The 65330-nt window shown below is 38.6% G+C and overlaps 3 protein-coding genes and 1 pseudogene across 4 annotated transcripts; 1 reads left to right on the top strand and 3 right to left on the bottom strand.

Annotated features, from left to right (window-relative positions):
* Positions 1–28430: 28430 nt before the first annotated feature.
* LOC109242597 (protein LITTLE ZIPPER 1-like) lies at positions 28431–30367 on the top strand. Its single transcript, XM_019409435.1, has 2 exons — positions 28431–28878; positions 29737–30367. Exons 1-2 carry the CDS (start codon positions 28784–28786, stop codon positions 29969–29971), a joined length of 330 nt encoding a protein of 109 aa, XP_019264980.1. The 5' UTR covers positions 28431–28783; the 3' UTR covers positions 29972–30367.
* A 53-nt stretch (positions 30368–30420) lies between these two features.
* On the bottom strand, positions 30421–35192 carry LOC109242595. 2 transcript variants are annotated; one of them, XM_019409434.1, is made up of 5 exons: positions 34843–35192; positions 33368–33446; positions 31532–31600; positions 30790–30847; positions 30421–30683 (listed from the first exon to the last, which is right to left on the bottom strand). In XM_019409434.1, the coding sequence occupies exons 1-4, from the start codon at positions 35175–35177 to the stop codon at positions 30827–30829; spliced, it is 504 nt and encodes a 167-aa protein (XP_019264979.1). In that variant the 5' UTR covers positions 35178–35192; the 3' UTR covers positions 30421–30683; positions 30790–30826. The 2 variants fall into 2 exon arrangements, with proteins under 2 accessions (XP_019264979.1, XP_019264978.1); XM_019409433.1 differs by having other exon boundaries at positions 30421–30847.
* Positions 35193–40373: 5181 nt separating this feature from the next.
* Positions 40374–44475, bottom strand: LOC109242594 (annotated as a pseudogene).
* Positions 44476–45077: 602 nt separating this feature from the next.
* LOC109242593 (crooked neck-like protein 1) lies at positions 45078–48526 on the bottom strand. The gene is made up of 4 exons (XM_019409432.1): positions 46430–48526; positions 45603–45650; positions 45310–45495; positions 45078–45163 (listed from the first exon to the last, which is right to left on the bottom strand). Exons 1-3 carry the CDS (start codon positions 48502–48504, stop codon positions 45393–45395), a joined length of 2226 nt encoding a protein of 741 aa, XP_019264977.1. The 5' UTR covers positions 48505–48526; the 3' UTR covers positions 45078–45163; positions 45310–45392.
* Between the last annotated feature and the right edge of the window lie 16804 nt (positions 48527–65330).

The raw sequence follows: 65330 nt of genomic DNA, 5'->3' as shown, positions 1-65330 counted from the left end.
ATTAGTTCCACTCAAAAGCCAAACCAACCACCCCACACTTTAACTTTTACAAAGTTCATAAATAATTCAAGTGCTCATGAGAGGTTACAATGGTTCAAATAGATGGTTAATTCCAACAAATGGGTAAGACTTGTAATGTGGTTGCCAAGAAACAGGATTATAGGCTCAAAGAGGTTAACTAAGATACATAACAATTAGGTGGGTAAAATATACATATCTGGCTCAACAAGAAAACGCCTATATCACTTCCAAGACTGAACAACATTACTATTTCGCTTTATAAACACACGGGGCAAGTTCTAGGCATCAAATGCACTGCACAGAATAACATCTAAACCTCACACACACATGGCACATAACTCACTCAGGATTGGATTCATCAAGACACTCTAGTCAAAGCAGTTAAGCAAAGTTAAAATCATACAATTTAAGGTACTTTTACAAGAGTCAAAAACTGAGCCTAAGCGTCACAACCAAAGTACTCACTGTTCTCAAGGCATAACCAAGTCAAGAGATATTGCTTCAATTCAAAGCACAACACAATGGCTCTTATTCCTTTAAAAAAAACTAACTACACCCGGTTCAAATAAAACCTTGGAAAAGAACCGTGGTTTAAAGAAAAACCAAGGGGTAAATACTACACTACCTAAAACAAAACAAAAAATCTTTTTGGTATTTTCTTTAGACTTACTTCCCTCAAGAAAACTGTGTAGAAGATCCGTCATCAGGAAAAGTCCAATCTTTTAAAAAAAAATTATTTAATTAAACGAACACAGCTAAAGTAGCATGAAGCGTCACCCGGATAATCTCCTCACCCCACACTTAAAATTGTTCATTGTCCCCAATGCACACCCATACATACAAGAGGGTAAAAGAAACTCCCTAGTAGGCCAAAGGCCGAAGCACTAGCAGTTCATGGGGTACTCAGACTTCTCCCAAGCTTGGTCCTTCGTGTGGGTACCTCACACTTAGTTCTAACCATTTGGTTTGCTGATGCATCCTTCCAATACCTTTGCTTTCTATGCTCCTAGAAAATAAAAAAATGACATTACAAAAATAATACAATTAAAATAATAAAATAAATAAATAAAAGAAAGCAATAAAGCTGGGTTGCCTCCCAACAAGCGCTTGATTTAACGTCGCGACACGACGTGAATCAATTTCTGCCTCCACTTTGAACTTATGAATCGGATCCCAAGTTTTGATTCTGCTCTATGATCATGCTCCTGGGGTGGTGGAACGGATCTGGCTGGCCCAATAAAATAATGTAGTATTTTGCACTTCTTGGCCTTTATATGAGGTGTGTAATCCCGACTTTCTGGCAAGAAGAATTCCAGAATGTAAGCACTTTGTTCCTCATTCCTTGACTCCTCAAATGGCTCGGACGACTCTATTCCCATATCATCATCTAAACACAATGTGGAAAAATGCTTGGAGTGAGGACCCATGCGCTCAACTACATGAACATTGGGACTATCTACATTCTCAACACTAATGACAATAGAGTCAACTACATATGTATCCTCAATATCCTTGGTTGACTCTAGTATCTCTTCTACAACATCGACATCCTCAAAATCTAGTGCGATTGATTGTTGGTGTTCTACTCTAGCCTCCTCCTCTAGCTCATCAGTTTCTGTATCTAATTCGCTCTTCTTGGATAGTCCAAAAATGGAAGAATGGGACGAATTTGGACTTTATTCTGCTGCCCAGGGGTTTGTTCTTCGCATTCGCGACCCCTCTCTCGCGTTCGCGATGAACAAATTCCTCATCAGCGATTTCCAAACTCATTCCAGACAGCCTTTAGTATAATTTTCGTAACCTTTTGCACACAACTCCAAATGACAAATAGTTTGATGTTCTGAAAACTAGACACCAACGGCTATAATTTCATAGGTTGCCCATTTCCTGAATCATTATATATTGCGAGATATAAGCTTCCAAAGTCAGCCCTATGCAGCAGAGATTTTGGAACTCTCCCCGGACAGCCTGTAGTGTAACTACCATACCTTTTCGTATACAAATCGAAATGCCAATTAATTTACTTTTCTGAAAACTAGATACAAAGGGCTACAACTTTGATGTTTGGATCATCTCCAATTTCCTTATAGATTGTGAGATATGAGCCTCTGAAGTCAGACCTGTGCAACCGAGATTTCCTTCTTCGTGAACGCGAAGAACAAAATTCCAGAAGCCAAATTCTTCTTCGTGAACGCGATTGCTCTCTCGCGAACGCGAAGAGAAAAACTCTGCAACACTGAACTGAAGAAATCTGCAACTTTCAAAACAAGAATTTGATCCGTTTAACCACCCGAAACTCACCCGAGGCCCTCGGGACCTCATCCAAACATGCTAACATATCCCATATCATCATTCAAACTTGTTACAACCTTCGGAACGCTCAAAACAACATCAAAACACCAAGATCACATCGGATTCAAGCCTAAGAATTCCAAATACTTTCAAATTCCGCTTTCGATCAAAAAGTCTATCAAACCTCGTTCGAATAACCTGAAATTTTGCACAGACGTCACAAATGACACAACGAACCTACCTCAACTTCCGGAAATCCATTCCGACCCCTACATCAAAATCTCACCTATCAACCGGAAAATGCCAAAATTCTCTATTTCGCCAATTCAAGCCTAAATCTACCACGGACCTCCAAATTACATTCCGATCGCGCCCTAAGTCCCAAATTACCTAACGGAGCTAACCAATTCATAAAAATCCAAATCCGAGATCAAATACTAAAAAGTCAAGACTGAGTCAAACCTTTCAAATTCAGAGCTTCAAGCTGAGATCATCCTTCCATATCTATTCCGATTAAGCTGAAACCAAAATCGACGATTTACATAATTCACAATACATAATACGGGGCTAGTCATTCCCAAAAACTGGCGAGCAAAGTGCAAAAGCTCAAAACGACCGGTCAGGTCGTTACAACTCCACAGTGGCACCTAGTAAGTATCAAGCCTAACCTCGGTAGAGTAGTGACGAGGCCAGGTCAAGATACCTACCGGATATGTAAACCTGTGCAGGATATGACATAAAGCTAACAAGGAAGGAATATCAATGTAAGGACAATAGAAAGAAGAATTAAAATTACAATCAACAGTGAAGATAAGGGGAACACGAATGGCAACTAGAAATAATCAAATAATTAAGCAACAACATAGTCGTGTTATGGATGAAGTATGAATATATTCAAGTAGGAAAAACAATGACAACTCAACCAATCAAATCATTCCTAATACACGAATTTCAAGAATCCCACTTCTCGTAATCTCAATTCATAAATCACAACTTTCAAACCTCTAACACACAAGGTAGCTGGTGCCCATATTTTTTCCCATATCACCTCGCACGACAAAGTCCACGTGCTACCAGGTACACAGTATCCGTGTCAAATGCTATAAATAATATTCGTGGGATCTGTTCATATATAATAAAGTAAATTTGCAGTTTCTGAACCAAATAGGAAATCAATGAGAAAATGAGCTTTTTGGAAAACATTTGGGCGAAGAGAATAACATTTTCAAACAAAATAAGGCATCGGATAAACTACTGATTTGAATATAGAATTTAATAAATTAAAATATAATAGAAATTCTTTTTTAAGTAAAGTAGAAACACCAGATAGAGTAAGGAGATTAAGTTGTGAAATTGCTTAAACTGAAATATAACGACTATTAAAATAGTAAGGTACCGAATGAAACAACGAGTGCTAACTTAAGAGTCACATAAGGTAAACATGTTATTAATTCTTTTATTTAAAACCGTTATGTTACTAACAACAGGATATGAGAAAATGACTCAACGTAGTAAATTCATCTTTGAAATCAATTCACCAAAATAATAGTAATAGAAAATAAAAACAAGAGATGACGGCGAGGCAGAAAATTAATGAAAAATAACTCAATCCTAAAAAAAGACTAAAAACCAGAACTACCAAATCCTCAGAGTCTCGTACGAAAGAACCGAAGAAAACACAATACAACAAGGAATACAAAATACATAAACTGTTGCGGTGCGCAACCCAGTCCCACCGTACAACACTATCCATCCTTATTCCACCATGTAATTATCAATAATTTTAATAAGTAAATATATATTACGGTGCGCAACCCGATCTCACCATATAATCAGAGTCAAATTCATAATTCACCTTTAGTTCACCATATCAATCTACCCACATTTCACCTGTTGCGGCGTTCAACTCGATCCCATCGTATCAATATAAATTCTCCCTTATTTCACATGTTGCGGCGTGTAATCCGATCCACAATAATTTAAATCAACAACAACAATTCAATAACTCAATTTACAGGAATTTTTACAATCATGGGTAAGAGTACACGACAATAAAAGAACCACGTAAGTCAAAGGAATACGACAAACTTATAAAAATGACAAGACAAGTGAGGCACGTCATAACTAAGATGTACAATCGCAACAATTATGATAGGTAGTAGATAAGCACAAAGTCATAGAAGGAACTCAAAAATTAAGAGGTCACAATATAACGCAAATAGCACAATCATCTCAAACCTAAGGGGTAGTTTCTCCCACACAAGGTTAGGCAAGATACTTACCTTTACGAAGTTAGGTCGATACTCTAAAATGACATTCTCGCGTGAAACGACCTCCGGACGGCTCAAATCTAGCCAAAATAACTAAAATATATAGGAAATAATTCCGGATAATAAAACGTCGGCTTTTAATATTACACTAAAAAGTCAACCCAAAAGTCAAATCACAAAATCCGAACACCCATTCTGATACGAGTCCAACCATATCAAAATTAGCAATTTCCGATATCAATCGCCCTTCAAATCTTCATTTTTCATTTTTGAAAGATTTTACAATTTTTTCAAATTTTCGCTTTGATTCTCTCTATTATGATGTTAAAACTCAAATATAATCATGAAGTATGTATAGAAATTGAACAAGGGCACTTACCCAATGATTGTAGATGAAATTTCTCTCTCAACATCTCCCACTCTCGGACCTAGGGTTCAAAATATCAGAAAGTGAAGCAAAACCTAAATTACACAGCTGAAAACAAGTTGCAGATATCGCATTTGCGATCCAGGGTTCGCAATTGCGAACAAGAACAGGGCTGGAAAGTATCGCAATTGCGATAAGATGCTCGCAATTGCGAACTTGAACAGTGCAGAAGTCGCAATTGTGATAAAATATTCGCAATTGCGAGCCTTGGATATACACCAGAAACCAGCAATCTTTCCCGACACGGAAACGAGCTAAACTCTCATACGATATCCAAATTCAACAATTCTTTTTGCTATGGCTTCGTAATTACAATGCTGTCTAATCCAGTATTAAAAACTAGATTTTGAGTTCATTTGCTTAATGTGGTACTCCCTCCGGTCCAAAATAAGTGATTTTTTGGCCTTTTTCTTGTGGTCCAAAATAAGTAATTTTTCCAGATTTCAAGAATGAATTAATTATTTTTTTTTCCTACATTGTCCTTGAAGTAAATGGTGTTGGAATATGTGTTAGAAGTGTTTATGTGAGATAGTAAAGGTTAGTATGGTCAATTTCATTGCTAATTAATGCTAAAAGGTGGATTTCTTAATTTGTGTGAAAACATCCAAAAAATCACTTATTTTGGACCGGAGGGAGTACCGTTTAAGCATGAAGAAACGATGTCAAAACATAAAAAAAACATGCACAACACAACCTAAATCAATTCGAAACTCACCCAAACCCCTCGGGACCCCGTACGAACATACCAGTAAGTCCCAAAATATAATACGGACCTACTCAAGGCCTCTAATCCCGAAACATAACATCAAAACCATGAATTTCACCCCAATAGAACTTATGAATTTTTAAATCTTCCAACTTCTAAAACACGTGCCGAAACCTATCAAATCAATTCCGATTGACCTTAAATTTTGCACACAAGTCATAAATGATATAACGAGCCTATTCCAATTTTTGAAATCGAAATCCGAACCCGTCATCATCAAAGTCAACTCTTGATCAAACTTATAAATATTTCAAAACTTCAACTTTCTGATTTTCGCCAAAATGGTTCAAATCAACCTACGGACCTCCAAAATTCAAATCCGGACGCATGCCTAAGTCTGAAATCACCATACGAAGCTACTGGAATTATCGAAATACCATTCCAAAGTAGTCTACACAAAAGTCAAATCTCCGGTCAACTCTTCTCACTTAAGCTTCCAACAACAACGGCCCAGCATAATCTCACTTAAGCTTCCAAAACAAGAATTGTTCTTCAAAATTGACCCAAAATTGTCCAAAACACAAAGTCGACCACACACGCAAGTCATAATACATTATACGAAGATGCTCGAGGTCCTAAGCCACCGAACGAGATGCTAATTCCCAAAACGACCGGTCGGGTTGTTACAATAAGTGATTGTTTTTTCAAGAATAATTGGTACTTGGTATATATAGACATCATTATACACAATTTGACTACATGGATGAATGTTGTTTTAGGTTAGCGGGTTTACCTGAATTCAATACATTTGATGTGGAGTATAAACGTATATGTAAAAATTCACTTCTGTGATAAATAGTAGATATGAACACATTACTTTTTAACTTGACTAATCCTTAAAGCTATATTTTATACTCCCCCATCCCAAAAAAGTGGTACTTTTTCGTGAATCAATTTAACTAATCTTTAAAGCTAAATTGAATTAGATAAAATATAAATATTCAAAAACCGACGCAAAGTGTTATTAGTTGTAATCTTTTTCATATCAATATGATAAAAAAAAATACATTCTATAATATTGATCAAATTTTACATAATTTGAATGTCAAAAACATAAAACAACAGATAATTTGGGACAGAGGGAGAAAAACATAGGGTAACATGATTGTTTATGCATATGATGTTATTGAGGTATATATAACTCTAGTTTTGACAGAGGAAGTCACCCTTTTCTCGTTTTTAATAAATGTAATCTTGATTTTCTTTTTTAAACTTTTGGTTTTTGAAGTACACTTGAGAATGGAGCAGAACATGGCAAAAGCAAAATTCATTTCCTGGTTGACTATAACAGATACATATCTCACTCCCTTTGGACAATAAATTGGTCCATTTTCTCATCATATGGACATTGCCGTAGTGTGTAGTTGGCAGTGGTAAAAGATAGAATAAGTGAAGGCTTTAGTGGCTATATATGCTACTATTCAAAATATCATTATTTGATTACTTATGCATTTTGTCTTCAGTTTGAGCTTTCTATGGTAATGGCTAATGGGTGCCAAAAGTATACTTCCATGTTATGCTCATTATTCAACTTGTTTCTATCCCATTACTAATTAATATTTTTGGCATGAAAAATAATTATATGCACTAGATATTTAACTCAACTAAATAATTTAACCATAAAAAGGAGCAGTCCGATGCTCGAAGCATCCCGCATTCATGTAGGATCCGAAAAGGAACACACCTAAAAAGGAGTGTAATGTAGACAGCCCACCGTCGCAAGCGTTAGTGGTTGGTTTTATGGCTTGAACCGTAGGCGGACCTATGTTGGAAATAGAGGGATCATCAGCACACAGAAAGTTCGGCAAAAATTAAATGTACATATATGTATACGTCTTTACAAAATAGTGATAGTAGTTGCACCCTTTATACAAAGCAAATTTTAGCTGAATGCAAAATGCACCTGTAACTAGGGCTGTTCATTCGGATCGGATATCCGAAATCCAAACCGATCCATTCAGTTTCGGATTTCAGATTTTGGATTGGATCGGATTTCGGATTGTGTTTATTAAAATCACGGATTGTGTTTATTAAAATTTCGGATCGGATTCGGATTGGTATATTTTAATTCGATCTGATCCGATCCGAAATTCGAAATTATTAGGGCATGAATAAATAATACACTTTAATTTCGGATAATCAGTACTTCCATTACAATTGCTAGCTAGATTTAGCTATATTGACACCATAGTACTCTCATAATTGCATAAACATGAATTTTTCTTAATGTATTGCCTCTTTTACAAAGAAAATATACATATTAGTTTGCAACTTTGAGGCACAATAATACGATCCGAAATCCGATCCGATCCAAACTTTAAAATCCGATCTGATATAATTCGGATCGGATTCAGATTGCATTTTCTAGAATCCGAAATCTGAATCCGAAATGTGCTAAAACCGAACCGATCCGATCCTTGCGCAACCCTACCTGTAACCTTCAAATCCTAGGTTCGTGTCACGATCCCCGTTCACCCTCCATGAACATGTCGTGATGGCACCTAGTTCCTACAACTAGGTAAGCCTAACAAAATGCGTATAACTTGCGGAAACAATTAACTAAATTAAGCAAAACTAGCAGAAAAACGGTAAATGAGTGTCACCTGGCATATACAACTCAAAAGAAATGTGGAAGTCTAAAATCTCAACCCAAAACCTGGAAACTCACGGGAACCACAGGCTAACAGAAGCATAGTACGCTGCTCTAACTCCAGAATATCTAAACAACTGAGAGAAAAGGAATAAACTAAGTACTAAAGCTGGAACAGAATAGAGACTCCTGGTCTGCGGACGCGGCAGATATACCTCGAAGTCTCCGTGTATCGCCTCGCCTCAAGGATAGTGCGCCTGAGTGGAGGTACCTGGATCTGCACATGAAAAACATGCGCAGGAAGGGCATGAGTACACCACAGCGGTACTCAGTAAGTGCCAAGCGTAACCTCGGTTGGGTAGTGACGAGGAAGGTCAGGGCTCTACTGAGATAAACATGATATATGATAGGATAAGGAAAACAGTATAGATAAAGTCTACAGCGAGAATCTAAACAGGATAAATAAGGGAAACAGTAATAGGAAGCAGAAACAAACAATATAAGGAATACTGCTCACAACAGGAAGTAATAGCCGGGGATCTCTTGGTATCCCGAGGGTCTCTTGGCACCCTCATCATATACACTAGGGATCTCTTGGTATCCCGAGGATCTCTTGGTATCCTCATCATATACACGAGGGATCTCTTGGTATCCCGAGGGTCTCTTGGTACCCTCATCATATACACTAGGGATCTCTTGGTATCCCGAGGATCTCTTGGTATCCTCAAATCTTACGTTTACATGTGCCAGGGATCTCTTGGTATCCCGCACCTCAGTTCAGAACATAACAAGTACAGGGGGATCTCCCGGGATGCCGTCCCGTAGTCCAACTATCAATGTGCAGGGGGGATCTATCGGGAATCTAACCCGCAGTCCCAAAGTAAATATGCAGGGGGATCTATAGGGAATCTAACCCGTAGTCCCAAGGAAAATATGCAGGGGGATCTATCGGGAATCGAACCCGCAGTCCCAAAGTAAACAAACAAGGGGGGGAGCTACCGGAATCCCACATCCGTAGTCCCAATGTAAATACGTAGCCACAACAAGAAGATATTCAGAACTAGAGTACAAGAAAATACAAGGCAACAAGTAGTTCTAGCCTAACATGCTTCACGTAGTACAATCAGGGCAACTTAAGCAAATAGGCAATTTAGGTCAGCTAAGCATGCTTTTCTAAACTAACACATGCTATAATTGCAAGTAGAATAAAGCAGGTAAGAAAGAAACTCAATCTAAATATTTAAAGTAAAACTGGATTTTTCAACAATTAGCTCAAGTACGCGCTTGTCACGTCACATACAAGGCATTCAATTACCAATATCATATCCTAAGGGGATAGGTCCCCCACACAAGGTTAGACAAGCCACTTACCTCGAACCGGCTCAATATCAAGTAGAAACCACGCCCTTGCCACGAGTATCCGACTCCAAATGGTCCAAATCTATTTAATTTAATTACACATTGTAAATAACATCGCAAACAACTAGTTTTGCTATTTAATTCAAAACTACAGCGTGAAATTAGGTGAAATGACCAAAATGCCCTTCAGGTCAATGCCTCGGAATCGAATAATTTTCACATTTTCAGAACCCTTGTACTCTCACGAGTCTAACCATATAAAAATCTCCCAAATCGGAGGTCAAATGCTCACTCAAAACTCAATGGTTTAGCCTATGAAGTCTTACCCAATTTCTTCCAATTTTGATCCCAAATTCGAATTTTAATGATGGATTTAACTACAAAATGATGAAATGTAACTAGAAGGGATTAAAGAAATGTTACCCAATAGTCTTCTCTTCAAAACCCTCTGAAAATTGCCCTTACCCGAGCTCAATTTGGTTTTTCTAACTTATGAAATCAAACCCTCGAATTTTTTATATCAGAACAGGCATTTCCGCTTCTGCGGACAAGAGACCGCATCTGCGGTACCGCTTATGCGGAACAGATGCCGCTTCTGCGGCTATTAACTAAAATCCAGGGGTCCGCTTCTACGGTCTTAAACCGCACCTGCGGTGGCCGCTTCTGCGAAACACTTACCACTTCTGCGGTTTCTCACAAATGACCCAGGGCCGCATCTGCGATAGAAGTCTCGCAGGTGCGTAACCGCATCTGCCGTTAAATCTTCCGCACCTGCGGAAAAGCTGAGGGAGCCCAAATTCCGCTCCTGCGATGGGATGGCCGCTTATGCGGCTCCGCTTCTGCGGTTCCCAAGTCGCAGAAGCGAAAATACCAGAAGAGAAGAATCAGCTGCTGCAACACTTCAAAATTTTTCTCCGTTAGCCACCCAAAATCATCCCGAGGCCCCCGAGACCTCAACCAAAAGACACAATGACACCTAATACCTCATTCAAACTTGTACCAATCCTTAAACCACCTAAAACAACGCCGAAAACTCGAATTAAACAAGGATTTGAGCCTAAGAACTTCAAATTCCACAAAAATACATTTTCGATCAAAAACCCAACCAAAACACGTCCGAATGACCTAAAATTTTGCACGCACATCCCAAATGACACGACGGAGCTACTACAACTTCCGGAATTCCATTCCGGCCCTTGGATCAAAATTTTACTATCGGACCGGAAACTTCAAAAATTCAACCTTCGGCATTTCAAGCCTAAATGAGCTACGGACTTCCAAAATACATTCCGAACACGCTCCCAACCCCGAAATCACCTAACGGAGCTAACGGAACCATCGGATTTCCATTCCGAGGTCGTCTTCACACTGTTCCGACTACGAGTCACTTTTCAACACTTAAGCTCTCATTTAGGGACTAAGTGTCCCAAAACTCTCCGAAACTCAACACCGAACGTCCCGGCAAAATAAAATAGCAGAAATGAACTTAGGGGAAGCAGTTAATAGGGGATCGGGGCATAAATTCTTAAGACGACTGGCCGGGTCGTCACATCCTCCTACACTTAAACATTCGATCGTCCTCGAACGAGCATAGAGAACATACCTGAACTAACTCTGTGCCCAATAGCCTGGCCTCACCCGGCTCAAACCAACCCGCCGGAGATCTACACCTCCTACCATATAAAGCTTCATACGGCGCCATCTGAATGTTGGACTAATAACTGTTGTTGCAAGCAAACTCCGCCAATGGCAAGAAATGATCCCAAGACCCTCCAAACTCAATCACACACGCACAGAGCATATCCTCAAGAATCTGAATAGTGCGCTCGGACTGTCCGTCCGTCTGGGGGTTAAATGTTGTGCTCAACTCCACCCGAGTGCCTAACTCCTACTGCACGGCTCTCCAGAACCGCGATGTAAACTGAGTATATAAACTGGAATACCATGCAGATGGACGATCTCCCGGATATAAATCTCCGCCAACCGCTCCGATGAATAAGTGGTACACACAGGAATGAAATGAGCAGACTTGCTCAGCCGATCCACAATGACCCAAATGGCATCAAACTTCTTCAAGGTCCGTGGGAGTCCAGATACAAAGTCCATGGTGATGCGCTCCCATTTCCACTCCGGAATCTCTATCTGCTGAAGCAACCCACCCGGGCGCTGGTGCTCATACTTCACCTGCTGGCATTTGAGGCATCTAGACACATAACCAAACTATATCTTTCTTCATCCGCCTCCACCAATAGTGCCACCTCAAGTCCTGATACATCTTCGCGGCACCCGGATGGATGGAATACCGCGAACTATGGGCCTCTGCTAGAATCAACTCTCGAAGACCCATCTCCGATGGTCACATCTCTGGCATCTCCATGCTGAACCTTGTCTTTAAGGACAAGCAAATGAGGGTCTTCATACTGCTGCTCCCGAATACGATCAAATAAGGAAGACCGGGAAACCACACAAGCTAGAACCCGACTCGGCTCCGAAAGATCCAATCTCACAAACTGGCTGGCTAAGGCCCGAACATCCATCGCCATAGGCCTCCCTGAAGCTGGTAGTTATGCCTCCTCTGGCGCAACTTTAGATCCTTTTGCTTGAACAAGTGCTGCAAACTCCGGTGGTCAGTATAGATCTCACAAGGCACACCGTACAAATAGTGACGCCAGATCTTCAAGGCATGAACAATAGCAGCTAACTCAAGGTCGTGGACAGGGTAGTTCTTCTCATATATCTTCAGCTATCTGGACGCATAGGCAATCACTCTACCGTCCTGCATCAACACCACTCGAAGGCCAACCCGTGAGGCATCACAATAAACTGTATAGGACCTCGAACCAGTAGGCAATATCAAAATGAGGGCTGTAGTCAAAGCTGTCTTGAGCTTCTGAAAGCTCGCCTCACACTCCTCCGTCCACTAAAATGGGGCACCCTTCTGGGTCAATCTAGTCATAGGGCTGCAATCCATGAAAACCCCTCCACAAAACGACGGTAATAGCCCGCCAAACCAAGGAAACTGCGAATCTCTATAGCTGAGGACGGCCTGGGCCAACTTCTGCACGACCTCTATCTTCCTCGGGCCCACCCGAATGCCCTCACTCGAAACCACGTGGCCTAAGAATTCCACAGAACTCAACCAAAACTCACATTTTGAGAACTTTACATATAACTTCTTCTCTCTCAGGGTCTGAAGCACGGTCCTCAGGTGCTGCTCATGATCTTCCCGACTCCGGGAATACACCGGAATATCATCAATAAAAGCAATAACAAACGAGTCGAGATATGGCCTGAACACACAGTGCATCAAATGCATGAAAGCTGTTGGGGCATTGGTCAGCCCCAATGACATAACAGGGGACTCGTAATGACCATACCGAGTCCTGAAGGCAGTCTTCGGGATATCTGGCTCCCGAATCTTCAACTGATGATAACCTGAGCGCAAGTCAAACTTAGAAAACACCTGTGCGCCCTAAAGCTGGTCAAATAGATCATCAATACGAGGCAAAGGATAACGGTTCTTCACTGTAACCTTGTTCAACTGACGGTAATCAATACACATACGCATAGAACCATCCTTTTTCTTCACAAACATGACAGGAGCACCCCACGGTGAAACACTGGGTCGAATGAAACCCTTACCAAGCAATTCCTGCAACTGATCCTTCAACTCCTTCAACTCAGGAGGAGCCATACGATACGGAGGAATGGAAATGGGCTGAGTGCCCGGCAACAAATCAATGCCAAAATCAATGTCTCTATCGGGCGGCATGCCCGGAAGATCAGCTGGAAACACATCGTGATAATCCCGTACCACTGGGACTGAATCCACAGAAAGGGGTATCAACACTGACATTTCTCACATAAGCTAAAATACACAGCACAGCCTTTCTCAACCATACGCTGAGCTTTAAGGAAAAAGATAACTCTACTGGGAGTGTGATCTAAGGCACCCCTCCACTCAACACGCGGTATACCTAGCATGGCCAGCGTCACGGTCTTGGCGTGACAATCAAGAATAGCATAATGGGCGACAACCGGTCCATACCCAAAATAATATCAAAATCAACCTTAGTGAATAACAATAAATCTGCTCTGGTCTCAAAACCACGAATAGAAACCAAACATGACCAATAAACGCGGTCCACAACAAGAGAATCCCCCACAGGAGTAGAAACATAAACAAGAAGACTCAAGGGAATCCCGAGGTACCCCCAAATGCGGAGCAAAATAAGAAGACACATAAAAATAAGCGGAGCCTAGATCGAATAAAATCGGTACACCTCTGTAACAAACCATGACAATACCTGTGATGACAGAATCGGAGGCAACAGTCTCGGTACGGGCAGGTGGGGTAGCAACTGGGGCTGTAACCATAGCTTGAGGACTCTGCGGGGCACGCTGTGGCTGAGAAGTCTGTGGAGGTGCACTCCTCCCAAGCCTAGGGCAATCCCTCACTACGTGGCGTGTGTCACCACACTCAAAAAAACCTAGCGGCCGACGTGGCGGTGGAAACTGTGCAGTACGGGTACTCCAAGACCCCTAAACACCTGAATACTCTGTATGAAATCTGGGATGCAGACTGAGCTGGCTGACCCACAAAACCTCTACCGTCACCACCCGCTGAACTGGGACCACAGGCTGTGTCGCCATGATGTCTGGAACATGACCAATGGGAACCTGCTGCTCTGAGTGGAGGTACCTGGATCTGCACATGAAAAACATGCGCAGGAAGGGCATGAGTACACCACAGCGGTACTCAGTAAGTGCCAAGCCTAACCTCGGTTGGGTAGTGACGAGGAAGGTCAGGGCTCTACTGAGATAAACATGATATATGATAGGATAAGGAAAACAGTATAGATAAGGTCTACAGCGAGAATCTAAACAGGATAAATAAGGGAAACAGTAATAGGAAGCAGAAACAAATAATATAAGGAATACTGCTCACAACAGGAAGTAATAGCCGGGGATCTCTTGGTATCCCGAGGGTCTCTTGGTACCCTCATCATATACACTAGGGTTCTCTTGGTATCCCGAGGATCTCTTGGTATCCTCATATACACTAGGGATCTCTTGGTATCCCGAGGATCTCTTGGTATCCTCAAATCTTACGTTTACATGTGCCAGGGATCTCTTGGTATCCCGCACCTCAGTTCAGAACATAACATGTACAGGGGGATCTCCCGTGATGCCGTCCCGTAGTCCAACTATCAATGATCGGGAATTAGTGGGGATCTATCGGGAATCTAACCTGCAGTCCCAAGATAAATATGCAGGGGGATCTATCGGGAATCGAACCTGCAGTCCCAAAGTAAACAAACAAGGGGGTAAGCTACCGGAATCCCACATCCGTAGTCCCAATGTAAATACGCAGCCACAACAAGAAGATATTCAGAACTAGAGTACAAGAAAATACAAGGCAACAAGTAGTTCTAGCCTAACATGCTTCACGTAGTAAAATCAGGGCAACTTAAGCAAATAAGCAATTTAGGTCAGCTAAGCATGCTTTTCTAAACTAACACAGGCTATAATTGCAAGTAGAATAAAGCAGGTAAGAAAGAAACTCAGTCTAAATATTTAAAGTAAAACTGGATTTTTCAACAATTAGCTCAAGTACGCGCTCATCACCTCACGTACAAGGCATTCAATTACCAATATCATATCCTAAGGGGATAGGTCCCCCACACAAGGTTAGACAAGCCACTTACCTCGAACGGGCTCAATATCAACTAGAAACCACGCCCTTGCCACGAGTATCTGACTCCAAATGTCCCAAATCTATTCAATTCAATTACATATTGTAAATAACGTCGCAAACAACTGGTTTTGCTATTTAATTCAAAGCTACAGCGTGAAATTAGGTGAAATGACCAAAATGCCCTTCAGGTCAACGCTTCGGAATCGAATAATTTTCACATTTTCAGAACCCTCGTACTCTCACGAGTCTAACCATATAAAATCTCCCAAATCGGAGGTCAAATGCTCACTCAAAACTCAATGGTTTAGCCTATGAAGTCTTACCCAATTTCTTCAAATTTTGATCCCAAATTCAAATTTTAATGATGGATTTAACTACAAAATGATGAAATATAACTAGAAGGGATTAAAGAAACATTACCCAATAGTCTTCTCTTCAAAACCCTCTGAAAATCGCCCTTACCCGAGCTCAATTTGGTTTTCTAACATATGAAATCAAACCCTCGAATTTTCTATATCAGAACAGGCATTTCCGCTTCTGCGGATAAGGGACTGCATCTGCGGTCCCGCTTATGCGGAACAGATGCCACTTCTGCGGCTAATAACTAAAATCCAGGGGTCCGCTTCTGCGGTCTTAAACCGCACCTGCGGTGGCCGCTTCTGCGAAACACTTACCGCTTCTGCGGTTTCTCACAAATGACCCAGGGCCGCATCTGCGATAGAAGTCTCGCAGGTGCGTAACCGCATCTGCGGTTAAATCTTCCGCACCTGCGGAAAAGCTGAGGGAGCCCAAATTCCGCTCCTGCGATGGGATGGCCGCTTATGCGGCTCCGCTTCTGCGGTTCCCAAGTCGCAGAAGCGAAAATACCAGAAGAGAAGAATCAGCTGCTGCAACACTTCAAAAATTTCTCCGTTAGCCACCACAAATCATCCCGAGGCCCCCGGGACCTCAACCAAAAGCATCAATGACACCTAATACCTCACTCAAACTTGTACCAATCCTTAAACCGCCTAAAACAACGCCAGAAACTCGAATTAAACAAGGATTTGAGCCTAAGAACTTCAAATTCCATAAAAATACATTTTCGATCAAAAACCCAACCAAAACACGTCCGAATGACCTGAAATTTTGCACACACATCCCAAATGACACGACGGAGCTACTGCAACTTCCGGAATTCCATTCCGGCCCTCGGATCAAAATTTCACTATCGGACCGGAAACTTCAAAAATTCAACCTTCGGCATTTCAAGCCTAAATGAGCTACGGACTTCCAAAATACATTCCGAACACGCTCCCAACGCCGAAATCACCTAACGGAGCTAACGAAACCATCGAATTTCCATTCCGAGGTCGTCTTCACACTATTCCGACTACGGATCACTTTTCAACAATTAAGCTCTCATTTAGGGACTAAGTGTCCCAAAACTCACGAAACTCAACACCGAACGTCCCGGCAAACCAAAATAGCAGAAATGAACTTAGGGGAAGCAGTTAATAAGGGATCGGGGCGTAAATTCTTAAGATGACCGGCCGGGTCGTCACAGTTCGCCTCTAACTTGAACATGTAACCTATAAGCTATAGATCACCCCGAACAACTTTACCTGTTATTTGGAACAAATAAGTTAACAATAACAATTATAAATTGATATTCGAATTCAATTACATACTTTAGGTATGCTTGCTTGTCCATTAATTATAACCAATATGGAGTAGGAGAATCAGATATTTTCTTTGATGAATTTTAAAAATCTATATTTTGTAATAATTAAAAGAATATTTGGGATTTCAAGTGCACGTCATTGTTCTAAAAGTACTCGATAAAGATACAAGTTCAATCAAGTGCATATAGACTTGTAAAAAGGAAATATTTTCGTAGGACCTCCACACAATGTAGGAATTTAATTACCTCCATACACACACACACATATATATATATATATATATATATATATATATATATATATATATATATATATATATATATATATATATATGTTTTGGAGTTTTCTCTTTGGACCTAATAATACGAGCAGGATTATGGACCCTTGCTAATCATAACTTTGCTACCAGCTACACATGGAATGTGGCTAGAGGACAAAGAGGTAGAAGTGGTAAAAATAGCACGGGGCGCCTTATTTGGTCGTCTCCATTTATTTTATACTCATATTTTTAAAATTATTTAACTTATATCCTAATTTGAACAACTTCAGACGCCTCCTTTTCTTCCTCCTGACCTATGCGTTCGCCAATAGCAGCGCCTAACTTCAGACTCAAATGTCTGAAGTTCATACTTTAGTATCTGAATTATATACCCCATATGTTTGACAATTTTAGCCAAATATCTGAAGTTAATAACCAAATGTGTGAAGTGTATGTCAAAATATCTGAAGTTTATATCAAAATGACTGAAGTTCATAGAAAAATATCTGAAGTACATAATTGAACTGAAGTTTGCCCTTGTTTTGAACTGAAGTTTGCGTGATTGCCTTTGTAAGTCAGGCCAAACTTCAGTCAAAAATATCTGAAGTTATGCTTTGATAAGGCTACACTTCAGGCAAAAAATTCTGAATTATAAACTTCAGACATACACAATTGAACTGAAGTTTGACCTTGCTTATGAACTGAAGTTTGCGTGATTGCCTTTGCAAGTCAGGCCAAACTTCAGGCAAAAACATTTGAAGTTTTGCTACACTTCAGGCAAAACATTCTGAAGTTCAAATTTCAGACATAAATTTTTGCTACTTCAGGTCCGTATGTCTAAGCTTACGCGAAAAGTGGGAACGCTTACAATTTTTTTTGCAAAGCGGATATAAGTTAAAAGGTGACCCAAAAAGCGGGTATAGATGCAAATGCCGCGTAAAAATATTACCACGTAGCAACTCCAAAGGGCTGCTATTTAAGAATTAGCCAGTGCGTCGTCTTGAATTTCAGTTTTTCAGTTTAAATTTTCAGGACAAAATTATTATGAATTGTCCTGAAATTTAAGATTTTTAGTTAAAAATTTCAGGACAAATAAATACTAGCTAATCTCTAACTAGCATCCCCAACAAAAGCTTCAAAAAATTGAAGGGTTTACCTATCTATACCGGCAGTATAAAGAATTTCACATTAGTATATTTTGGTTTGTTGTAACAGGTAATTTGTCTTATTTTCAAGTTAGTATAATTTCACTTTCTATAAAAAGTAATTACTTGAGTTAATCATTTGGATAATCTGATAGTACAGGAATTCTTCTAATTTTTTTCTTTGAAATTGGAAACTTGCAATTTCCTACTGAGAAAGGCAAACAAAGGGAGAACAACTACACGTATCTTATTAGGCAAAGACCAATTAAAATGGATAGCTCGCGGGTGAAATTGTCGAGATAGATCACTATTACAAAAGGAGGTAGAATCGGGAGAAAAAAAACTATGACCGTAAAGGTATCCGCGCCTGTTAAGCACATGGTTCTATAGGTTCAATCGTAGTCAATTTATAAAAGTCAAACTCAAAATTGAATTTGCTCTTTGATATTTGTGTTCAATTATAATGGGGGGATATTGGATATGATCGCAACAAAAGAGAAAATGATAGAGGGGAAATGTACGTTAAGTGCCTCTTTTTTCCTATTCAATGGTCCAAATTTGAAAGAGTAATAAAAAGTCGGAAAAATGACACTGTATAGCCTAAACCCTAAAAATAATAGCCAATATATATATATATATATATATATATATATATATATAGTTTTATACACTTTTTTAACTACCAAATGTAAATAATTTCTGGCGTGGGCTAAAGTTAATAATACCCCTCAAAGCGAGGAATAGATCTCTAAATGGTCCACAATTAATCCCTAATTAATTTTAAGAGTAAAGCTTAAAGGACTAAGACAGGTCCCTCGTGTTGATATTGACATATTCAATTGATTAGCTCGTAAGTTGTGACTAATTAGATTCTCTAATTGAATACTAATAATTATCCATGCAAACTTTCGTTAATCAACAAAGCTGCACTTTCTCTTAAGCTTCACCTCAAATTGGACAATGACATATTCAAAGTACACTATGCTTTTATACCATGTTGATTGATGTAATTCTACCTAGGTAAAAACTTTAAATGTCTTAAAAAGGAAAAAAAATGTTTTTTTTTTTTGATTTTTCGCCTACTGTCTAGTCCGTATTAGGGTCTGACTAAATTCGAATTTTCATTAAAAAATTCCATTTTGGGGTGGGTGGGGGGGGGGGGGAGAAATTCAAAAATAGCCCGATTGACAAGTGTTCATTCAAAAATAGCCACGGTTTCAAAGCTTCTTGGGGGGTGTAGGCGGCATTTTCGGAAGTTGGAAACTGATATTTGAAAGAAACGATAGGTACTTGAAATTTAGCCACTTTTCATGTAAAGATAAATCTAAATGAAAACACTGTTCGAAATTTGGAAAATACTCCAGCATAATATACTGGAATTACAGTATAATATACTGGAACTTATAGTGCAGTTCCAGCATAAGTATAGTGGAACTCCAGTATAATATACTGGAGTTCCAGTATAATATACTGGTCCAGCATAATATGCTGGAAGTCCATACACAGATGCTCCAATCTCTAGTATATTATGCTGGAACTCCAATACGTGGAAAGTTCCAGCATAATATACTAGAGATTGGAGCATCTGTGTATGAACTTCCATGTTGCAACAAAATAGTGACTATTTTTCAATAACTTTACAAACACTGGCTGATGATAGGCTATAATTGCATATTTTAGTCGCTTATTACACTCGAATTTACTGCACTTTAATTGAGTTTGCGCTTTAATCGCTAGTGTTTTGCACTAATTGTGTGTTTTATGCCTTGTAGGTGTGATTCCGAGCTATATAGATGTTATGGAATGAATTTAAATGATTTGAAGCTTTGAAGTCTGAGTAAAAGCTCAAGGAATTAAGCCGGGATCGTGTTCGGGGGTCAAATTTGATAATTAAGTACGAACGAAGACTTGAGGAGGCATATTGCGCACTGTCTAGTAAAATAGACACAACTTTTTGCTCAGAACTCTATTTGGGCTCCCCAATAGATGGTTGGAAAGCTAATTCAAAGGGCTACAACTTTCATGTTTTACGTTTTTCCAAATTCCAAACAGAACAGGGTGAAAAACGCGGTCGAAACCGCAACCTCGGAACTGACCGCGGCAGAAAATCAGAGAACTTGTCTGGCCGCGGTTCTACCGCATTTTGGCCGCGGTCGCGCCGCTCCAGGCGTCAAAAAGAAGTCCTATTTCGCCCAGGACAAGTTTATTTCGGCCCTACACTATTCCAAATTGTATAAAAGGGGTCCTAAACCTATTTTGAAGAAAAGGAGACATATTTTGGACATAGATTCGACCTAAGGAGGCAAGAACACATTGGGAGCAAGGCGGAGAATTCTTCTACGAGTTTTTCCTTCCTCTTCCTATTTTTCATTGTTGGTTATGACTTTTAGTATTGTAGTTTTACATACTATTATGAATAGCTAATTTGTTATCTAGAGTTTTGATAGAACCTTTTGTAGGATAAATTCTTGTTATGTTTTTATATAATTGAGCCATAGCTTTTCTCTATTTGTTCAACTACGTTTATATTCTGGTTGATTGAAGAGCTCTCAATTAGCTGTGCCTATTTAGTATGCATAACTCGGGAGAGAGTGCATATTTAGGTAATTGTTGAACAACACCACTCCCAGAGTATATGAAGGATCAATAACCGAGGGTTTAAAGGCGGGATTAGGGATAACGAAGCCTTGGGTGCGATCTGGAGTGAGCTGTATTAAAAGCCAGTTAGCGTAGCTCGGGAGAGTGCGTCTAGTAAATTGTCGTAATTACTCGGGAGAGATTTACGGTAATAAGAGTGCTCATGATCGGTAGAGAATACTTAGGCGAAATTATAGAAGACATAGCGGGAAGGATTCCGAAAATTGGGGAAATCATAACTCTAGACCTCCTTAATCTTTTCTCTAACCCTTAGTATCGTTAGTTGTTAATTTACTATTTTAATTTGTTAGTTAATTAGTTAAACAGAAGAATCTTAATATCTATAAGTTAGGAATTGTTCAAGCTTGTCTTCTTGGTGATAGTGAACAGTTGTAGCTAAACCTTAGTTCTCTGTGGGATTCGACTCCGGACTTGTAAACCGGATTATATTTGCAACGACCGCATTGTCCTTTTTATAAGGCATAGTTGGGCGTGATCAAATTTGAACACCCCACACTTAAACCATTGCTCGTCCTCGAGCAATCAAACTACACTGTTTTATAGACACGACCTTTTTAAACAATTCTCCTAACTCATCACACCAAGAGTATTTAAAATAGACTAAGCACAAAAGCGTAACATCTTCACCTTAAAATTTGACTCACAAGTACCACACGTTATTCATAACTCACCCACTTACTCTAATATAGAGGTCACTGACATTACCTTTCCTTCATGAATCAAGTGCCCTCACACAACAAAAGAGAGTAGTTCCACACAATAAAATTTAAGAACACTAAGGAACTCAAGATAGAAAGAATTCACTCACTCTCACAAATAACATTCATATGCCACAAAAGATGCACCATAAGCTTGCCCGTAGTGTACTACTCCACTAATCGAGCTCATTCAATCTTGGATCAATTAGGACTTTATTTGGTTGTAATGTAGGCTACGGGACGGGTAGGATACATTTAGATATAAGAGTGACTACACCTCCCTAAGCACTTTAATACATACATTTTAACATTTAAACCCCATACTTATGTCAAACCAAAACTCCACCTTCACATCAATGTATCCCCATTCTTCTTAAGCACACTTATGTCAAGAGCCACCACTTATCAAGAATTTTTTTTTTCAACAATCCAACTCAATTCAAGTGGCTCCTTTTTACAGTGCACCTTTCTCCTTATTTCATTAGTTCCACTCAAAAGCCAGACCAACCACCCCACACTTTAACTTTTACAAAGTTCATAAACAATTCAAGTGCTCATGAGAGGTTACAATGGTTCAAATAGATGGTTAATTCGAACAAATGGGTAAGGCTTGTAATGTGGTTGCCAAAGAAACAGGATTACAGGCTCGAAGGGGTTAACTACGATACATAATAATTAGGCGGGTAAAATATACATATCTGGCTCAACAAAGAAATGCCTATATCACTTCCTAGACTGAATAAAACTACTATTTCGCTTTGCAAACACACGGGGCAAGTTCTAGGCATCAAATGCAATGCGCACAGAATATCACAAAACCTTACACACACATGGCACATAACTCACTCAGGATTGGATTCATCAAGACACCCTAGTCAGAGCAGTTAAGCAAATTTAAGATCATACAATTTAAGGTACTTATACAAGAGTCAAAAACTGAGCCTAAGCGTCACAGCCAAAGTACTCACTATTCTCAAGGCATAACAAAGTCAAGAGATATTGCTTCATTTCAAAACGAAACACAATGGCTCCTATTTCCCAAAAAAAAAATAACTACACCCGGTTCAAATAAACCCTTGGAATAGAACCGTGGTTTAAAGAAAAACCAAGGGGTAATTGCTACACTACCTAACAAAACAAAAAATCTTTTTGGTATTTTCTTTAGACTTACTTCCCTCAAGAAAACTGTCTAGAAGATCCATCATCAGGAAAAGTCCAATCTTTTAAAAAAAACAAACACAGCTAAAGTAGCATGAAAAGTCACCCAGACAATCTCCTCACCCCACACTTAAAATTGTGCATTGTCCCCCATGCACACCCATACATATAAGAGGGTAAAAGAAACTCCCTGGTAGGCCAAAGGCCGAAGCACTAGCAGTTCATGGGGTACTCAGACTTCTCCCAAGCTGGGTCCTTCGTGCGAGTACCTCACACTTAGTTCCAACCATTTGGTTTGCTGTTGCATCCTTCCAATACCTTTGCTTTCCATGCTCCTAGAAAATAAAAAATTGACACTACAAAAATAATACAATTAAAAAAATAAAAAAATAAATAAAAGAAAGCAATAAAGCTGGGTTGCCTCCAAACAAGCGCTTGATTTAACGTCGCGGCACGACGTGAATCACTTTCTGCCTCCACTTTGAACTTATGAATCGGACCCCAAGTTTTGATTCTGCTCTATGATCATGCTCCTGGGGTGGTGAAACGAATCTGACTGGCCCAATAAAATAATGTAGTATTCTGCACTTCTTGGCCTTTATATGAGGTGTGTAATCCCGACTTTCTGGCAAGAAGAATTCCAGAATGTAAGCACTTTGTTCCTCATTCCTTGACTCCTCAAATGGCTCGGACGACTCTATTCCCATATCATCATCTAAACACAATGTGGAAAAATGCTTGGAGTGAGGACCCATGCGCTCAACTACATGAACATTGGGACTATCTACATTCTCAACACTAATGACAATAGAGTCAACTACATATGTATCCTCAATATCCTTGGTTGACTCTAGTATCTCTTCTACAACATCGACATCCTCAAAATCTAGTGCGATTGATTGTTGGTGTTCTACTCTAGCCTCCTCCTCTAGCTCATCAGTTTCTGTATCTAATTCACGCTCTTCTTGGATACTATTCACAATATTGGCTTGTTGAGCATTAAAAACTTCAACCAGTTGACTCATGTGAACTTTCAAGTTGTGAATAGTTTCCTCCTGCCTTTCTATCCGCAGTAGTAATTTACTCTGTTGTTCCAAAATGCACTTGTTGTTCCAAAATGCACTTTAACATATCTTCGAGCTTCTTTAGGTCAGCTTCTTTAGGTCAGCTTCCCTAGGTTCTTTGTTCCTATTAACTTCACCTGAAAAACGAGAACCATCAAAGTAACGGGGTTGGGGGAAAGTAAGAATATAAGCACAACCTTGAAAGTGACCTAGTCTTGACCACCACACATATCACACACATTCCACACATAAGATTGAGTTGGTGCACAAAACTCGCTCTCAGGAATATTTTGATAATTTTGCCCTGGGTGGTTTCCTTCACGATATGCATAAGGAGGATCAAAAGTAGAATTACCAACAACAAAATTCTCATAATTTCATGATGCCATGTTTCTCAAATAAACAAATAAAACTATTAAAAAAATCAAATAATAAAATAAAAGTTCAAACTTGAAACCTAGCAATATGTACACCTACAACTACACCGTTAGTTCCCCGGCAACGGCGCCAAAATTTGATCACGCCCAACTATGCCTTATAAAAAGGACAATGCGGTCGTTGCAAATATAATCCGGTTTACAAGTCTGGAGTCGAATCTCACAGAGAACTAAGGTTTAGCTACAGCTGTTCACTATCACCAAGAAGACAAGCTTGAACAATTCCTAACTTATAAATATTAAGATTCTTGTGTTTAACTAATTAACTAACAAATTAAAATAGTAAATTAACAACTAACGATACTGAGGGTTAGAGAAAAGATTAAGGAGGTCTAGAGTTATGTTTTCCCAATTTTCGGAATCCTTCCCGCTATGTCTTCTATAATTTCGCCTAAGTATTCTCTACCGATCATGAGCACTCTTATTACCGTAAATCTCTCCCGAGTAATTACGACAATTTACTAGACGCACTCTCCCGAGCTACGCTAGCTGGCTTTTAATACAGCTCACTCCAGATCGCACCCAAGGCTTCGTTATCCCTAATCCCGCCTTTAAACCCTCGGTTATTGATCCCTCATATACTCTGGGAGTGGTGTTGTTCAACAATTACCTAAATATGCACTCTCTCCCGAGTTATGCATACTAAATAGGCACAGCTAATTGAGAGCTCTTCAATCAACCAGAATATAAACGTAGTTGAACAAATAGAGAAAAGCTATGGCTCAATTATATAAAAACATAACAAGAATTTATCCTACAAAAGGTTCTATCAAAACTCTAGATAACAAATTAGCTAGTCATAATAGTATGTAAAACTACAATACTAAAAGTCATAACCAACAATGAAAAATAGGAAGAGGAAGGAAAAACTCGTAGAAGAATTCTCCGCCTTGCTCCCAATGTGTTCTTGCCTCCTTAGGTCGAATCTATGTCCAAAATATGTCCCCTTTTCTTCAAAATAGGTTTAGGACCCCTTTTATACAAGTTGGAATAGTGTAGGGCCGAAATAAACTTGTCCCGATAGGACTTCTTTTTGACGCCTGGAGCGGCGCGACCGCGGCCAAAACGCGGTAGAACCGCGGCAAAACAAGTTCTCTGATTTTCTGCCGCGGTCAGTTCCGTGGTCGCGGTTTCGACTGCGTTTTTCACCCTGTTCCGTTTGGAATTTGGAAAAACGTAAAACATGAAAGTTGTATCCCTTTGAATTAGCTTTCCAACCATATATTGTGGAGCCCAAATGGAGTTCAGAGAAAAAAGTTATGTCTATTTTACTAGACAGTACGCAATATGCCTCCTCAAGTCTTCGTTCGTACTTAATTATCAAATTTGACCCCCGAACACGATCCCGGCTTAATTCCTTGAGCTTTTACTCAGACTTCAAAGCTTCAAATCATTTAAATTCATTCCATAACATCTATATAGCTCGGAATCACACCTACAAGGCATAAAACACACAATTAGTGCAAAACACTAGCGATTAAAGCGTAAACTCAATTAAAGTGCAGTAAATTCGAGTGTAATAAGCGACTAAAATATGCAATTATAGCCTATCATCACTAGCTATTTTTGAATGACCGGTCCGAAAACTGGCTAGCCCGTGCTATTTTTATGGAGAGCGGAGGACAAAAAGCTTCTTAAGAAAGCAATTTCATATTCAGAGTTCGAATTCCGAATCTCTTATTAAAAATAAAGCATTACTTACTATTCTACCATAACCATCATTGGTTAGAAAGAAAAAGTATCCCCTTGCTTTATATAGCTGCAGGTCAAATATATAATTGATTATTTCGTACAGTTATTTATATATTGGTATCTTTATTCATTTATCCAAGAACTAATGCCTCGTACAGGTCCTTTGCTTGTAGGGCACAAGGTATTAATAAGATACTGGTAAATTGGTGCCTTTGCTCGACGCACAAGAATGAATATTTGTGAAAAACAAAATACAATCATTATTTACTAATTATTCCTTAAAAGATCATCAAAGGTATTTCAACCTAATTAAATATAGAAAAATCTAAATCCTCAGCGTACACAACGAACTAATTAAGTGTAATAATACACAAAAACCTCTTGTACATTCGTTCAAGAGGTTAATACAGTAGCAGAAGTAGGATTTTCATCAAAGGCGTTCAAAAAATAAAATAAAAAAGTTAAAAAATGAAAAAGTCAAAAAAATTTACCGACATCTTGAGTAATATATGGATTTGCCCTCCACCTTTCATAAATTCTCCAAACTCCTAAAATTGATGTAAGCAAACGAGAAGATTATAGATTATAAATAATTGGGAGAAATTCAAAAATAGCCATATTTACAAGTGGTCGTTCAAAGATAGCCCAGTTTTAAAAGTAATCGAATTTAGCCACTTTTCATGTAAAGATAAATCTGAGCGAAAACACTGTTCAAAACCCGAAAAATACGCCAGTATATTATGCTGGAGTTCCAGCATAAGTATACTTGAACTCCAGCATATTATACTGGAGTTCCAGGATAAGTATGCTGGAACTCCAGCATAATATGGAGTTCCAGCATAAGTACACTAGAACTCCAGCATAATATACTGGAGTTCCAGCAAAGTATACCGATCCAGTATAATATGCTGGAAGTTCATACACAAGTGCTCGAATCTCCAGTATATTATGCTGGAACTTTCCGAGTGTTGGAGTTCCAGCATATTATGCTGGAAGTTCATACACAGGTGCACCGAACTCCAGTATATTATGCTGGACCGGTCTCCGTTGCAGCAAAATAGTGGCTATTTTTTATTGAGTTGGTAAACGCTGACTATTTTTGAATGATCCGTCCGAAAACTGACTAGACCGTGCTATTTTTACTAAATAATTTGTAAGGCATAGAGACATTTTCGTAGGCTTTTTCTTCACGGAAATATATGAGGTTAGTAATCATGAGTCCCATTGTCATCATTACCATACTTGAAAATATTAGCCTCTCTCTTTAATTTCTTTCTATCTTTTTTCCCCCTCATATGTTACTTTGAATTGTATAATTATCTTATTTAAATAGTTAAAGAGATTATACGTTTATTTACTATTTAATTATATAATCTACAGCACGTTTTGTTGTATGTGAGTCAAGAAAATTTTGTGGATCAAGTACGTGAAGATTCTTTTTAACAATAAGGAATGGTAAGACCTGAACTTGTTTAATTGAGGATGCAGCGATTTGAAAGGGATCACTCTCGTTGTTGCGACCAGATCCGCTTCCCCCGGCCTCATCGAAACCGACCTCGCCCCTCGAGGTGTTGTTGTCGACTCTCTGCATTGTTTGATTTGCAGGAGCACCGGGAAGAACTGAACCTCGTCTATTGGCGTTGTAGGAAGCATCCGACGACGCCTGCTTTAGCTCCATCATGACCTTATCCTATCATGTGAGGTAGCCTATAATGGCCTCCTGTCGCTCCTTCAAGACCCTTACTGCTTCGACGACATGCTCTTCTTCAGCATCATCAGGAGTCGCCTCCCGAACATGTTGCGTATATCGGCCGCCGTGGACCTACGTGGCCTCGTTCCCCTCGTTGCACGTATCGTTGATAGAATCTTCGTGCTGAGGTTGATTTCCTTGGGCCTCAATGTTGTGTGTGTTGTTAACAACATTATCTGCCATTTTTAATGATTTTTGCTAAGGACAAAGAATCAAACAAGTTAGTAATAGATGCAGGGATCAATTCAATTACACAACTGTTTATGCCCCACGGTGGGTGCCAAACTATTTACCCGTAAAACGGTACAGTTGAATTTGTATGCTGTGAATTAATTTGATCATGAAGTAATAAATGAATTAGACAAAAAAATAAGACTTAGCCTTGAAATTAAAATGACTTTTTTTCTGGTTCAATAAAATCAATTTCAATACGGAACATAAACTATAGATGCGAAAAAAAGCTACAATTGTAGTAACAAATATTAAATTTAGAACTCGTAATTTTAAAAACACATAATATGTTCAGGCAATTAAAGTTCGAATCCATCAAATTTAAATTATGAGTCCGCCATTTTTATTTACTCTAATATTATGTTGAAACTGTATGATCATCTCATCTTTATATATAGCGCGACACATGAAATTAATGCTTATGTACACTAAATAACAAGAAGGTCCACCTATTTATAGGATCTCATTGCCTTCACATTTCTCTCAAATCTTCATTTCATTTCATCATTCCAAACTTCTTGTTTTTACTCTTCTCTCAAGTGATTAAAACAAGAAGAAGAAAAAAGGAGAAGTATATATAAGAAAACCAGAGAGAGAGAGAGAAATGTGTATCAGTTCTTCAGAATGGAATGCATCACGTATCCTTTACATTTCTGGCCAGAAACAAAAACCAAAGCGCTCCAGAATCCAAGTTCATAGGTAACTTTACACAGTTTATACTATTACTTTCTTTTGAGCAGTGGTGGAAGCAGAATTTTTATCAAGCGGATTCAAATTAATTAAAAAAGTAAACACGTGAAGAAGTTAAGTGGATTCAACATCTAATATATTTACATGAAAAAAATTTGACCTTATATACACAGTGTAATTTTCGGCGAAGAGGATTCGGCTGAACCCCCTTCCGCCCCTGCTTCTGAGGTGTGACTTTCTTGTTGCTTTCTGTATGCGTATAACTTATAGAGACACTAACAACGTAAAGAAATTTTACACTATCATTGTAATTTAATAATTTACCGTGTTTGGCAAGTTATCAGTCCATGCTTGCTATAAAAGTTGGGATCTAAGTTATATTTACTGACAGTGTAAAGTTTTTTTTATACTATCAAATACTACTTATAATGCAGATTATGTTGCGCAGACTCTCCAAAATGTTGCTGCACCAGCGTTAAATTCTCTAAAAATACACTATATCTGGAGGATCTGACACGCACCGACGATATTTTCGGAGAGTCCGAGCAACATAGATATAGCAAGTTAGCTGGCTACAGTTTTACTATATTACCAATTAATGATTATTATAGAGATTCATCTATAATTACTTTATAAGCCACCAGTTTGTTTTAATATTATTTTTGTACCATCAGTACATAAAATTAAAACTCTAAAAGTTATCTAAGTAACTCAGATTGTAGGGTAGGTTGTTTACATCATATTTCTTGGGGTACGGCTCTTTTCCGGACCTTACGTGAACACGAAATACTTTGTGCAGTGAGTTGTCGGCCCTTTATTAGTTAAACTCTGCATGTATTACATGACCAAAGTATTTTGGCTTTTTAGGAGGAAGAAAAGTGAGGAAAAGGCAGCTTGGAAGGATATGGAATTGAGAAACCTGAAGCTGTACATGGAGAACATGAGCATATTAGAAGAAAATGAGAAATTAAAGAAGAAAGCCAATCTCCTTCACCAAGAAAACCTTGCTTTAATGTCTGAATTTCAGAAGAAATTTTCTCAATTGGATCGAGTTTCCACCACCCTTAATCTGCTTCTTCTTCATAAACAACCATGTCAATGAAGAATCAGTGGCGGAGCTAGAACATTAGCTACTGGTTAATACGAATCAATAGCTTTTGCTTAGACTCTGTAACTAAGACGAGCTATGAGTTTAACATCAAGTTTAGAATTCATAAACTTCAGTTCTTGGCTCCGCCTCTATAATTATATGAAGAAAACCCTTGCTTCATTTATTGCAGCTTTTCTAGCTTATGGCTTTGTCTCTCTGTCTCTCTTTCAAAAGTTCTGCTAATAACAGCGGGGTATTATTACTTTTAGCCCGCCAGAAATTATTTGTATTCAGTAGCTGAAAAAATGCAAATTTGTATAACTTTTATGTACAACACATAGAATGTATGTATATAAAAAAAAATATACATTTTTCGGCTATTATATATTTTGAGAGCGGATTATACAATATCATTTTTCCAATAATAATTGTTATATTATTAATGAGAAAAAGTGGATGGTGAAATAATATTTACCATGTGTCTACTATATGTCCCAATCAAACTATATATGCTGCCAGGGGCAGATCTAGTTAGCCCTCTACTTACGGGTTCGGCCGAACCCAATTGCTTTTGGGCAAACTCTATATTTGTCTTGTGAAATTCATGGAATATGTACAAATTATTATTTTAGAACGCAGTAACTTAAAAGAACTAGAATCCCGAATCCAAAAGCTTCAAATCCTGGCTCCGCCTCTGTATGCTGCTTATGATCTTTGTAAACCACTTTGTTTATAGAGAGTTTAATACAGTGTAAAAGATATTTTACACATCAGATTGTTACTTAAAAGATAACAACAAGTAATTCCACGTAATAAATTGAACTGCTTACTTGGAAAATAAGGCAGGTGTCCTGTTATAATATATGGTTAAATGTCAGCCACTACTACCTGAAAATTCATGCACGAAACGTAAGTCATATCTCCATGACAGAAAAAATATTGTGTTATACCAAAGATTTTAAGCCTAAATGCATGTTAACGGCGGCCTATAAGGGAATGAGAACCAGTTCTCATATCACCATTTTTGCTTTCGTTATTAGTCCCTTCGGTCCTCTTTTTATCTTATTGTTGTTTATACTTGTTGCCATTGCTTCTTTTTATTTTTTCTTTAGCCGAGGGTCTTCCGGAAACAGCCTCTCTATCTTCTAGGGTAGGGGTAAGGCTACGTACATGGAACCCTCCTTAGACCACACCTGTGGGAATTCACTGGGTTTGTTGTTGTTGCTGTTGTATAGGGCTTAAGAACAACAACATACCCCGTGTAATCCCACATTGTGAGGTCCAGGGAGGGTAAAGTGTACGAAGTCCTTACCCCTACCTTAGGAGGAGGAGGGAGAAGGGTGGGGGGAGAGGTTGTTCCCGAAGACCCTCGACTCAAGAAAAACTATATAGGGCTAAACATATTTTGTAAAGATTATTCACAAGAGAATATGAAGAGGCTTATATCTAAACCAGGCTGCGTATTAGGATAGTCAAACTGTCATATTATATACTCGGCTGAATGTCACTGCAATCATTATTCCAATTGAAGTTCATAATTTTCATTCTAGGAAAAGAATTACATCTACTTACCTCAAGAGACTCCGAATTATAAAAGAAATGCCAAGTGCAGGCGCAGAGTGCTCCTCCAAGCAGGGGCACCTAAATTAAAAAGTCGTAATGAAGTCACTTATGAGCCAACAAGACCCAAGGATGGGGAAAAAAGAAATGGAGATACGTGCAAAATGATAGAAGAGAATCATAAAGTGATAATTCAACACGACCAATTATGAAAAAAACCTCAATTACGAGCCAACAAGACGCACAAATGGGGAAAAAGTAATGGAGATAAGTGCTAAATGATCGAAGAGAATCATAAAGGGATAATTCAACATGACAAATAAACAAAAAATATCATTTACGAGCCAACGACTGAGCAAAAAACAAAGGAACCAGATACAAAGATGGGAGGGAAGGAATATAGGAGCTAGACGATCGAAGAGATACATGAAGTCATAACTCAGAATGACCAATCAAATAAAACACCAGTTTGTTATGAAAAGAATATATTCTCGCAACCTGAAAAACTCTCTTTGTGAATGACTTCTAAATTTAGAATGAAATTCAATAATCAGAATCAACAAAATTTAGACTTCTGAACTATCTTAGCCGTGAGATGGGAAAGGTAAGAAAGTGAAAAAGGAAACCTGAAGAGCAAGAGGTTCTAAACTCCAAAGATGGCCACCAACTATATAACAGTAGCACTGTGATGGGAGCGTAACCTCAACAACCTGTGTCACATGTACATGTTTTCTGCTGCTGCTCTGGCGCTCTCTATGAAGCATTTCACAGTTGGACAGCAATGTCATTTAGGTAGGTTAAAAGCCACAAGATCAAATTTTGTATCTTGGTTGATGATACCTGTTTGGAACTGAGGCGTGGTTGTTATTGTTGCTTTTGGCTGATGATGATATTGAAAAAAAGACTTCATAAACAATTTCTCCCTCAAAGAGTCAGCCATGAATCAATAAAAGATACAACTATCCTCCACAAAGTTTGGGATTGGTAGAATTTAGGAAATGGATTGGTGGAAGATAATCGGAATCATCAAAGACTGATAAATTGACTGCAATAAGGGGCGACAGTGAATATACTCATTTCGGTTTCTTATTGATTCTGTTTATTACTCTTTTGGTAATAAAATGTTAATCGGCTAATTAAGTAAGCTCGGCGACAATCCACAAAGAGAGAATTAAAAGACAAGAAGTTTAAAGGCCTAAACCATCTTAGCATGGTCATTACTATAACAAGAGAAAAGAGACGAATAAAGACATTTAGACTATTGTCTGATTAAACATATGAGAACACACTTTATAATTAACATGAAAGACTGTTCTGTACATCCAGAAGAACACAGTTTAAGCATAACAATCATTTCTACTGGACCAGATATAGGCCCTGATCAGATGTTCCGCGACTCTTATATTACAGTGAATGAGTGTACCATGTCGCAAAGCTTGGCATGTAGTTCTGCTTTGACTCGCTCGACAGAGTTTACAAAGGAATACACCCAACTTACTTTTTTCAAGTTCTATATAGCACATAGCATGGAAAATTCTTGTCTTTTGAGCAACAAAAAAAATTCAAAGATTGTTCTTTCTGGAATATTTGAGTTCAACTGCCTATTTACGACGCCAAGTCTACTAAACTGTCATCTCATGTAACAACAGTTCAAACAAACATTTAGAAGTGCCAATATAGCATTCGTCATTAACCAAACTGAAATTTTCCACGCATTGAGATAAGTCATTTTCAAAAAGTATTTACAGTTAATGTGAAGCTCGTTGACATAAAGCAGATTCAATATTGCAGGCATAAAGAACAGAACTCGAGCAAATTAAAAAAACAAGAATGAGCAAGATTGCTTACCATAGCCCAGGAGAGTCCCTTCCAAGATTCATAACCTGACTTCTCACCGTATTGCCAAACCAGAGCCATAGCAGTTACCCTTTTGTACAAAGTAAATAATCAGCCATTTCATTTAGCACAAAAGAAAAAAGAACAATATGAACAGATCAACCCGCCAACCCCATACTGCGGCGAAGTGCATTGCACATTGTAATACTCCTCCTTTCCCAATTACCGCAATTTTCAAGAATTCAAATTCATTATATTATTCAAATTTATATATGATGTAATATTTTAAAAGGGAACCCCGGTGCACGAAGCATCCTGCGTTTACGCAGGTCCAGGAAAGAGCCGCACCTCAAGGGGGTGTGATGTAGGCAGCCTACCCCAATGCAAGCATCAGTGGCTGATTCCATGGCTCGAACGCGTAACCTATAGATCACACGGAGACCTATTTGATGTAATATTTTACTATCTAGTAAACTAATCCTTAAACTATTACTTATTATTTTCTTTCACTAGCACTAATATGAAAAGGGTAGAAATTATCCCTCTTTTATACAAATATATCAATTCTACCCTCCGTTATACTTTGAGATCATTCATACCTCATTAGAAAACTATCTTGTACTTGCCCTTGACCCTAACAACGCTAAGTGTAACGGAGAATAATTATAAACAACAGTCGGAAGTAAAAGAGTAAATTTAAACACTTTTCCCCAAGTATTTTCAGACACTAAATTCACTAACCCATGTGGGAGCTTCTTTAAAGTCAAGGGCAAACATGAGGCGATTTACTAATGTCAAGAGTATGACGACCCCAAAGTATAATGGAGGTTAAAATTAAGATATTTCAAATAGTAGACGAGTAAATTTGGACATTTTACCTATAATATTAATCAGGGGCGAATCCATAGCATATGTTACAGTGTATTCTGAACCTAGTAGCTTTAGCTCAAACCTTGTACATGCGTTTAAATACTTACTAAAAGGGCATAGTCCGGTGCATTAAGCTATGCAGCCTTACCCTGCAATTTTGCAAGAGGCTAGTTCCACGACTCGAACCTGACATGATAGCAACTTTACCAGTTACATCAAGGCTCCCCTTCCGTTTAAATACTTACTAAATTAGTAAAAATAATAGATTTCGGACCAATAAATCAAATGGGCGGTGATAGAATCACGAACGCATAAAGTTCAAATCTTGATCCGCCTCTAATAAAAGAGTTGTCCAGTGCACTAAGCTCCCCCTATGCGCGGGGTCCGGGAAAGGGCCGGACCACTAGGTTCTATTGTACGCAGTCTTTCCCTATATTTCTCTAAGAGGTTGTTTCCATGGCTCGAACCCATGACTTCCTGGTCACATGGCAGCAACTTTACCAGTTACGCCAAGGCTCCCTTCAAATCCGCCTCTAATAATATATGGATCAAATTAAAATAATATACTCTTACTCAAAAAAATATAATCACATAAAATGATAACAAAAAGAAATTACCATTCAACAACACTAGAAACATGACTAGCCCAAGTGTGTAATGAGAGAGCATTTGAGGGTTCATTAAATTGGAATGAAGAACCCATTAAAGCTAACTCAGAACCAGAGGCAGGTCCCACATTTAGCACTGTAAAAGCAAGTCCAGTGACACCCAAAACAATGGCAGCATTATATTTTAAGTTCTGAGATGGAATAGTGATAATGGGTGCTGGAAATTGGGATCTTTTTCTTGAAAAGAAGAGAAAGTTTGGAGCTTTAGTTGATAAGGTGAATTGGGTTTGTTTTTGTTTAGGAAGAATGTGTTTTGAGAGAGATAATGAGGTTGCAACTGCCATCGTTGTTTGTTTGAGGAATACTAACAGCTTGTTTGGATGGTTGTTAACCATTGTATCATATTGTATTGTTTTTCCATAACAATGTTTGTTTTGATTGTTTAGTTAAAATTGGTTGTAAAAATCTCATTTTTTGAAACAATCGATTTGATGTGGTGGGATTATTTCCTATTTTACATTCTACTTATGCCCTAACTTATTACTTTATAATTCTATTTTACGCTTTACCTTTTTTTATTTTAAACAATAGCAAAGTCATATAATTCTATAATAGAATTCTACGTGAAGTCTAATAACCTATATAAATTCTCAAAGACAGCATCCCAAATATAACCTATATACGTGAAAGTCTAATAACCTATATACGTGAAAATTCCAACTCTTTTGGTATATGTTTTCCCTTACTTTTGTTTCATTCTTTCTTCTACTTTGATTTGTAATTCCAATTCTAATTACTTTATCTCCAATTAACTTTGTGATATTGGTTGTTTTCAAGTGTGCAAAGTATTATTATTTATCTTTATTCTGCCAACTCTTTCATTCGTTTCTTTATCATCGTTGCTAAATTTTTATCCTTAAGTTATGGATTATATGTCATGTTTGTTAGGAAATATTACTTATGATCTAAATTTTGCATGGAGTCTACTTAACATTTTTTTTATTATTATGAGCTAATTATGAATATAGTGTACTTTAATTATTTTTAATATTGTTAACTTGTTCCACTTATTTCGATAGAATCTGTATGAATTTAATTGCTTTATATAGAAGACATAATTGGTGATAAATATAGAAAGGGGTTTCTTAAATAATTTTATGCGTAATTTTTGATAAATTAAATATTTAAAACAATTGAGGGTATTTTAGTAAACTTATCAGTTACAGTATAGTACGATACGGTCAAACCAAACAGCAAAATGTTATATCCAAACAGCATACAATACAATCTATCCAAATATTGTATTCACAAAACGATACGATACAATACGATACAGTACAATACGATACATTATAAAACGGTGGGTAACAATGATCCAAACAAATGGTAAGTGGGGTGTTGGATTTTGAGTAAAAGATGTTTTAGATAAGAGATAAAATGACAAAAAGATCCTTTATGACTTATGAGTAAGCATTTTTAAAATTAAATAATTCAAATTGATGAGTAGTCGACTGAAAATTAAAAATAAAAAAAACATAAATACAGTTTGCAGTAGTAGAATATTTTAGAACAATTAACTGGATTAGCAGCCCATTTAGGATATAAATTTTACATAGGATTACCGGTTTAAATTTGGAAGAAATTCAAAAATAGCAAGATTTACAAGTGGTCATTCAAAAATAGTCACAGTTTCAAAAGTAATGGACATTTAGCCACTTTTCATGTAAAGATAAATCTGAACGAAAACACCGTTCAAAATCCGGAAAATACTTCAGCATAATATACTGAAGTTCCAGAATAATATACCGGTCCAGTATAATATGCTGGAAGTCCATACACAGGTGCTCCAATCTCCAGTATATTATGCTGGAACTTTCCGCGTGTTGGAGTTCCAGCATAATATGCTGGAAGTTCATACACAGGTGCACCGATCTCCAGTATATTATGCTGGACCGGTCCCTGTTCCAGCAAAATAGTGGCTAATTTTTAATGACTTTGCAAACGCTGGCTATTTTTGAATGACCAGTCTGAAAACTGGCTAGCCCGTGCTATTTTACCCAATTCCTTTATCCATCTATTAAGTTATTGTCTGACTAGTTTTAACGTACATTTGTTGCACATGTATGTACCTTTTTGCGATAAGTAATAGTATTTTTTTTTAAAATCACATAAATATTATGTTAAAAATTATGTTTGAGTTATAAAGTACTTCCTTCATTCCAATTTATGTGAACCTGTTTGACTGGGCACGAAGTTTAAAAAAAATGAAGACTTTTGGAATTTGTGGTCCTAAACAAGTCAAAAAGAGGCCTAGAGTATTTGTGTGATTATAAAAGCTTCTCATTAAGGGCATAATTGTAAGTTCAAGCTATTCCAAAATTAGAAAGGGATCATTCTTTTTAGAACAGACCAAAAAGAAAATAAGTTCATATAAACTGGAACAGAGGAAGTAAGAGTTTAAGCACCAGACAATATGATTAGTCTAGTTAACCAAACAAAACTAGAGGAGATCGTGTCATACAATTCATGCGTAAGAGGAATTTACTAGTTTTAACATACGCGTGTTGCATGTATACCATTTTCCATAAGTAATTTTCTTTTAAAATCACATACGTAAATTAAAAAATATATTTGAGTTATAAAATAAGAGTTTAAGCGCTAGACAGTCCGATTAACCAGACAAAACAAGAAGACATTGTGTTGTGTCATACAAGAAAGGAAAGATCTGGAAATACCCAAATGACTCTATTACCTACAAAACTAAGAAGGAAAAAGGAAAAGGGACTTCTACGCGTTAGATTGTTCGTGTATACGGGGGAAAAATCCTATTTAAAATGGATGGTGTGAATTTGTCAAATGCTCGACAAGCCACTATATTAAGGGACAGTAAAATGACAAAGATGTCACAATCTGAATCAACAACAACAACAACAAACCCAGTATAATCTCACAAGTAGAGTTTGGGGAGCGTAGTGTGTAAGCAGATTACCCCTGTCTGAATCACAATACCACAAATTTGAAGCTTAAAACTTTATAATACAGAGCATTTGTCCAAAAAGCAATACAAGGCAATTGAGATCTTCAACAAAGAGCCTTTTGGGTAGCACATTTCTTGAAAAATTACATGGAATGATGAGGAGAAAGAACACATTCCACATAAATTTTGGGGGAAAATGCATAAGTACACCCCCCCCCCCCCCCGACCTATATCCAGATACCCAACTACACACTTTTTCTTTGCGGGAATTCTATTACCCCCCTAAACTTATTTTAAATGTAATTATTTGCACCCTAAACGCTGACAACTAAACTCTTGGCAAGTGGTGAGCTACGCGCCCCCACATGTATTTTTAGTACCTTTTTTATTCTTTCTTCTTTTTCTTATCCTTTTTTCTTATTTCTTATTATTCTCATTTTTTTGGTTATTTCATTCTCTTTCTTTTTGTTTTGGTCACCGGCGGCATAAAATGGTGGTCGTCGGAATTTCACAAACACAATTTTTTCCGGCTAATTTTTTTTTCCGGCGACAGATTTTTATCCCGATCTAAGTGTATTTTGTTTTATATATATAAAAAATTTTCTTGAAAGTATAATTTATGTGGGAGGAAGAGCAAAGGAAATAAAAATAAATATAAGTTGAGAAAACCTTTTCTAGTTAAAATTGCAATACATCTTTTTCCGGCATGGGAAGATTTTCCGATGACGAATTTTTTTCCCCAAATCTGAATGTATTTTGCTTTGCTTATGAATAGATCTTTTTGAGAGTTTACTTTGTGTGTGAAAGAAAAAAATGGAAGAAAAACGGTTAGATAAAGTCGCCAGTGAATGAATATCCGCCGGAACTAGAGAAGAAACGAAAAAAAAAAGGTAAAAGAAAAAGGAAAAGGAAAAGGAAAACAAAAGTAAGAAAAAATGATAAAAAAGAATAAAAAATAATCTGAAAATCGTTTTTTCTTGCTTCTCACTCTCTTTTGGGAGAGTGAAATACACACACTCTGCCACGTCAGCGTTAAGGGTGCAAATAATTCCATTTAAAATAAATTTAGGGGGCAATAAGATTCTCGGAAAGAAAAAGTGTGTAGTTGGGAATCAGGGTATAGGTCAGGGGGTACTTATGCATTTTCCCAAATTTTGGTGATATGATACCATCTTTTAATTGTAAGGTTCTTGACACTACAAGAACTTCCACGACGGAGATTTTTTCAAGATCTCCTCTTTTTTCTGATAACCCAGAAATCCTCTAAGGTCAGCTGGTGCACGGTTCGAACTTGGTAGATAATCTGTTTAAGATCACTTTTAGAAGTATAATATCTTATAGGGATTTTTTCTTATCTATACCATATATGAAACTTTATTATCAAAAATGTGCATAATTACTAAATTACCCGTCCAGTCCACATTATTTCTACAGTTTTTGTACCAATCATTAAAAGCTAATTAATAGCAGTTGTATCTTCCTATTTATGCGAGCTAAATTTTAGGAGAAGAATATTCTGAACAGATTTGGCGTGAATATTCTGAACAGATTTAGGAGAAGAATATTGAAACGAAAAGGAGATTTCTGTTCTTCATCTTCATCTTCATCTGTTCTTTCATATATTTCCCACCATTGATAGCCATTAAAAAGCTTGAAAGCTTTGAACTCAAATTTGGGTTTTCAAAAATCATTATTTGTTTGGATTGGGTGTTGTTGTAAATAATTCGGAATATGTTTAGGAGTTTATATTTCAATTTTGAGGGGTTTTGGTGAAGATTAGACTTGGTTTTGACTGAATTTCAGATTGAAACTCAAAGAAGAAGAAGAAGAAGAAGACATATTTTCAAAAATTGTAGTTAAATTGTAGATTGTAGATAAATTGTAGATTGGGAAGACTAAAACTTCTACAAATCTTCTACAATTATGTCAAAAATGTCAATTATGCTACAATTGAAATGGGAATTGGGATATTAAAATTCAATGTATCCATTTTGTAGATATCTTGTAGATAAATTGTAATTATTTGTATTCTGATTGTAGATGCATTATTTTCTGTTTTCACAAATCCAAAACGACTAAAGCTTCTACAAAATCTTCTGCAAAAAACAGTCTACAATTTATCTATAATTTTTTTAATTTTTCTACAATTTATCTACAATTTCTGGAAATATGTCTTCTTCTTCGAGTTTCAATCGACTGTGTTAACCAGTAACCTTCATCCACTGCCCAAAAAAAAATCAAAAAAAAAAGAGGTCAATGAAAATAACGATACATTGATGTTTTGTATGTGTAAATAGAGAATTGGTAAATAAGAATTAATCTGAAGATACGGTCGCTAAGTTAAGGTTTTTGGGGAAGTAAATGAGAACTAATCTGAAGATTATTGATGCTACTGTCCATCTCCGAAAGGGGGGGGGGGGGGGAGGGTTGGGGGAGAGACGGGTAAAGGTAAATGTGGGAAGATACGGTCCTAAATTAGCGCCTAATATAAATGCACCTTTAATTATATCCCTAATTTGAATTATGGTATATAAATGATAATTTGGTATGCTGAAATGTAATTAACACAAACCTTAAACATTGAGGGTAATAAAGTTTCATATATAATATAGGAAGGTAAAAATCCCTATCTTATATCACTCAATAACAGTTTCTTTCTTCTTAGCCCACAGAATTACTAGAGAGAAGCCCATTAATGACATGATCAAAGCCCATTAATGACATGATCACAACCTGCAAAAGGGTACAAAGCAGATGTTCTAAGAATTGACTAGAAATTTTCAGAATAACAAGCTAAGGAAAAGTGAGCAACAACAACAACAACAATAACGACCAAGTAAAATTCCACAAGTCGGGTTTGGGAAGGGTAGTGTGTATGCAGACGTTACCTCTACCCCGAAGGAGTAGAGAGGCTGTTTCCGACAGACCCTCGGCTCAAGAAAACGGAAAAGACGAGAAGAGAAGGAAAGGGACAATATATTAGTACCATCAAACAGAAACTAAAGAAATAATATTAGCATCATAAGAACAAGAAAATAGTTGAAATGCAATAACAAAACCAGAAAATAGGCCCGATGCCATGAAAACCTAAGGATATGGAGAACACAACATAAACCTCTAGCAGTCTAAGACTACCCCTATCGAACTAGCCTCATCCCTGGACTCAACTACGTCCTAAACTACAACCCTAATGCTCGACCTCCACACCTTCCTATCAAGGACCATGACCTCGGAAATCTGCAGCAACGCCATGTCCTATCTGATCACCTCTTCACAATACTTCTTAGGCCGCCCTCTACCTCTTCTCGTCCTCGCCAGGGCCAAACTCTCGCACCTCCTCACCGGAGCATCAGGGCTCCTCCTCCATACGTGCCTGAACCATTTGAGCCACGCTTCCCGCATCTTGCCATCAATAGGAGTCACGCCCACCTTCTCCCGAATAACTTCATTCCTTTTGTCACTAATGTTCACCAAATAATTAATGCAGTGAAGAGTAAAACTAAGGACTTTAACTTCTATAATACACTGATAGTGTAAAGAATTTATACGTTATTAGTGCATTTTACCTGTTATAGCGAGTAACCTACCTTATTTATTAACAATTGTATCTACTAAGGACGTTTACTTGCTGTTATCTAATAGTCCTGTTATCACATAAACATATGTACCAGTAGGGGTGTTCGTCAGTCGGTACGGTACGGTATTTAGACATTTCGGTTCGGTATTTTCGGTATTCGGTTTCTTAAAATCCTATACCAATACCTTACCTAATTAAATTCGGTATGGTTCGGTTTTTCTCCTTTCGGTTTCGGTCTATTCGGTTCGGTAACTTCGGTTTATTCGGTTTGAATACTAACTAGTACATAGAGCCATAGACTCTAATATTCTTAATTAAAGTACTCAAAAATACAAAACGAAAAATGTTTGTTGAAAAAAGTTTTTATCCAAAACTAGCAAATATCGACCAAAATAGAAAAAATTGTACATAAAAGAATATTTGATCATTAGAAATGTCTTGTTACTTGTTTGGAGTTAATTGATGAACTTAGAGAATAAAGGAAAGTAAAATTTTAGATTTTTTATATTTTTGTTATAATTAATAATATGTGTTTTGTGTAATATAATATATATTTCGGTACGGTATCGATATTTTGGTATTTTATTTTAAAATACCAAATACCATACCTAATACCATTTTTTTTTTAAAAACTTAAACCAACCAAATACCAAAATACCGTATACCAAATACCAAAATTTTCGATTTCGGTACGATAATTCGGTATTTACCAAATTATGCACAGCCCTATGTACCAGTGTTCCGTCAACCTAAAACAAAACAACATAAAAATGAGTCACCTCTTTCATAAAAATGACCCAATTCTGAATTGTATAAACCATGGGGTGGACCTAGTGTTTAAGTAGTGGGTTTGTTACAAAACATATATATATATATATATATATATATATATATATATATAGTGGAAGTTCATTAGAGTCGATGTGTATTAAGAGAACCGAACCCAGTGTTTCGAGAGACGAATGGGTGCATTGGCATTTGCTCCTCAAGTTTACATCCTATATCCGCCTCTGGTATCGATATTTGTATCATAATTAAGACAAAAGGATATAAACCAATCCTTTGAGGCAATTTTGAGTAACTAGATCTTTGATTAGAGAGCTTAGGCCAACGACTATAATTTCGCTACTACCAAATCAACTCTCCTTTTTATCTTCTTCAGTAGGCGAGGAAGTTCATATAATCGATGCGTACTTACTGATATAGCTGGAGGGACACCAACAAGAGGATCTTGGATAAACTTATTCGCAAGAGCAAGGGCAAGAAGACTGCTCTGCATGCCTGCAAACGAGACATAGAATGACAACATCAATCAAGATCCAATAAGTGAAGGTTGATAATATTAGGTAAGCTTCAAACCTGTTTCATATGACAGCGTTCTTTGTAGAGCTTTGACGTCTGGTGCTCTGTGAAAGGCTATGCCGGAAAGTAAATAACCTAAGATGAACGCCGACAAATGAAATGCAATCACAAGCAACAAAACAGACATTCCAGATGGGGATACGAGAGACTCTATGTTAATAGCAAGCGGAGCCCCAACACAAAGAGCAGTCACAAAAACTGATAGCGGAGGCAACAACGGCCGAATTGCATTACAAATCTGCGGAAAGAATCTATTGAAGCGAAACCAAAAGTCATAAGAGTGAAGTTCGGATTGTAGAACGATACACATAATGAGTATTCACAACATTATTACCCATTCAGAAGCAGTCCACCAGCAACAGGTGCAACGACAATCTGCAGTATGTTGGAAACCATTCCCTTAACATCCACAGGCAACTTTTCCCAATAAGCAATAATGATAAAATAGGGGTGACAAAAACAGCAGTAGCTGTCGATAACGATGCCATCACTATACTAAGAGGGGCCATTTGTGGATCTGTTAGAAAAGTAGCGTAATTTGACAGCTGTGCTCCACTAACACAAGAGGTCAACATAATCCCTGCAGCTGATACACAGCTCAAAGAACTTTAGTCAACGTACAAATTTTTCCGCTGGTAAAAGTAATCAGAGATTTTACCTAAGGAAGTTGGCAGGCCAAATACAGTCATTGCAAGTGTGCCGAAAAGATATCCGAGCAGGGGCTTCACAGCAAATTGACCAATATAACCAGCAAAAATTGCAGCTGGTTTCTTGAAAGCTTCAAGAAAGTCCTTTTCACTTGAGTTGACTCCAACTGCAAACATTAAAATCCCCAACGCAGGGGCATAGTACCTAGAAACAGTAAACGACACGGTAACTATGAGATTATAAGATGAGATTCAAAAAGCTAAACAGTTTGGACTTTTTGGTGTACACTCCGCAACTTTTTGCCTCATACTACGGGTCTCTAGCTTTCCTAGATAGACAATGTGAGAGACCAAAATAATGCAATATTGATACTTTTTTCAGTATTCAAGTCTATACCTCCAACCTTTTCTAGAGGTGTTAAATGGATACAAAATTAGATATTTTCATGGAAAACTTTCAACATCATTCTCATGTAAGATGGTATTACTCTCACCTCTCGCGCAGGTCTCTACCTCACCCTCTTGTTACAACTAATGGCAATTGGTCAGACATAGAAGTTTCAACATACATTTATGAGGATAAGTCAAATTAAATGATCAACCCATAAGATGTTCACCAAGCCTTATAAAGGTTTTCTATTTCGTCAAGAATGCAGTTAATTATTTGTGCAGGCAAAATTTATATAAGTTTCTTCCCGCAACCTTGTTTTTAATACATGGAAGGCACTTGCTTTATGTAGTAACCAAAGTTAGTTAATATGTCAAATAGCATCCATGTCAACAAATTGAATTCTTTGTCTAGCAGATAAAAGTAGCAGTTAACGAGATAAAATTTTAAAACTAAGTATCCTACAGTTATGTTACCCTGTGAGCTCCCAATAAAGTTATCGGTCGTAAAGCATAACTTTTCAGGGAGGCTTAAAGTAGACAACATGACAGACTTGTGGGATAGAACAAATTCATTTAGAAAATAGGCATCAATTGAATGATATACAAACCTGTTAGTAAACCACGTAAAAGAAGGTGGATATATAAGAGCCAAAATTGTGCTGCCAAGAACCACATGGGGCAGAAAAGAGTTTGCTCCCTTCAAAATTGTCAAAAAGGTGTTCTCTTTTTGTTTCAGATTCTGAAATAGCACAAAGTCTATTGTTAAAGATAGTCAAATCCCACAATTCAGAGGCGGGCTTCGAAACATCCAAGAAAACAATTTAACCCCTCTTTCCTCTATATTATGTTTTCCTTTTCCTTTTCCTTTTCTAAGATATGGGGACATGCAGATTACGTTTAAGAGCAAAGATATGAGATATTTAGCCCTTTTAGCTTTACAGGTTCAACAGAAAGAAGCGTTAGAGAAGAGAAGTACTGAAACAATCCAAACTTTCACGTACTATAGTAATAACAGATAGTGCATCAGCTTAAGGGAAAATAAAGTGGCTAAGGGAGCAAGAATTTTGCTTCCTAAATCAAATGCTTCTCATATATGGGACTTCATGCACTTACCAATCAAGCTCAGATTTCAAAGACACAATGTCATTCACAGCCGTACCCTCTCAGAGAAAATGGCTTTTGCCAATAAATTACAAGTCTCTAATTACTCTATTCCAAATACAAATACAAGTCAAAGTTCAGAAACATACAATATTTTGAGTAGAAAGATTGAAAAGTTCAAAAGGAAAACCTCAAGTGATTCAGAGTCACTAGGCCCAAGCGAATCAGAGAACTTTTCTGAGATAGATCTACTAATTAACAGTCTTGAATTATCACCTACACAAAAAGATCGCATCTATTAGTAAAGAGTACATCAAAAAGGGATAATTCCGTGATCACTATAATAGTAAAGTTAGAAAACTATTTCAATATATCAGTAAAGTAACTAAATATTACCCAATACAATAGTTTTACGACTTTACCCTAGCTCAGTAACGGTAAAGTTATCTCCGTGTGACCTATAGGTCACAGGTTCGAGCCGTGGAATCAGCCACTGATACTCGCATCAGGGTAGGCTAACCACATCATACCCCCTTGGGTTGCGACCCTTCTCCGGACCTTGCGTAAATGCGGGATGCTCGTGCACCGGGCTGCCCCTTTTACCGTAGCTTAGTGACCATACATGAAATTAACCTCATTATTAACTAAACTTGAGAAGCAAAAAAGATTCAAACTTTACGCAAAGTACACTATAATTGGTTACAAAAACACTTACTTGCCAATGTGGATTGCATAGTTGATGAAAACCCCTTTAATCGTACCCCTTCAAGAACACCGGTATAAGTTACACCAATTCATCAAAAGAGGACTGTAGAAATACACTTGATACTGAAAAAAGATTATAAAAAACCGTTCTTTTTTTAATCAATCGTGCCCTTCAAGAATCCAAGTACAAATTGAACTAATTCAACAAAAGGGGCGATAGAAATATACTTATACTGAAAAAGATCATAAAAATCTCTCTCTTTTTTCATTATTGATACCCCTTCAAGAACCCCAAGTACAAGTTGGATTAATTCATCAAAAGGGACTCTAGAAATTCACTTCATACTGGAAAAAAAAAAACATAAAAATCTGATCTTTTTCTTTGAATCAATTGTACCCCATCAAGAACCTAAGTACAAGTTGGACTAATTCATCAAAAGGGACAGTAGAAATACACTTGACACTGTAAAAAAATCATTAAAAACTGTTCTCTTTTTTTTTCCTGCTTACAAGTATAATTGGACTAATTCATCAAAAGGGGCAGTAGAAATACACTTGATACTTAAAAATCATAAAAATCTCTTTTTTCTTTTATAAGTATAATTGGACTAATTCATCAAAAGGGACAGTAGAAATACACTTGATACTTAAAAATCATAAAAATCTCTCTTTTTCCATTTACAAGTATAATTGGAGGTATAAATGTCAGTTACAAACACTTCTCATCTCTCTTTTTCTTACTTTTACCCAACAATTAGTACAAAACAGAAGGGGGGAAAAAGACAAATGTGCTAGCCACATTTCAAAAAATCGAATGGAAGCTAACAGAGAAGATACCAATCCTCTTCTGATGCAACGCGCTGCTTCTTCCATTTATAAGCAGCTTCCAAGATCTTGAGGTTGGCGGTTTGTGTTTCCTCGGGAAAAAGATAATTGATATACTCCTCATACGCTGCTGGACCATCCTCCATGTCTATTTGCCTTGTCTTCTTGAGTTTCTTTGGTAGCTTTGCACGGACTAAGTTAACATCCCCAAGCTCACCAAAACCACTTTCCATTTTCAGCCATTCTTCTAAAAGCATTGCTCGCTCTTCTTTCAATTCAGGAGCAGAAGTTGGGTAGTACGTGATGGCCTTTTCAAAAACATCTCTGGCATGCTGCAGGCGCTTCTTCTTCTGTTCAATATCTTCTGAATCCACAACCAAGGCCTCAAAATTCGCATAACTTATCCACACCTTCAAGTGTTTCGTGCGGTTAAGAAGTCTTTCATATAGTGCTCTTGTTCTATCAAATTCACCCTCAAAGATCTCGAAGTCTATGTAAGCCTTCCATAGTAACTCTGGCATATCCAGCGCAGGTTGGTCAATTGCAAGCTCAAAAATAGCCCTGGCTCGCTCCGTTTCATCCAAGGACCTCTCTAACTCGGTGAATTTGCTCCAAGCATAGCAATTTTCTGGTGACCATTCTAAGTACTTCTCATAAAGCTTTCTACAACGGTCTATATTTCCAAGATGCAGCTCTATCTCAATGTACTTCTTAAATATCTTGTCTTTAGGAGCTCTTCCAATCGCTTCTCCAAGTAGCAGACGTGCTTCTTTGAGTCTTAACTGCCGGATCTCAAACTGGGCAGCCAACAACCAAATCTTTGCAAATGAGAACTTCTGATGCGGAATCAGCTTAAGACACTTCCTGTAGACATCTCTGGTCCTTTCCATGCCTTGTGCGTCAAGCTCTTCATATAATGCATAATTAATCCATAAGTAAATGTATCGCTGCCAATACCACTTCTCTTGATCAGCAGGAGGAACGTTAGCAATGGCTCTCTCATAAACCTCTCTAATCCTCTCTTTATTCCCTACACTCTCTTCCAACCGAAGATAATCAAACCACGCGTCATAGTTCCGCGGATTCTTCCTTACTTCATCCTCATACTGAAACCTCCTTTTCCCCACAATAGCATCCTCAATACCTTCCCTATCCCCATACTGTTTCTCAAAAGCCACAAACTTCCTGTACAAATCCTCAGCTCGCCCTTTCGGAATATGATCAAGTGCAAACTTATAAATGCACCTTGCCCTCTCTGTCTCCTTACACTTCTCCTCAAACTCCGCGAACGCCACAAACAACTGCTCTGCTTCCTCGTCGTCCGCCAACTTATCCACAGCCCTCTCGTAACAATTCCTCGCCCTCGCTACCTCCCCATTCTTAAACTCAAACTTGGCGAACCTAATCCATGCACTAACCTTCGGATGACACTGCACGAATCTCTCGAAAATCGCCCTCGCCCTATCCACCTCATTATACCTCAACTCAAACTTAATGTAACTTAACCACCCTTGCTGGTCCGGCATCCATGTCATCCACCTCTCAAAAATCAGCCTCGCACCAGCTACATTCCCAAGCATCTCTTCCATGTGAATATACTTGTACCATAACTGATCAACCCTAGGCAAAAGCGTAACAGCACGATCCCACACATTACGAGCATGATTCACAAATTTATTCTTCATCTCCACGTCAGCATACTTCAGCCACATCGTATGATCCCTGTAATCGACTTCGAGTGCTCGTTCCCAAATGGAACGAGCTCGCTTGAAGTCCTTTTGTGATTCTTCCCATTTAGCATATTTCACCCACACGCTTTTGTTCCACCTAACGCGGCTGATTAAGCTCTCGAATTCCTTGCGCTTGCGGAGGCGGTAATCGGCTAGTTCGGTCGGGTCGGTGATTTTTTGCTTCGGCGGTCGGATTTCGGCCTCTTGACGTTCTCTAGCTTCCCGGAGGATTTGCTCGGCGGTGATTTGGATTGGAGCTGGGGTTTTGTTCTTCACCCGTGTAGGTCTAGGAAGCTTTACCTCAGTTTCTTTTCGAGTGAGGTACCCCAGATTGGGGTCTGCATCTCTGTTCGCCATGCTAGTATTAAGGGCGGCTCTAGTTAAGGCAAGTGAAGGAAAATTATTTATAATTGTATGAAACGGCAAAACCTATTAAATTCTATTTAGGCATGAATTAAATAAATCAAATCCAATATGATTAAAAAAAATACATTCTAAAATATTAGTCAAAGTTCATATAATTTGAATCTCCAGAACATAAAAGTAACAGATAATTTGGGACAGAGAGAGTAAATGCATAGGGTAACATGATTGCTTATGCATGTGATGTTATTGGTATATATATAACTCTAATTTTCACAGAGGAAGTCACCCTTTTCTCGATTTTAATAAATGTAATCTTGATTTATTTTTTTAAAACTTTTGGTTATTGAAGTTCACTTGAGAATGGATCAGAACATGGCAATGCAAACTTGATAATTAGATTCTCTAATTGAATACTACTTAATAATTATCCAATGCAAACTTTTGTTAATCAACAAAGCTGCACTTTCTGTTAAGCTTCACCTCAAATTGGACAATGACATATTCAAAGTACACTATGCTTTTATACCATGTTGATTGATGTATTCTACTAGGTAAAAACTTCAAATGTCTTAAATGGAAAAAATGTTATTTTATTTTTTTGGTTTTTCGCCTAGTGTTCAATCCCGTATAAGGGCCCGACTAAATTCCAATTCCCGTTGAAAATCTCACTATGGGTGGGTGGGAGGGGAGGGCAAAACATTTCTTAACAAAAGCAACTCTATATTCAGGTTCGAATTCGAAATCTTTTATTAAAGATGAAGCATTACTTACTATTCTACAATAACCATCATTGTTTAGAAAGAAAAAGTTTCCACTCGCTTTCTAATTAAATAATGACAAATGTAGCTGCAGGTCAAATATATAATTGATTATTTCGTACTGTTGTTTGTATATTTGTATCTTCGTTCATTTATCTAATTATCTAGATCTAATGTCTCGTACGAGGTCCTTTGCTTGTAGGGCACAAGGTAAAAAAAGATACTGTAAATTGGCGTCTTTGCTCAGATGCAGAATGAATATTTTTGAGAAAAAAAAAATAATCATACCTTAAAAGATCATCAAATATATTTCAACCTAATTAAATACTGACAAATGTAAATCCTCAGCGCGCACGGCGAGCTAATTAAGTGCATTAATACAATAATCAGGGACGGAGCAACAAAACAGTAGCGGAAGTATATATGTATTCGCGTAAAGAAAATTGCTAGTATAGTAACAAATATTAAATTTAGAACTCGTAATTTTAAAAATACATAATATGTCCATCAAATTTAAATTATGAGTCCGCCACTTTTATTTACTCTAATATTATGTTGAAACTGTATGATCATCTCATCTTTATATATAGCGCGACACATGAAATTAATGCTTATGTACACTAAATAACAAGAAGGTCCACCTATTTATAGGATCTCATTGCCTTCACATTTCTCTCAAATCTTCATTTCATTTCATCATTCCAAACTTCTTGTTTTTACTCTTCTCTCAAGTGATTAAAACAAGAAGAAGAAAAAAGGAGAAGTATATATAAGAAAACCAGAGAGAGAGAGAGAAATGTGTATCAGTTCTTCAGAATGGAATGCATCACGTATCCTTTACATTTCTGGCCAGAAACAAAAACCAAAGCGCTCCAGAATCCAAGTTCATAGGTAACTTTACACAGTTTATACTATTACTTTCTTTTGAGCAGTGGTGGAAGCAGAATTTTTATCAAGCGGATTCAAATTAATTAAAAAAGTAAACACGTGAAGAAGTTAAGTGGATTCAACATCTAATATATTTACATGAAAAAAATTTGACCTTATATACACAGTGTAATTTTCGGCGAAGAGAATTCGGCTGAACCCCCTTCCGCCCAGCTAGTTCCGCCCCTGCTTCTGAGGTGTGACTTTCTTGTTGCTTTCTCTATGCGTATAACTTATATATAAATAAATTTTACACTATCATTGTAGTTTAATAATTTATTGTGTTTTGCAAGTTATCAGTTCATGCTTGTTATAATAGTTCAGATTTTAGTTATATCCACTGACAATATACATTTTTTTTATACTATCAACATAGTTTCATACTATAATAGCAGGTTAGCTGGCTACCATTTTAATATGTTACCAATTAATGATTACTATAGAGATTCATCTGTAATTACCTTATAAGCGACCGTATTGTTTGAATACTGTAACGACCCGGCCGGTCGTTTTGAGCTTTTGCACATTGCTCGCCAGTTTTCGGGCATGACTTGCCCCTGTAGTGTATTATGACTTATGTAAACCGTTGGTTTTGGTTTCAGGTTAATCAGAATGAATTTGGAAGAACAGTTCTCAGTTTAAGCTTAAAATTTGAAAGGTTTGACCAATATTTGACTTGCTTGTATATGATCTCGGATCGGAATTTTTATGATTTGGTTAGCTCCTTTAGGTGATTTGGGACTTAGGAGCGTGATCGGAATGCATTTTAAAAGTCCGTGGAAGGTTTAGGCTTGAATTGGCGAAATTGAAATTTTGGCGATTTCCGGTTGGTAGGTGAGATTTTGATATAAGGGTCGGAATGGAATTTCGAGAGTGGCAGTAGCTTTGTTGTGTCATTTGGGATGTGTGTGCAAAATTTCAGGTCATTCGGACGTGGTTTGGTTGGGTTTTTTATCAAAAGCGGAATCCGGAAGATTTTGGAAATTTGGCTTGAATCCGATGTATTTTGGGTAATTTGATGTTGTTTAAGGTGTTTTGATGATTGGAACAAGTTTGAATAAGGTATTAGAATATGTTTGTGCTTTTGGTTGAGGTCCCGGGGGCCTCGGGGTGATTTCGGATGGTTAACGGAGAAGTTTGGATTTTGTTGCAGCTACTGAATTTGCTGCTTCTGGTATTTTTGCACCTGCGGATTGGGAACCGCAGGTGCGGCGCCGCACGTGCGGAAGAGGAGCCGCAGAAGCGGATTGTTGAGAATTTGCCAGGAACCGCAGATGCGGTGTGGGACCGCACCTGCGGAGTCGCAGGTGCGCATGGCTTATCGCAGATGCGATTTTTGGGCTCTTAAGTGAGTTCCACAGAAGCGGAGAGTTTAAACGCAAATGCGGTACCGCAGATGCGGTTGAAGTGCCACAGATGCGGAAAGGTCTGGGCAGAACATATAAGTTATTTCATTTCGCGACTTTGGGTTATTTCACCATTTTGACTTCGGCTTGGGAGCTTTTTGGACGAATTGAAAGAGGAATTTCAAGGGAACTTCATTGAGGTAAGGATTTTGGACCTAAAACTCGTTCCTATGCTATTATTTCATGGATTAGAGGTAGAATTTGTGGGAAATTAGAGGAAGAGTTGGGAATTTAGGGCTTGAAATTGGAGAGTGAATTTTTAGGATTTGAGTGACCATATGAGGTCGGATTTTGGTAAATTTGATATGTATGGTCTTGTGAGAGGATGAGGATTCCATTGATGTTAATTTTATCGGATTCCGAGGTGTGGGCCCGGGGGTCGGGTTTTGGTAATGTCAGGATTTGTGCCCTTTATTGATTGTTTTCGCTTGGGCTTTATTCCCTTAGCATATTTTGACGTCCTTGTTGTGATTTTGGATAGATTCGACGCGCGCGGAGGGTGATTCAAGGGGAAAAGGCATCGCGAGCTAGAGATTTAGCCGGTTCGAGGTGAGTAATGATTGTAAATGATGTTCTGAGGGTTTGAAACCCCGGATTGCACATCGTAGTGCTATATTGAGGTGAGGCACACGCTTGATGGCGAGCGTGGGGTCGTGCACTATTGGGGATTGTGACTTGGTGCGTCCCGATTGATGATTTTACCGCGTATTTGACTGAAATCTATTTGCTATCATGATTATTTGGGCTGAATGCCATATTTGGGCTTCGTGCCAACTATTTGAACCCTTCGGGGATTTTTGTTGATATTTCCTCACTGTTTTGACTTTATACTTGAACTCAGTCATGTTATTTTCCACTGTTTTCAAAACTCAGCCATGTTCACTCAGTTTTAATACTCAAATGATATTTAAATGATGTTTTAGGCTGAGAAACACTGTTTTACTGTTGCCCAAGAGGCTTATGTGATTTTGACTGAGTAAGGCCGGGGGCCTGTGTTGTGAGGATATCTTTTGGGTCGGGCTGCACGCCGCAGCGGTGATACACTGATTTTGATTATGAGGCCGAGGGCTTGAGATTGTACGCCACGAGGTGGCTTGATATTGATTATGAGGCCGAGAGCCTGTTTATGATGCCACGAGATGGTTTGATATTGCGCTTGGACCGTAAGGGGCCCCTCCAGGAGTCTGCACACTCCCAGTGAGCGCGGGTACCCATTATGATGTAAGTTATAGCCCGAGGGGCTGGTATGGTTATATGTGATTGCCCGAAGGGCTGGTATTGTTATATGTGATTGCCCGAGGGGCTGGTATTGTTATATGTGATTGCCCGAGGGGCTGGTATTATTTTATGTGATTGCCCGAGGGGCTGGTATTGTTATATGTGATTGCCCGAGGGGCTGGTATTGTTTTATGTGATTGCCCGAGGGGCTGGTATTGATCTGAGATATTGCCTGAGGGGCGGAGTTGTTGAGTTATAGCTCGAGGGGCGAACCTTTATGTGTTTATCTATTTATTTAGCTGTCATTTACCTGTTTAGTTGTGTAACTGTGCCCGAGGGGCGGATTCTCTATGCTTATCTGTTCTAGTTGTTTTGCATTCAGTTGATTAATTGTTGAAAAGCCATTTTTGAAGAAGTTTTAAACTGAGCTAAGATGCTTTAAGAGATTTCACAGCTTCATTGCGTTCTTACTAGTTTTGTACTACTTCTGTACATCATGTTGATGCTCTTTTCGTGATTTCTTATCACTCAGTCTTTATTTATGATTATTACTCACTGAGTTGGAAGCACTCACTTTACTCCCTGCACCTTGTGTGCAGATTCAGGTATTTTCTTTCTGAACCCGGTAGCGGGTATTAGTTGATCGGAAGCAGAGTCATCGAAGTTTAGCAAGGTAGCTGTCGGTATTCGCAGCACTGGTTTTCTCCCTTTTCATTCTATTAGTCTGTAGTTAGTACATTTCAGACTTTGTCAGTGGTATTTAGACCTTAGTAGATGCTCATGACTATTGACACCCTGGTATCGTGCTGAGTTAGGTTGTATCCTGCGAATTGTTTTGTATTGTCATTATTACTTCTGAGTTTATATCATGTTTTAGACGTAATGCTTATTTTTTAATTGCTTAAAAACTGGATTAGAAATGTGTCGGCTGGACTTGTCTTCACGAGAGGCGCCATCACGACCGGGTCTGGGTTTAGGGTCGTGACAAGTTGGTATCGGAGCCTAGGTTACATAGGTCTTACGAGTCATGAGCAGGTTTAGTAGAGTCACGCGGATTGGTACGGAGACGTCTGTGCTTATCCTCGGGAGGCTGCAGAACCTTTAGGAAAACTCCATATTCTTGAAATTCTTATCGTGCGTCCTTGATTCAGCTTGAAATATAACTCTTTGGACTCCTTCCACGCATTCGTATGCGCGAACGAGCGCTCAGTATCAGATGTGATCTCTATGTGCTGATGTTGGGCCAGTCTGGAGGACTCGAGGCCGGATTTTTTTTTTGCCTATAGCTTGAGCACCGAGGTGCTGATTGTGTGAGCACGTGTTTCTGGATCTACATGTTCTGTTGTGTCCCTATTAAGGGGAGTAATGACTGGATAGTTACGTGATGAGTGATGTGACTGCGAGATGTATTCGTACGATTTGCGAGAAGGGTCTGCTGGAGGATAGAAGAACTATTAGGTGTCTGATTTCCATCTTGATTTGAGGTATGGCCCCGAGTTATGGGTGTGTGATGAATCCTTTCATGTTTTTTTCGGTATGAGTTCAGGCTCAGGAAGATTAAGTGACTGCGCGATGAATATGACGGTGGAAGGTATACAGAAATGCTAGTTTGAGGCAAAGCAGGTGGGTTATCTCCTGCGAAATGTTCTGAGTTTGTGCGATACTTATGTTGTCTGTTAGAAGATCTCAATTTCAAGTGAAAGATATACGTTGTAATTTGAATCTGGGTCGCTTAAGGGAATGGGTTTAATTGTTACGAGAGTAAATGCGAGAGTTGCAGAAGATATGAAGTACCAGATGGCATGTGTTCCACGAGCTTATGAAGGATTGAGTTAATCTCACTGTGGTATTATGACAGCAATTAAGTATATGCGTTATGGGTTATTGTGTGTGTTTTGATCTATGGCTTTGAGCCAAGTGGGGGAGTTTGCTATGGATTAGCTGATTGCACTGTTATGTGCTATGTTGGTTCCAGTTTGAGGTGTGCTGGTGAATCAGTTATGGTTTACGGGGATTGAGCCCGAGGATGGCTCGTGTAAAGGAAGAATTTTCGACTAAGGTAAGGTTACATTCTGTGGTGTCTGAAGTGCTAATGAGGCGCAGGTTGTTCGGATCATTTAATCGGGCTAATTGCGATTTGGGTAGAGTGGATGACTCTAGAGAATGGTTCTAATGTGTTCTAAATTTTTCATGCAATAATTGGAGACTTTCAAGTTGTACTTGTGGCTGGAAACTGAGTTTTCATTGGAAGATGTCAAGACTTGTGGTATTCTCTATATTAATTATGGGATCCTATGCATCAGTATCAGGAAGGTAAAGGTAACGGATTTAGAATCGTAGGAAGTTCTCATGTTATTCTAGGACGGTATGGTATATGCGATATGTTGTGAAGGATTGAGATTTGCGTATGTAAGGTTACGGTTCAGTTTTGAACAGAAGGTCATAAAATCCTTAGGCAACACGAGCAGTTTCAGATAATTAGAGAAGTGAGCTCCAGATGATTAGGGGGATGATCTTCAGATGATTAAGGGAATGGTATTGCTAGTTGGAGGTAATTTGACGAGGGTATATGTTTCAGAAAAAGGCAATGTGATTAAGTTGAGGGTACTTCGGTATTGCGGCACCTTCTTGTTAGATCGACTACTGATATCCGAGTTTGCTTGGAGGCACAGAAGAATGTTAGAGTATCTCTCGTGGAATGATTGGGTATTAGAGGTGCGGCATGTATTCGGATGGCGGAACTGGGATCAAGTATGGTAATTCGTGTGCTATATGGAGTTGGAGACTGGGAGTTCTCATATTCAGGCTATGTTGTGGTTACGGGTCGTGTATATCGGCACTGTGTAGTGACTATCTAGGTTTGAAGACCCGAGTGGATCTTTTGCTGCTTGTTATGTTAGATTTTGGATGTGATATTGGGTATAGACTGGTTGTCTCAGTGTTGTGTCATTCTGAGCTATTGCGCTAAGGCGGCAATGTCGGCTATGCCGGGAATGCCACAGATTGAGTGGCGAGGTTCGACAGATTATGTTCTTAGTAGGGTGATTTTATATTCCGAAGACCCAGCGGATGGCTGGGAAGGATTTCCTTCCTTATTTGGGCACCGTATCGTATGGCACCGGTGGAGTTAAAGGAGTTGAAGGAGCAGCTTCAGGATTTCCTTGATAAGGAGTTCGTTGGCAGGCAAATGTGGATGCGTGTTCTAACTTGAGTCAGCTTGGTTGGCTCCGAATTGTATTGTTGAGGGATGTGTTGATTCGCTTGTTATTGAGCTTATTAGTAATCTGGGGAGATCTATGAGTTACCTTTCTGTGTTGCGAGGTGTTATGATTTGTGGGTTGTAGGCACATATGGTGCGGTTCTATTGGGGTTTCATAGTGTGAGTCTAGCGGGAAGAGTAATTGGGTGTTACTCGGTGGATGGCGTATTGGTTATGTCCTTTCGGGTTGTGTGGTGTATGTTATTTGATTCACCATGGTTATGATGATTTGCTTTGGTTCTAGACATCAATTGCGCGTGGTCGTCAATTTTGAGCAGAGTGACTTGAGGTGTGTCATGTGGAGTGGTGTTTGGAAAGGATCGCACATCGCAGCGAAGTTATGTAGGGGTATGACCTTGCGGGTTAGATTTGTGTGTTCTATTCCTATGATGTGAGATGGGTTCTCAGTCTTGTGTTGTGGTGGTACTGGTGAGCTTGCAGTACAACTCTTTCATTTGAGTCACTTTCACGATTTGAGTATGTTTGGATTGTTTCGTATTGGTGCGCGGATTGCGCAAGTTATGGCGTTAGATTGTATTGATGTGTCATGTCACCAGAGTAGTGGTGTTGGATTAGATGAGATCGTCGGGATCTGAAATGAGTACAAACTGATTCGATTTCAGCATGTTGGAAGGATAATATCGAGGCTTGGCTCAGAAATTTGCTATGATCTTTGCCAAAGGAGAAGTGGCTTCTTGAATGGTTGATCTGAGGAATGGCTATGGTTTATTGCGTGTTTCATTTATCATTGGCAGTGCATGAAAGTGTTGGAATGAGACCTTAGTTGATAAGAGGTTTTCTATTGGTATTCGGTTGTTGTGTGCAGCGGCTGTGATTAGAAGTTATCGCTGCAAGCGTTTGAGTTATGTGGTAAATCATGTAATTGCACCTGAGGTTGCAGGTATGGGTTATTACAGCTTGTTCCGGCTTATTCGTAGTATAAATGTGAGATTCTGATCGCACTGAGGATTTCAGAAGTGGAAATGTGGTTCTATGGTTTATGGGCTAGATTGGATTGTGAAATTTCAGTTTCTATGTGTTATTGGACCTATATGAGATAGGGTGACGTGGGATCACCCTCGGGTATATGCATGGTAAGGCTATTCAGCGATTGGTTAGCTTGTGGAACAACTCTGGGCACGTTCGAGGAGGAACGTATGTTTAAGTGGGGGAGGATGTAACGACCCGACCGGTCGTTTTGAGCTTTTGCACATTGCTCGCTAGTTCTTGGGCATGACTTGCATATGACTTATGTAAATCGTTGGTTTTGATTTCAGGTTAATCAGAATGAATTTGGAAGAACAGTTCTCAGTTTAAGCTTAAAATTTGAAAGGTTTGACCAATATTTGACTTGCTTGTATATGATCTCGGATCGGAATTTTTATGATTTGGTTAGCTCCTTTAGGTGATTTGGGACTTAGGAGCGTGATCGGAATGCATTTTAGAAGTCCGTGGAAGGTTTAGGCTTGAATTGGAGAAATAGAGATTTTGGCGATTTCCGGTTGGTAGGCGAGATTTTGATATAAGGGTCGGAATAGAATTTCGAGAGTGGCAATAGCTTCGTTGTGTCATTTGGGATGTGTGCGCAAAATTTCAGGTCATTCGGACGTGGTTTGGTTGGGTTTTTGATCAAAAGCGGATTACGGAAGATTTTGGAAAGTTTGGCTTGAATCCGATGTGTTTTGGGTGATTTGATGTTGTTTGAGGTGTTTTGATGATTGGAACAAGTTTGAATAAGGTATTAGAATATGTTTGAGCTTTTGGTTGAGGTCCCGGGGGCTTCGGGGTGATTTCGGATGGTTAGCGGAGAAGTTTGGATTTTGTTGCAGTTGCTGAATTTGCTGCTTCTGGTATTTTCGCACCTGCGAATTGGTAACCGCAGGTTCGGCGCCGCACGTGCGGAAGAGGATCCGCAGAAGCAGATTATTGAGAATTTGCCAGGAACCACAGATGCGGTGTGGGACCGCACCTGCGGAGTCGCAGGTGCGGATGGCTTATCGCAGATGCGATTTTTGGGCTCTTAAGTGAGTTACGCAAAAGCGGAGAGTTTAAACGCAAATGCGGTACCGCAGATGCGGTTGAAGTGCCGCAGATGCGGAAAGGTCTGGGCAGAACATATAAGTTATTTCATTTCGCGACTTCGGGTTATTTCACCATTTTGACTTCGGCTTGGGAGCTTTTTGGACGAATTGAAAGAGGGATTTCAAGGGAACTTCATTGAGGTAAGGATTTTGGACCTAAAACTCGTTCCTATGCTATTATTTCATGGATTAGAGGTAGAATTTGTGGGAAATTAGAGGAAGAGTTGGGAATTTAGGGCTTGAAATTGGAGAGTGAATTTTTAGGATTTGAGTGACCATATGAGGTCGGATTTTGGTAAATTTGATATGTATGGTCTCGTGAGAGGATGAGGATTCCATTGATGTTAATTTTATCGGATTCCGAGGTGTGGGCCCGGGGGTCGGGTTTTGGTAATGTCGGGATTTGTGCCCTTTATTGATTGTTTTCGCTTGGGCTTTGTTCCCTTAGCATATTTTGACGTCCTCGTTGTGATTTTGGATAGATTCGACGTGCGCGGAGGGTGATTCAAGGGGCAAAGGCATCGCGAGCTAGAGATTTAGCCGGTTCGAGGTGAGTAATGATTCTAGTGCTATATTGAGGTGAGGCACACGCTTGATGGCGAGCGTGGGGTCGTGCACTATTGGGGATTGTGACTTGGTGCGTCCCGATTGATGATTTTACCGCGTATTTGACTGAAATCTATTTGCTATCATGATTATTTGGGCTGAATGCCATATTTGCGCTTCGTGCCAACTATTTGAACCCTTCGGGGATTTTTGTTGATATTTCCTCACTGTTTTGACTTTATACTTCAACTCAGTCATGTTATTTTCCACTGTTTTCAAAACTCAGCCATGTTCAATCAGTTTTAATACTCAAATGATATTTAAATGATGTTTTAGGCTGAGAAACACTGTTTTACTGTTGCCCGAGAGGCTTATGTGATTTTGACTGAGTAAGGCCTGGGCCCTGTGTTGTGAGGATTTCTTCTGGTTCATGCTGCACGCCGCAGCGGTGATACACTGATTTTGATTATGAGGCCGAGGGCCTGAGATTGTACGCCACGAGGTGGCTTGATATTGATTATGAGGCCGAGGGCCTGAGATTGTACGCCCGAGGTGGCTTGATATTGATATGAGGCCGAGAGCCTGTTTATGATGCCACGAGATGGCTTGATATTGCGCTTGGGCCGTAAGGGGCCCCTCCAGGAGTCTGCACACCTCCAGTGAGCGCGGGTACCTATTGTGATGTGAGTTATAGCCCGAGGGGCTGGTATGGTTATATGTGATTGCCCGAGGGGCTGGTATTGTTATATGTGATTGCCCGAGGGGTTGGTATTGTTATATGTGATTGCCCGAGGGGCTGGTATTGTTTTGTGTGATTGCCCAAGGGGATGGTATTGTTATATGTGATTGCCCGAGGGGCTGGTATTGGTTTATGTGATTGCCCGAGGGGCTGTTATTGATCTGAGATATTGCCCGAGGGGCGGAGTTGTTGAGTTATAGCCCGAGGGGCGAACCTTTATGTGTTTATCTGTTTAATTACCTGTCATTTACCTGTTTAGTTGTGTAACTGTGCCCGAGGGGCGGATTCTCTATGCTTATCTGTTCTATTTGTTTTGCATTCAGTTGCTTAATTGTTGAAAATGCATTTTTGAAGAAGTTTTAAACTGAGCTAAGATGCTTTAAGAGATTTCACAGCTTCATTGCTTTCTTACTTGTTTTGTACTACTTCTGTACAACATGTTGATGCACTTTTCGTGATTTCTTATCACTTAGTCTTTATTTATGATTATTACTCACTGATCGTGATTTCTTATCACTGAGTGTTATTTATGATTAACACGACCTACTACTCAGTAGGATTTCCCAAGCTTCTACCAAAATCACTGAGCCAAAACAGCATTTACAAAACTCTTGTAAACATAAGGATTAAACTCTAATCCCAGTGTGGCACACAGCCTCAACTGTTGTGACACCTTCAAGTTAGCCTATAACTTGAATACTCAAAGTACCTATTACAATTGCTTCTACAAAGGCTGGAAAGGTACAACTTTAAACCACCTACTACAATTGAACTAGAATAAGAATAAACACAATGAAATTGGTTCTTCTATCTTGTCCAAGTAGCTTCAGGAATGCACACTTGAATCTCACATAAATTGCTTGCAAAATTGCCTCGCTCTTTTGCTTTCAATTTAGTTTAACTTCTGCGTTTGTGCAATACCTGTAAAAGAGAACAATCACTGTTATTTAAAGAGTTAGTAACCAGAGTTTGATTGAGACTCAATTGCTGATCTTCCATCGAAGTTGAGTCCTTGAACAATACAAAGTCCAACCCTATCCTTGATCCGGATTGTGTTCTCTTCACATAAGGAGACTTCCTCTCCTTATCCAATATGCAACCTTTTCGATCGGTTAAGGAGATATTGCTGCTTTATCCTTGAGACTTATCTCCTTCACGTGCATCTCACATGTATTGATTGATAAACACTGTGTCTCGCATGATGGACATGTTCCATGACTGAGTGCATTTGTCATTCTTCAAAACTTCACCTGAACTTGGGCCAACAAATTCCCCCTTTTTGATGATGACAAACTCTGTGCTTTTACTGATCAAAAAACCTGTGAAACTCAGCTTAATCATCAACACTTTAACCTAGAAAGTTTAACTCATCATCAAGGATCAGGTTTAATTAGGTTATAAATATCACATTAGTCAGAATAACAAGTAAAGCACAATATCTCTTCCCCCTTTTGGCATCATCGAAAAGTTGCAAATATTGTGAGTCCCAGATGTTAATAATTACTCATGGCCACTGGGGCAACTGCAAGTGAAAACATGGTTCAATTAATCAATAACCAACAAACAAAATTAACTATTAAGATCAGAATCTCCATAGAACAAGAGAAAAAGCAAATTTTCATTGATTAGGATATGTTTCCACAAACAGACCACAAAGAGAAAGAAAAACTTCCAAACATGAGCAATAAAAAAAACAGAAAAAGTCCCGAATCTGGGTCACTGGGGGTTCTAGATAGGTTCAAAAACAAGAACTGGAGGACCTAAGGCTTGGAGGAACTAGAGGGTTGGGTTTGGAGAAGGTTGAGCATATTCTGAAGCATTCCTTCACTTTTCTCCTTTTCTTTTGCTAGCTCAGCTCGAAGCCCATCTCTTTCAGCTTCCAAATCAGCAACACGAGCCTGAAGCCTAGCAATTTCAGCATCCTTAGTTCCACACTCTAGAACCAAAGCCCTAACTTTGCTATTTACTGGTGTCTTTAGAGATGAACCAGGTTCAACTGGGGTGGCATTGACAGGATAGTCACAAGCTAATAAGGTCCTAACACCAAAATGCTCCTTGCTTGATGCCATCTCCCATTTCTTCAAAGGCACCCTTAGCCTGTCCAGCACAGTTGTAAGTACGAACACATATGGAGTTGCATGTGCCTTGGATCCATTAATGACCCTGTCCAGTAGTTTGACAATAAAAGCAGGCCAATTTATCTGCTTTCCACTCTCAAGGCATTCCATAAGCACCAGGTCCATATAGTTGGCAGTATGCCTCCTCTCCTGTCTGGGCAGCAGGCACTTATTCACAAATTCAAATAAGACCTTGTGCACAGGTCTTATCTCACTCTTCTGAACAAATCTGGCTTCAGGTACATCTTCAGCATTTGCAGCATCACAAAAATTTCTGGTTATTTGAAGAGCAATAGGGAGAGAATCCAGACAAGGCCACCTCTGCCTAGTATAATCATCATACCCTTCACTAGGTATGTCCAGAATCTTACCCAACTTGGTTGCATCAAACTCTACTTTTACACCCTTCACCATGCTAGAGACTACCCCATTTTTCACAGTGGCATTGGCCATAAACTCTATCAATTCATTTCTAGCCAGTCTACCATCCATTTCAAGGACCATGTCTTTCCACCCTTGTGCAGATAGAGTATACACCAATCTTCTCATTCCTGGCTCCTCCAGTTCTTTCAACAACCTGCCTTTCAAAAATTTTCTCCTGCCAAAAATGGCAAATCTATCTTGTTCTTTCTCAGACTCCTCCTCTTCTTCTTCTTCTCCACTCCATTATTTTTCTTCTTCAGTAATTTTTACCTTTTTCCCTTTCACTGCAGATCTGGTTCTTTTGGCTAAGGAGGGTTCAGTAGATACAGGATCAGAGGAAGACTTCTTGGAAGAAGTCTTGGATCTTTTTGGTTTGGGAGTAGGAACCTCCTCAGTTGTTCCTCTTTCTTGATGGACCAGGTCCATCTCTTCTTCTTCTTCTTCTGCAATCTCAACACTCTCCATAACCTTAGCCTTTCCTTTTTCCCTCTTTTTCTTCCTGCTCTCTTCCAGAGCTCTCTGCAATTCTGCTTCACTTTGCTTCACCCTGCTCCTGGTAGCTCTTCCCTTAGGTACTGAAGGTACACTAGATTTTGGAGATGATATTTTGCTTTTCTTAGGTGGCTTGGAAGCAGTTGGACCCTTTTGTGAGGCAGCCTTGCGCTTCTTTGGATCATAACTGGCTCCAACTTTCTTCAGCATATCTACCAGAGTTTCTTCCCTAGATGCACTAGTTTTATCTTGATGCTTGCTTAAATTTACTAGCCCTTCAGCCGCCTCCCCAGAACTATTTCCCCCTAAGTTGTTGCCACTCTCCTCCACACCCCCACAAATAGCAAGAACTTTTTCTTTCTTTTTACTACCCTTCCTACTTGACTCAGCCCCCTTTATATCTTTCACAGAACCAACCAAAACAAACCTATTATCTACCTTTTCAACTACATCAGAAAATACCAAACAAGTATTTACCTCACCAATGGTTTCTTGATTCTTGTCAGTGTTAGAAGAACCATGTTCGTCACCTTCGCTGGCAGAGATAAAAGCTTCAGACTCAGAGCTGGAGTTAGATTCTTCAGCAGAACTTTCCTTCTTCTGGCTAGCCCTCAATTTCTCATTTAGAGCTTTTCTCAGAGAACCAGAAGCTACAGATTTTCTAGCTAGCATTTGCTGCCTACGAAACCTAGGTTTTGGGTTTTCAATAGGAGGATTAGATGAGGATGTATTCGATGGAGATACAGGCGGGGGAGTGGCAGGATTATCTTGGGGGTTAGACATGGTGAATTGTTTCTTGAAGAAATTCGGAATTTTGGAATTTTGGAGAGAAGAAGATAATCAGAACTAAAGAGGGGTTTTTGACGGTTATGAAATAATGAAGAGGGGTGTGGTGAGTATTTAAAGATGATTAGAAGTAATTGCAGTAACGACAGCTTTTTGCAGGAGTCAAATAGAAGTCTAATCACTTTTAAATTCTGGTCTCTTAGTGATTAATAAGCGATGCTAGATTTTAGGCAAAAAAACCATTTTATTTAGAGTTGTAGGAGAATGAAACTGGTTCAATGCTCAACGGATAGAATTTCTGGGAGTTTGATGAATGTAGGACTTCTGCTCATGATTGAAAAATTAATCTTTCTAATTGTGCAAAGTATAGAAAACATACCTGAACTTTCTCATAAGCATATACTGATGAACCAGGTTCTTCAAGTAGAACTCTCTTGAACATGCCTCAAATGTCATAATAGAAAAGAAACTTTGTAAGAGATCAGTGAGTCATACATACACATGTCATAGGAGTATACTGATTAAAGTATGAGACTGTGTAAGAATTAATCTAGATATTTACACAAAGTTGAAACTCCTAACCAAAAAATTTTTTTTTTCATTGCATTCTGAACTGGACCTTTTAGGTGATCTTAATCATCCCTAAATCCAACCTGTTCCTCTCAAAGTTTTCTCTACTCAGTGCTTTAGTAAAGATGTCATCTATTTGTTTATTAGTACCACATAATTCTATTAAAATCAATCATTTCTCATAGTTATCTCTTAAGAAGTGGTGTCTAACATCTATGTGCTTAGTCCTCTTATGATGAACAGGGTTCTTTGTCTAACGAGCACAAAATCCTACACTGAAAACAATGTCAGGTCTGCTAGCAGTGAGATACAAGAGTGAACCAATCATATCCCTATACAACTTTTGATCAGCTGATGAACCAGGTTCATCAACATCTAATTTAGTGGCAGTTGCAATGGGTGTGTCTGTTTCTTTAGATTCCTCCATTTTAAACTTTTTGATTAGCTCTTTTGTATACTTCTGCTGATGGATCATGGTTCTATTTGGACTTTGTTTAATTTGTAAGCCTAAGAAGAAATTAAGCTCACCCATCATGCTTATTTCAAACTCACTCCCCATTAATTTTGCAAAGTCCTTACTTAGCTTGTCAGCGGTGGCTCCAAAGATTATGTCATCAACATAAATTTGCACAACAAGGAGATCCTTACCTTTTTCCCTTAAGAATAAGGTACTATCTATTTTACCTCTCTTGTAACCATGCTCTAGTAAGAATTTTGACAGTCGTTCATACCATGCTCTTGGGGCCTGCTTAAGTCCATAGAGAGCCTTGTCCAGCTTGTACACATGCTCAGGACATTCCTTACTCTCAAACCCTGGTGGTTGTTTCACAAACACTTCTTCTTTTAGGTAGTCATTTAGGAAGGCACTTTTGACATCCATCTGATGAAGAGTAAATTCCATATGTGCTGCAAAGGCTATGAGAAGTCTGATTGCCTCTAGTCTTGCAACTGGAGCAAAAGTCTCATCATAGTCTATGCCCTCCTCCTGGCTGTAACCTTGGACCACCAATCTTGCCTTGTTCCTTGTAACTGTTCCGTCTTCATCAAGTTTGTTCCTGAAGACCCATTTTGTACCAATGACTGATCTGTCCTTGGGTCTTGGTACTAGGTGCCAGACTTGACTCCTTTCAAACTGGTTAAGCTCATCCTGCATTGCATTCACCCAATCTGCATCCTGCAAAGCCTCAACAACATTTTTAGGTTCAATGATAGATAGAAAAGCATCAAAAGCACACAGATTCTTTAATTGTGATCTGGCTTTAACTCCAGATATTGGATCAGTGAGAATGTTCTCAATGGGATGAGAACTTTGATACTTGTGAGGTTTCACAACCAACTGGCTTCTGCTAGATGTTTCTGCCATTTGCTGAGGAACAGGATCATGAACAGGTTCCTTCAAGGAGTTTATTTCAATTCCTCTTTGATTTCGTCCCCCTGTCAGGTTCCCCTGTATGGAAGAACCTATTCCATCAATGTTCCTTCTTTTGGTGCAGCT

Source organism: Nicotiana attenuata, unplaced genomic scaffold (assembly GCF_001879085.1).
Source record: "Nicotiana attenuata strain UT unplaced genomic scaffold, NIATTr2, whole genome shotgun sequence".
Lineage (NCBI taxonomy): Eukaryota > Viridiplantae > Streptophyta > Magnoliopsida > Solanales > Solanaceae > Nicotiana > Nicotiana attenuata.
This window is presented reverse-complemented; position numbering and strand designations above follow the sequence as displayed.

What these genes read in the sequence shown, in the direction of transcription:
- LOC109242597 (XM_019409435.1), top strand. Translation starts at nt 28,784, where the DNA reads ATGTGTATCAGTTCTTCAGAATGGAATGCATCACGTATCCTTTACATT. An exon ending in TCCAGAATCCAAGTTCATAG is followed by an intron (nt 28,879 to 29,736) that starts GTAACTTTACAC and finishes TTGGCTTTTTAG; the next exon opens with GAGGAAGAAAAGTGAGGAAA.
- LOC109242595 (XM_019409433.1), bottom strand. Translation starts at nt 35,177, where the DNA reads ATGGCAGTTGCAACCTCATTATCTCTCTCAAAACACATTCTTCCTAAA. An exon ending in GTTTCTAGTGTTGTTGAATG is followed by an intron (nt 33,447 to 34,842) that starts GTAATTTCTTTT and finishes TTTGTACAAAAG; the next exon opens with GGTAACTGCTATGGCTCTGG. An exon ending in AGGGACTCTCCTGGGCTATG is followed by an intron (nt 31,601 to 33,367) that starts GTAAGCAATCTT and finishes TTTTTAATTTAG; the next exon opens with GTGCCCCTGCTTGGAGGAGC.
- LOC109242593 (XM_019409432.1), bottom strand. Translation starts at nt 48,504, where the DNA reads ATGGCGAACAGAGATGCAGACCCCAATCTGGGGTACCTCACTCGAAAA. An exon ending in GTTGCATCAGAAGAGGATTG is followed by an intron (nt 45,651 to 46,429) that starts GTATCTTCTCTG and finishes GTGTTCTTGAAG; the next exon opens with GGGTACGATTAAAGGGGTTT. An exon ending in TATGCAATCCACATTGGCAA is followed by an intron (nt 45,496 to 45,602) that starts GTAAGTGTTTTT and finishes ATGGTCACTAAG; the next exon opens with CTACGGTAAAAGGGGCAGCC.